Genomic DNA, 60,948 nt, shown 5'->3' on the forward strand with positions numbered 1-60,948 from the left:
TGGGTGACTGTCTGTGTGGTGTTTGCACATTCTCCCCGTGTCTGCATGGGTTTCCTCTGGGTACTCCAGCTTCCTCTCACAAGGTGTGCAGGCCAGATGAATTGGCCATGCTAAATTGCATATAGTGTTCAGGTATGTGTAGGTTAAGTGACATTAGTCAGGGGAAATATATGGGAATAGGTGGGATACTCATCAGAGGGTCAGTGTGGACCAGTTGGGTCAAATAGCCTGCTTCCACACTGCAGGGATTTGATGACATCCACATCCCAAAACCAAATAAAAAATAACGTCTAATATACGCAGGTTATGAATCCGGTTACAATGATGTGTCTTACAGACCATTCAGAGGATGTGGTATTGTCAGAAAAGCCAACAATCACTGTCTCTCGAAGCATCCTGGAAACTAGGAGCTGTCGGACTGTCCTGCTAGTCATTTCGAAAGGCAGTCAAGTCAAGCACATTTCTGGGAATCTAGAGTCAGATCTATGCCAAGGTTTCCTTCCATTTTTTAAAATATATTTTTATTTTAAAAATACATTTTTAAATATTACAACAAATACAAAACAATACAATTCAAAACAGTACAAAAAACAAGTTTAAAAAAGTGCATCCTCATGTACAAATGTATAAACATATATAGAAAAATATAGAATAAAAAAAACCAAATTAACTGAATAAATAATAACCAACAACAAACTAATAAATAGTAATAACTCAGCTCAGCCAAACAAGACACCCATATGTTCACAGATCCTCCTCCCTGGATATTGGACTTGTGAACACAATTGTAATGGCCATATAAAAGCCCTTGTTAGTGTGGCAGATATATCTCTGTCCAGGTGTTCCAAAAAGGACTGCCATGTCTTACAAAAATTCTCAGTTCTGTGGTGTACCATATTTGCGAGAAAATCCAAGGGAAATGGTTTCCTTTCTTAAAGAAAAATAGTAAATGATTTAGGATTTATTACAACACTAGCTTCATAGACTTATATTACTGAAACTAGCTCTTTAATTACAAATGTAACTAATTAAATGAATTCAGTTCACAAATTACCATGATGGGATTTGAACTCACATCGACAGTTCTTTTAGTGTAGGCCTCATTCACACTGTGAAATAACCACGCCACAATCATTGAGTCAATGAGCATCCAAAAACTTTATAGCTACATTAACAAACACAAGCCTCAGGACCACTAAATTATTTCTGAATTTGAAAAACAACTTGTATTTATATAAGGGCCTGTAATAAAGCATTGCAAAGTGCTTCATGGTGATGCCGTAAAGCAAAATTTGACACTGAGCCAGAAGGCAGATGGTCAAAAGCTTAGTCAATGTTAAATTAGGTAAGTTTTAGAGCATGTCTTAAGGGGGGGGAGTGAAAGAGAGAGTCAGAGAGATTTGGGGAGAAAATGTCAGAGTTTAGGGCCCAGGTGGCTAAAGGCACAGTGTTGGAGCAATGAGAAATTAAGATGCAGAGGTGGCCAGACTAACATTTGCATAGATACCTCCGTGGGCTATATAGTGAGAGGAAATTACAAAGATAGAGAGAGGCAAGGTCATAGAGCGCATTGAAAGCAAGAAATAATATTTTAAAGTCAAAGCATTGCTGAAATGACAGTCAATAACCACATCAGTGAGTTTAAGGGTGATGGGTGATCTGAACTTAAAAGTGTAAGTCTTGACATGGGCATAGGCATTTTGGATAAGCTTAATTTTATGCAGTGTTACTACAGATTTCTTTGCACTCCAAAGCACCTTACAGTAAAATTGATACTATTGTAAGATTACAAAAATAACAGCCAATTCCTGCACTAAGATTCTGCAGACAGCAATGAGATAAGAACCACATAATCATTGTTGGTCATGTTGGCTGGAGATATTTGCAAGAAGTCCTGGGAGAAGAAGCAGAATGAACTCACATTGATTTAACCTCTGTGTTCTGAGGACATCCCTAGACGCTTCCATGTCAGTGAATTGTATTTACAATATAGTGTTAGTCCCACATCCTAGGTAAGGTTCCTCAGTTTGTTACAGTTCCAGATAGGATATCCCTAGATCATTAAGTTTCTGATGAGGAGGGATGAATTGGCTCCCTTTCCTAATTTACTCATTCTGCTGGTTGATTGGAATAAGGCTAGTTTAAAACCAGGCCACTTCACTTGTGGATACCTTTGCCCCAGCTCCAAATGAGCATTTGGTTTAAAAAGGAGTTTCTTCAGCCAGGCTTTCAAAGGACTGAGTTTTTAAAATTACTAAATATAATAATGATGAGGAATAGAAATAAGAGGTGGATTCAAAAAGATCACAGTTTTTAAAAAAGTAGATTTATGGATCAGTGTCTGAATTGCATTAGGGGTTATTGGTACCAATGACCTTTTACCTCTCCTCTGTGTGTTGTATCATTCTACTTAATAATTCATAAACTCGCTCTTCTTATAAATTTAAGGAAGCTTGGTTAAATTGGCTCCTTTTAAAACATGGTTCCACTTGGGTCTGGGAAACATATATCTTCTGGAGGGGATCCTTTTCAAAGTAACCTTGTTGCAACCAATGGAGGGGACTGGGCGGACAAAGAAGGAGAGCCAGATTATTCCTCCTCATGTGAGAGCTGAACAATTTAGGGTAACCCATCTGGAATTGTAACAAATTGAAGAACCTTTTCCCAGGCTTTGGTCTTAACATCATGAATGGAAATACGTTTAAAGCCGTCTGTGGTGCAACCTCCACACTGACTGGCTGACACTCTCCTGATAAGGATCCAGGTTTTTCTGAGGTCAGTGGTATTAGGCCAGTTTCAACCCCCTTGGGAATATGTGATTCTAAAACAATGTTGTTTCTATAGCCTGTGTGTCAGGGAAGGTGATGGTGCAGGCCTATACATTGCACAATGATCCCTGTTTTATGAATTTAAAATCATAAAGTTAAACCTTTAGGAAGTAATGACTAACTGAGAGAAATGGGTTAAAGAAGGCGTACAGAAAACATGTCGAACCATTATATGACTAACAATGTTGCATAGCTGTGATCTCTATAAGCCCCCACTGGTTAGACACACACACAATGCACAAAAAATCTCTGATAGTTTCAAGGGGCCAGTTTCCATTTTGTCAATACACTCATTTTGAAATGCAGTGATTTATGTTGTAACTGAAACTCATGTAGTGGGCAGTGCAGAGAGAAATTTATTAACCAAAGCCCTGAGTGGTTCAAATCTCAAACCCTCAAAAACTTAAACATTGCAGATAGTAGCTCAGTGACTGAAGGGGGTAGTCAGTCAGCTTCATGTTACGTATTCTAGTGTCAGTATAAAACCTCTTGCAGAAATGTGATTGACATGCTAACCTTCTTTTACTGCAATAGTGGTGTCATTTTATCTGTTCTGCGATGATTCCTGGGGCTGGGTCTAAACAACAATTCACCCAAGGATGGAGCCAGTCTACAGCAAACAATGAGCATTCCTGCCAAGGGAGCAAGAAAGTTCAGGGCATATATAGTTTCAGGCATAAAAAGAAAACAGAGAATCCTGGAATCAGACGCAGTTCAATTAAGGTCACCTCCCCAGTGGAGAATAAGCTCCACTGTGTCTAGCAGTTGAACTACTTAAGCAGTCTATAGCAAAGAGGCAAAAGATTGCCAGCACGTTGAAAACCACATGATATGGACCAAGCAGACATTGCTCTGTACTGAGATGTTCTTGTCCTCTCTCCAGGCTCCTTCCTCTACTAAGGTCATATAGGCACAGACTCCTATAATATCAGTCTTCAGCCAATCTTAAGGCAAGAACCCAGTCAGCTGGAGATGTGGGAGTGAAGTCATTGCAGCCTGAAACTTGTCCAAACTCAAGACCCATACATGAATTGTCACTGTAGATGGCTTACAACTAACAACTAGAACTTTCAGCTGGCTATTCTACCTCCCAGTCTGGGCCATTATAACAACTTACCGTTCCCAGGAAAACACCTCTTATCTGAATACAGACTGAACCTGGAATAAGAAGAACACTGGTGCAAATAGTTAGTGCTACACAGGACAATTACTTTATCAACAATTAAGTTGTCTTTGCATTTTCAATTATAGTTCATGATTGACGTTGTTGGATCCCAATATGAAACACTTAAAGGGACTATTACCCAATCTATGGTAAGAATAATTAGCTTTGGTATACTCAGCAACATGTTATTGCAAGGTTGTGGGGTGGAATATCAGACATTTTCCTGATCAGATACTGCAAGGTGTTAATGGTGAATCAAGCAGAATTGTTCTGCAGCTCTGACAGGTTTTCAATCAAGATAACACACAAATGTTTGCCACATAATTTCAATATCTTTGGGACCTCTAGCTCTGCCTTTAGGATGAAGTGTTGTTGCTAACTGTTTGGATCAGTCCCTGAGTGGTCCATTAAACAGCAGTAATGCAATTTACACAGCTCTGCAAGCACAGCAGCTGCCGGGTTGTGTGTAGAAGGGCCTCTTGTGTACTGCTGAATGATCCCAAGTGTATAATTTCTGATTTGTTATGGCAGGTACTGCAGCTATTACCACAACAGACCCATACATTGTGCAAACATGGGGGGGGGGGGAAGTGAGAATAATTGTGCCCCCCTGTTCCAATTTCCCATTTCCAGAGGAAATAATTTCTATGTGCTCTATTGAATAATTTTAAGCAGCTCAATTAAATCACACCTCGGTCTTTTAAACTCGAGGATATACAATTCGAGATTATGTAAGTCCTTCCACATTCATTAACTCTATGAGCTCTAGAATCTTTTTGGTGAATCTCAGTTGCTCTTGCCCCTGTGGCTATAATTCCTGACATGCAGAGTTCAAAACTAAATGCAATATTCTGACAGGGCCTGACCAAGACTGCGTCAAATTGAAGAATTGTCTCCTTTAAGTTCAAGCCACTTTGAGAGAAAGTCCAGAATCCTTTTAAACATTTTGGCACATTTTATTACATTAGCTAAATGTAAGTGCACCAGCTTCTAGTCATATGTGTATGTTGGCAGACAAATTGTTTTACTCTTCCATACTGCCTAATCTCTCACAATTATGATCTAGAGGAAGGACTTGAAAGCTGGGTAAGCAAGTTTGCGGATGACACAAAAGTCGGTGGAGTTGTGGATAGTGAGGAAGGAAGTGGTAGGTTACAGCGGGATATAGATAAGTTGCAGAGCTGGGCGGAAATGTGGCAAATGGAATTCAATGTAGCTAAGTGCAAAGTCGTTCACTTTGGTAGGAATAACAAGATGATGGATTACTGGGCTAATGGTAGGCTACTTGGTAGTGTGGATGAGCAGAGGGATCTTGGTGTCTATGTACACAGATCTCTGAAAGTTGCCACCCAGGTAAATAGTGCTGTGAGGAAGGCATATGGTGTACTGGGCTTTATTGGCAGAGGAATTGAGTTCCGGAGTCCTGAGGTCATGTTGCAGTTGTATAAGACTCTGGTGAGGCCTCATCTGGAGTATTGTGTGCAGTTTTGGTCGCCATACTATAGGAAGGATGTGGAAGCTTTAGAACGAGTGCAGAGGAGGTTTACCAGGATGTTGCCTGGAATGGTAGGAAAATCTTATGAGGAAAGGCTGAGGCACTTGGGGCTGTTCTCATTGGAGAAGAGAAGGTTTAGGGGAGATCTGATAGAAGTGTATAAGATGATTAGGGGTTTAGATAGGGTAGATACTAAGAACCTTTTACCGCTAATGGAGTCAGGTGTTACTAGGGGACATAGCTCTAAATTAAGGGGTGGTAGGTATAGGACAGATGTTAGGGGTAGATTCTTCACACAGCGGGTTGTGAGTTCATGGAATGCCCTGCCCGTATCAGTGGTGAACTCTCCTTCTTTATGGTCATTTAAGCGGGCATTGGATAGGCATTTGGAAGTTATTGGGCTAGTATAGGTTAGGTAGGATTCGGTCGGCGCAACATCGAGGGCCGAAGGGCCTGTACTGCGCTGTATCCTTCTATGTTCTATGTTCTATGTCATGACAACAGATCAGAACCCCAAAGTAATATGGATGTTGTTAAGTTTTCATTCCAAAATGTGTTTTTAAAAGATGACTACCAAAGACAAAAAAGTCAATGGCTGTAAATTCAATTCAGTCTGGCAAGGTCTTGTGCAGGGACCCATGGAATGTTGCACCTGTAGAGGGTCAGGATAACTTCAAAAAGAGAGAGAGAAATAGAGGGAGATGTAACAGGAAGAGATAGTGAAAGGGATGACTGTCATGCCCCTCTCAGCAGTAAACCAACACTAGCAGGCACTGCTTTGTGTTATGCTCTTTCAAATATACACAAAAGTGAACTAAAAACTGATGGTAACCTTGGTCCATGTTTGTTGTGAAAGCAGGCATGCCAGTGAAAGCAAACGTGCTAGTGAGTTGAGGTACCTGTGTGTACTAGCCTAGCCTGATCACAGTCAAAGAACCGCCTACAAATACTCCTGCATTGAGGTAAAAATATTCTTTCACTCTGTGTACTGGAAGTTGGTTGGTTAACAAGGCAGTTAAGATAAAACAGGAAAACAGAAGGATTCTCACTCAGACAGTTGCCACCCAAACACCACAAAAAGGAAAGAGGGCAAAACGATTTCATTAACCGCCAAGATAAGAATTCCAAACACAACTGTTCAACCCCAGAGGGTTTAAACCGTAAGACATAGGAGTGGAAGTAAGGCCATTCGGCCCATTGAGCCCACTCCGCCATTCAATCATGGCTGATGGGCATTTCAACTCCACTTACCAGCATTCTCCCCATAGCCCTTAATTCCATGTGACATCAAGAATTTATCAATCTATATATCTTTTAACTCTTGTCTTTTCTTGGACTCACTTCTCGATAATCTGTGAGTATGTTAGTTTTGTAATTGTTTCTCATAGTTAGAGTTATTGAGATGTACAGCATGGAAACAGAACCTTTAGTCCAACTCGTCCATGCCGACCAGATATTCCAACCTAATCTAGTCCCATTTGCCAGCACTTGACCCATATCCCTCCAAACCCTTCCTGTTCATATTCCCATCCAGATGCCTTTTTTTTTAAAAGATATTTTTATTAGAAATTTAATATTTTGACAGATTTACAAAAATAAACAGAACTTTCAAGCACAAACATTAATATAAAAATAGATCTTAAATATATAATCATCAAAATTCAAAGGAATGATACTAAAGAAGAAAGAAAAACAATGAAACTCAGTTAACTACTAATCTAATCCACAATTATCCAGAGTGTATAGTTGAGTCACTTACATCCTTCAAACAAGAGAAAATGTTCTCTAATACACTCATAACAGTATAATAAAAAGGAAACTATTTCCAAACAATAAGAACAAAAAAAAACATGTTTGAATGGAGATCCTCCCCCTTGTTCTCAGGGGGCCTTACTTCCTTTCTAAAGGTCTACCATATCCTCTCCCAAACAGTGTCCCACCCTTGACCCGGGCGCTCCTTAATAGGATTTAGATATAATGCCGAGCTAGAGTTAACAGTGAGCGCCCCACCCCCACCCCTCCCCACCCATACCTGAGTATATCTGATAGCATCAATGCCATGTACAAACACACATAACTATAAAATTACAACTCCAACAGATTACAGTTAAGTATAATAACATAAAATAGCAAGGGAAGACAACCCTGCTCCCAGAAGCAAAAGTAAAGTAAAGTATCCACTTCTCCCCACGGAGTGTGGAAGAGGCAAGCCAACATAAATTGTCTCTTACGATTTATTTAAACGAGTCTAAAAGTTCCTTAGCCTCTTCTGGTGATCTAAAATTATACTCGGATCCTTTGTGGGTAAAGCATAACGTCGCTGGGTAGCGTAAGGTGTATTGAATATTTAAGTTCCTTAGACATTTCTTCACCTCATCAAACGCCTTCCTCCTTCGTGCCAAAGCCGGGGAGAAGTCCTGAAATAACATAATCTTGGATCCTTCATGAATCATAGCTTTAGGATCCTTTCCAAGCTTTCTGGAGGCGTCCAGGAGTATCTGCCTCTCCCTATAACTCTGCATCCGGAACAGGACCGGGCGTGGGCGCTGGTTTGGGCCAGATCCGCGTACTGCGACCCGGTAGGCCCACTCCACCCTTACCCGATCAGTTTCAGCCCCCAGGTTTAAAAGCTGGGGCAGCCATCGCTCCAGAAATACTACTAACTGTCCCTTCCCTTCTTGTTCAGGGAGGCCCAGAAGACGGATATTCTTTCTCCGATTTCTATTATCCAGGTCATCCATGTAGATTTCAAAGGCCCGGACTCTCTGCTCCAGAGCTGGCACCTGTTCTGCAGCTGTTTGTGCTGCAGCCTCGGAGGTCGTGGCCTTTAGCTCCGCCCCCTCCACTCGGCCCTGTAATTCCTCGAGAGCCTGGCTGTACTTTTGTAACTTTTCTTCGAATGAGTTCCATCTCTGTCGGGATTCTGCGATGAAATTGACGAGTGTCGTTTCCAGCCTGGCAATCATCTCTTCAAGGCCTGTTTTTACATCAGCTGCAGCCGGAGGAGGAGAGGAGGGTGGGGGAGGGGTCTTTGTTTTCTGAGAGCTGCGGGATCCCTTTGGTTTACTCATTATCCACTTAATATTAAACTGCTTAAATATAATAGTAAGCAGCTAATTAAGGTTAGAAAATTTTTTTGGGTGGTTTGGTAAGTGTGGTGGAGGTGAGTAACTCACTTTACCCAGGTTTTGGGAAGAGCACTGTAAACTCAGACTTGCTGAGTCGCCGCCATCTTGGATCTCCCCAGATGCCTTTTAAATGTTGCAATTGTACCAGCCTCCACCACATCCTCTGGCAGCTCATTCCATACATGTACCACCCTCTGCATGAAAAACTTGCCCTTTAGGTCGCTTTTAATTTTTTTCCCCTCTCACCCTAAACCTATGCTCTCTTGTTCTGGACTCCCCCCATCTCAGGGAAAAGACCTTGTCTATTCACCCTATCCATGCCACTCATGATTTTATAAACCTCTCAGATCACACCTCAGCCTCCGATGCTGCAGGGAAAACAACTCAGTGTACTCAGCCTCTCCTGATAGCTCAAACCCTCCAACCCTGGCAAAATCCTTGTAAATCTTTTCTGAACCCTTTCAAGTTTCACAACATCTTTCCTATAGCAGGGAGACCAGAATTACACACAAAACTGATAAACTCAGTTTACATTGGCTCTTTAAATCATAAATTCATTTGATCTGGGAGAAAAGACATCTGCAAGGAAGGAACCCTTTTCAAATTAACCTTGCTGGCATCAATTGAGGAGGTGGGGGGGAATAAAGAAAGGGAGCAGGTTCATCCTTCCCCACCTGGGAGCTCAGTGATTTGGGGTATCCTGTCCAGAATGGTAATACATTGGTGAGCCTATTCCAGGGTCAGATTGTAGCACAATTAAAACAGTCCCACTTTTTCTTGCGTTTCGACAATCCTTATCTTTCCACTTGATGTTAAAAGATTACATCATTTGCCGACAATGCAAATTTTTGAAATGCGAATGACATGCGTGCAAACATTCAAATCCACAGCTGCACCAAAGAATTTCTTTACACAGCTATAAACTCCATTCTGAGCTCAAATGTAGCATTGAAATGGAGCAATCAAACAGGGCTCCCCTTCCTTGATGTATTCATTGAGAAATCTGCCAAAGAGTCCTCAACTGCTATCTACTGAAAGCTTACATTCACTCGTTAATATACATATGGAGATTCTTGTAGTCCCACACACTACAAGTTCAATCTTATTGACTACCTCATGAATAGGGACCTAGCCATCTGCTCATTGTATAAGGTTGATGTTGACATGGGGCACCTCAAAACTATCTTGTGTGATAATGGATAACCTGATCAAACCATCACTTGTAGTATAATCACAAAAGGAGCTATGTCCACCACTTTTGGCCCTGACTGGTACACAGTCTACCACAGATTGTTCCAAAGAAGGGTCACTGGACCCCAAACATCAACCCTGTTTTCTCTGCACAGATACTGCCAGACGTGATGAGTTTCTCCAGCAATTTCTGTTTTTGTTTCTATCACAGATTAACCTGGAAGTGAAATACCTGGAATACCCTTCATCAGGCTTATGCCCGAAACGTCGAATTTCCTGTTCCTTGGATGCTGCCTGACCTGCTGCGCTTTTCCAGCAACACATTTTCAGCTCTGATATCAGTATGTAGGCCATCACCCCATTGTCTGACAGACTATGTTGAACAATGTGCAATGTATTGAACCATCTGCAGTGGGCAGCTTACCACTCATCTCAACCAGGCTGTATTTGCAATCTCAGAAAAGTGTGTCCTCTATTAGGTGTAATTGGAAATCATTAATTAAATAATCTAGGCTGCTGTAAGAGTGACACCAGAAACCAATTTAAGGTCATCAGCTAACCTACAGCGTGATGCATTTGCTTGAAATCTATAAATACTCAGGACCCTGAATTATATAGGCAAAAGGAATTTGTACAAACTTTGCACTATTTTCAGAAAAATAGGAGTCATTGTAATAGCCAATCCTTGCTGCGTCTCCTGGTAATGCCGTGTCCAATCAGAATCTACCTGACTGGTTTGAGAATTGATCGTTCCTGATGAAGGGCTTATGCTCGAAACGTCGAATTCTCTATTCCTGAGATGCTGCCTGGCCTGCTGTGCTTTGACCAGCAACACATTTGCAGCTGTGATCTCCAGCATCTGCAGACCTCATTTTTTACTGGGAATTAAGATTGACAGCTGAAAATATGTTGCTGGTTAAAGCACAGCAGGTTAGGCAGCATCCAAGGAACAGGAAATTCGACGTTTCGGGCCAGAGCCCTTCATCAGGAATGAGGAGAGGGTGCCAAGCAGGCTTGACAGTCAATGTTCTTGCTGCATCTCTGCGTCACTGATGGCTCAACCAATCAGCACCCTCTTCTCATGCTGTATAAAGTACTGTGCCTCTGTTCAAGTCTACTTCTTGCATTTTAGTCCTGATGATTGCAAGACAAAAGAGCTTTAACTTCTAGTCTCTCTCGAGCAATACTTACAATTACTGACAATGCGCAACTGCATGTGTACAGCTTCTGCCTTTTAGGGTATGGACAGGTTTTGAAACTTTGCTCACACGCAGCTATCCCACTTGGTCAGGGGTTTATCCAAATTGTTTTCTACTTTTCATCAAAGGGCAGTCTTCCACTGAAATGAAACCATCCTCACTGAGCTGCTGAAACAGCTAGGATACAGAGCAGCAATGGTAGGGAGGTGATAGTTAGGCTTGAGCTACTTACCCATCCACCAGGGTTTTGATCCTGTGATCAGGGGCTCTGCCAGACTTTGACCTGTACCAAGATCCTCTTTGAACAATTCCCACTTTTTCTCCAAGGCTTTACTTATTAACAGCTGTGTTCAGTTTATTGCCTTGCTGAAATTTAAAGCTCTGGCCTCTTCATTCTCCCTCTCAAAAATAAAATTTAGAAAGTTCCAGTTAATTGTTCTCGATAATTCATTCCTTTAAATGCTGACATTTTCCGATAGCTCCACAGCGAGCCAGCTTCTCCAGTCACGTGATATACTTTTTGAGGGAGTAAGATAACAAGAAGACACAGTGCAACAAATGTGGTCTTACCAAAGGCCAAATTAAATTGCCTTGAGGCTACGAAGGAGAGAAAACAAGCAGAATTACTGATGATGATTACTATTCCGAGACTCCACTGGGAAGTCAGAGCAGTGAAAGATCAGGATATGAAATTAAGCTGCTGTGTTTCCCTCACATTCAACAAACCCTCCTCCGACTCATCATCTCAACTCAAGGGAACATTGGATCTGAGATCTTGATGGTGTGTCAGTGTGTGTATTGAACCACACTCACAGACTGTTAACTGATGATATAAGGTCGGATGGTATGGTTTGTAACAAAATCTCGATCCAGATATAAATGTACTGAAAGACTGATAAATACTAAGCTTGTACAGTAGGTTGGCAGTTGAATGTCAGGTACCAGAATTAAATTAGTTTAAATGCTAATTTTTAAAAATCCATTTTTCTAAAATATGTACCGATTTGACATCAGTAATTCAAATTCTCCTCCATCCAACCAATGGTTTTAGATTGGAATTCCCCGAAACATCGAGTTTCCTGCTCCTCGGATGCTCCTGACCTGCTGTGTTTTTCCAGCACCACTCTGATCTAAACTCTGGTTTCCAGCATCTGCAGTCCTCACATTTGCCCAAATGCAGTGGAGATGGGCAATAAACAACCTACACCCCATTATTAAATTTAAAAATATTTTTAATTAAGTTTGCATTCACAGTAAATACCTTGCATTTCATAGAACTTTTATTTTCCTTAAACCTTGGATCCCATTGTGTTGTAAAATGCTCATTTCTTTTTTCACCATGGCATCCACTCGACCTGTCGCCTGAATTGACCTGATGGTCTTGGGAACAATGGCTCAGCCAAGTAATCCTACTGCTTGTATTTACAGGAGTCACATGGAAGGAGGGTTTAAACAATGCAGCCTGACTTTCTCCTGTGTTACAATAAAAATGTTTTATACGGCAGTGAGACAGTTGCTAAGTGTAGTACAATGCAGGATTAAATGGTGGTTTAATATTTCACTGAGCATAATTGCAGATGTGACCTTACATTTTAGATTCCAGCTAAACTCGACTAAAATACAAGGCAGAGACAGCACTTGACCTGTTCCAATCTTGTAATCAGCCTTGATTATTCTTATGTGAAGAATAATGTGGCAACCTGATGGAAGCAAAAATGGCCAACTATTTCTCAGTCATGCTCCTGACTTAACCCTTAAGATTCTAGAAAAACCTCTGCTGAGTTAAATCATCTCAGCAATGGCAGTCTTTTTTGTTGATACAGAGGCAACACAGTGACACAGTGGTTAACGTTGCTGCCTCACAGCAGCAGGTTTGATTCCACCCTCGTGGGGCGGGGAGGGGCTGCGGAGTTTGTGCATTCTCCATGAGTACTCCGGTTTCCTCCCACAATCCAAAGATGTGCAGCTGATTGGCCATGCTAAATTGCCCATAGTGTCCAGGGATATGCAGGCTATGTGGATTAGATTCGAGAGTGTGGTGCTGGAAAAGCACAACAAGTGAGGCAGCATCCAAGGAGCAGGAGAAACGATGTTTCAGGCATAAGCCCTTCATCAGGCTAGGTAGATTAGCCATGGGAATTGCAGGGTTACAGGGATGAGATAGATCTGGGTGGGATGCCCTTTGGAGGGTCAGTTTGGACTTGATGGGCTGAATGGCCTGCTTCCACACTGCAGAGATTCTATGATTCTGTAATTTGACCTCAGTGTCTCTATATGGGGAAGGGAAGAATCACTTTAGTCTCCCATTTCTGATTGCTGTCCAGCAAATCCTGCTTGAAAGTGCACATGTCAGGTTAGTGCTGAATCTGACTAAAGCATTTAGTCAACTTGTTCATTGTCATTGCCTTGCTACTTGGACTGGTTATTGGAATGTATTGGGATGTGAATGGATTGGTAGGAAGGAAGAAACACGCAGCAATAAAGAATCTTTCACATTCTCAGGGTGAGTTCCTGTTGAAACATATTACATGGTCTCCAACTTTTTTAAGCAGCCCAGAATCTATCCCTAAGAAAATATAGAATAAACAAATTTATTTTAATATTACATAAAATACAACCACATATAAATAAACATATAATTATACATTCTTTCCTCTCTTCACTAAGTCTCCTCTGGGAGGGTTTTGGGTTTTTGGATAATTGGAGCTCTTTCTGGGGTAGGTGGGACCTCTACAAGCAGGGGTACCAATATCCTGGGGGGGAAATTCGCTAAATCTATTAAGGTGGATTTAAACTAATACAACAGGGGGATGGGAACCAAAATTGTAGGACAGGTACAGAAGAGGATGAGAGTACGGAGTTCCAAAGTCAAGTATTTGACACTGGCAAGCGAGAACCTGGTTTGAAGTGTGTGTACTTCAACGCGAGAAGCATCCAAAATAAAGTGGGTGAATTGGCAGCATGGGTTGGTACCTGGGACTTCGATGTTGTGGCCATTATGGAGACATGGATAGAGCAGGGACAGGAATGGCTGTTGTAGGTTCCGGGATTCAGATGTTTCAGTAAGAACAGAGAAGATGGTAAAAGAGGGGGAGGTGTGGCTTTGTTGATCAGGGACATATTACAGTTGTAGAAAGGATGTTTGGGGACTTGTTAACTGAGGTTAGAAACAGGAAAGGAAAAGTCACTATGCTGGGAGTTTTCTATAGGCCTTCGAATAGTCCCAGAGATGTAGAGGAAAGGATAGCAAAGATGATTCTCGATAGGAGTGAGAGAGGCAGGGTAGTTGTCATGGGGGACTTCAACTATCCAAATATTGACTGGGAACACTACAGTACGAGTACTATAGATGGGTCAGTTTTTGTCCATGTGTGCAGGAGGGCTTCCTGACACAGTATGTAGACAGGCCAACAAGGGGCGAAGCCACTTTAGATTAAGTACTGGGTAACGAGCCTGGCCAGGTGTTAGATTTGGAAGTAGGTGAGCACTTTGGAGACAGCGATCACAATTCGGTCAGGTTTACTTTAGTGATGGAAAGGAATAGGTGTACTCCACCGAGCGAGAGTTACAGCTGGGGGAAGGAAAATTACAATGCAATTAGGAAAGATTTAGGAAGCGTAGAATGGGGAAGGAAACTGCAAGAGATGAGCACATTAAAAATGTGGAGCTTATTCAAGAAAAAGCTCCTGTGTGTCCTAGATAAGTATGTACCTGTCAGGCAAGGAGGAAGATATAGAACATGTGAGCCGTGGTTTGCTAAGGAAGTGGAATCCCTGGTCAAGAAGAAGAAGGCAGCTTATGTTAGGACAAAATGTGAAAACTCAGTTAGGGCGCTTGAGGGTTACAAGGAAGTCAGGAAAGACCTAAAAAGAGCTCAGAAGAGCCAGGCGGGGACATGAGAAGTTGTTGGCGGATAGGATCAGGGATAGCTCTAAGGCTTCCATAGGTATGTCAGGAATAAAAGAATGACGAAGGTTAAATTAGGGCCAATCAAGGATAACAGTGAGAAGTTGTGAGTGGAGTCAGAGGAGATAGGGAAGCACTAAATAAATATTTTTCAACAGTGTTTACTATAGAAAATGAAAATGTTGGTGAGGAAGATACAGAGATACTTGCATCTAGACTAGAAGAGATTTAGGTTCACAAGGAGGAGGTATTAGAAATACTGCAGAGTGTGAAAATAGACAAGTCCCCTGGGCTGGATGGGATCTATCCTAGGATCCTATGGGAAGCAAGGGAAGAGATTGCCGAGCCTTTGACATTGATCTTCAAATCATCATTGTCTACAGGAATAATGCCTGAGGACTGGAGGATAGCAAATGTGGTTCCCTTATTCAAAAAGGGTAGTAGAGACAACCCTGGTAATTACAGACCAGTGAGTCTCACTTCAGTTGTTGGTAAAGTGTTAGAAAAGGTTATAAGAGATAGGATTTATAACCATCTAGAAAAGAATAATCTGATCAGGGACAGTCAGCACAGTTTTGTGATGGGTAGGTCGTGTCTCATGAATCTTATTGAGTTTTTTGACAAAGTGACCAAGCAGGTGGATGAGAGTAAATCAGATGATGTGGTGTATATGGATTTCAGCAAGGCGTTCAATAAGGTTCCCCACAGTAGGCTATTGTACAAAATGCGGAGGAATGGGATTGTGGGAGACATAGCAGTTTGGATCAGTAATTGGCTTGCTGAAAGAAAACAGAGGGTTGTAGTTGATGGAACATGTTCATCTTGGTGTCCAGTTACTAGCGGTGTACCGCAAGGGCCACTGTTTTCATTTTTATAAATGACCTGGATGAGGGCTTAGAAGGGTGTATTAGTAAATTTGCAGACGACACTAAGGTCAGTGGAGTTGTGGATAGTGACGAAGGATGTAGTAGGTTGCAGAGAGACATAGGAGAAAGTGAGGACTGCAGATGCTGGAGATCAGAGCTTAAAAATGTATTGCTGGAAAAGCGCAGCAGGTCAGGCAGCATCAAAGGAATAGGAGAATCATCATTTTGGGCATAAGCCTCTGAAGAAGGGCTTATGCCTGAAACGTCGATTCTCCTGTTCCTTTGATGCTGCCTGACCTGCTGCGTTTTTCCAGCAACACATTTTTAAGCTATGCAGAGAGACATAGATAGGATGCAGAGCTGGGCTGAGAGGTAGCAAATGGAGTTTAATGTGGACAAGTGTGAGGTGATACACTTTGGACGGAGTAATCAGAATGCAGAGTACTGGCTAATGGTAAGATTCTTGGGAGTGCAGATGAGCAGAGAGATCTTGGTGTCCATGTACACAGATCCCTGAAAGTTGTCACCCAGAATGTTAAGAAGGCATACAGTGTTTTGGCTTTTATTAATAGAGGGATTGAGTTCCGGAACCAGGAGGTTATGCTACAGCTGTACAAAGCTCTGGTACGGCCACACTTGGAGTATTGTGTACAATTCTGGTCACTGCATTATAAGAAGGATATGGAAGCTTTGGAAAGGGTGCAGAGGAGATTTACTAGGATGTTGCCTGGAATGGAAGGAATGCCTTACGAGGAAAGGCTAAGGGCCTTGAGGCTGTTCTCGTTAAAAAGAAGAAGGTTGAGATGTGACTTAATAGTGACATACAAGGTAATCAGAGGGTTAGAGAGGGTGGACAGAGAGAGCCTTTTTCCAAGTATGGGGACAGCAAATACGAGGGGACACAACTTTAAAGTGAGGGGAGATAGGTATAAGACAGATGTCAGAGGTAGTTTCTTTACTCATAGAGTAGTAAGGGTATGGAATGCTTTGCCTGCCACGGTAATACATTCGCCAAGTTTCAGTGCATTTAAGTCGTCATTGGACAGGCATATGGAAGTACATGGAATAGTGTAGGTGGGATAGGCTTCAGATTAGTATGACAGGGCAGCGCAACATCGAGGGCCGAAGGGCCTGTACTGCGCTGTAATGTTCTATGTTCTATGATATTGGTAACTGCAAATTATTTATCAACACCTTGAAGCCTGGAGGTTTTGTGGTTTGAGACTACTAGTCATCTACAGAGTCAAAATGTGTGGTGCTGGAAAAGCACAGCAGGTCAGGCAGCATCAAGAAATGGCCTTATGCCCCAAACACCGATTCTCCTGCTTTTCCAGCGTCACCCTTTTCGACTCTGACTCTCCAGCATCTGCAGTCCTCACTTTCTTCTTGTCATGTACAGTCTATCAAACGGGCACCTGCAACATTCGTGTGATACTTGGACGTGATTATCTTCATTTGAATAACCATTGTCTGACAGAACTATGTGGAGTCAAAGTAAATTTCCACTTTAAAAGCACAGGATGATAGAAGTGGATATTTTTCTCTGAGGCCTTATCTTCCGTTTTGGGACCCTCCAACCCTACGATATCAATGTTGATTTTGCCAGTTTTCTTATTCCCCCCTCCCTCTGCCTCATCCCACATCCAATCCTCCAACCCAGCACCTCCCTCTTGAACTGTCCCACCTGTCCATCTTCCCTTTCACCTATCTGCTCCACCCCCCCTCCAAACTATCACTATCAACCCCCATCTGCATCTATCTGTCGCCTTCCCATTTCCACTCAGCCCCAGTCCCAGACTCCTGTTTATCCCTCAGCCCCCTTCCCTCCCATATTCCTGAGGAAGGGCTTATGCCTGAAACGTCGACTCTCCTGCTCATCTCCTGCTGTGCTTTTCCAGTGCCACACTTTTCGACCATTCCCTCTGGGTGAATTCAAGAAGTTAGAAGTTTTGGAGCTGGGGGAGCGCGGTGGGAAGAAAAACTGCAGAACATAGAAGAAAAATAAAGGAAATGGAACTGGCAAAGCAGAGGGGGTACAGGCTGGAATGTCCTACTCGGCTGCCATCTTGTTTATGTTGTTTATTATTCCTTCTTTGTTTCGAAAAGTTTTGAATTAAGAGTCAGTGGCCGCAGTCAATGCTACTTTAATTACTTTGCCACTTGAGAATGATTTCTTGTGTTATGTTAGCAGACGCCAAATACAAAATAGTGCTTCATTGCAGACCTTACCCTTTGCTGCTGGTTTAGAAAAAAACTATTGAGCTTTTAAGCCACCCTTCAACTCATCAAATCTCTTTACCTGAAACATGTCGTTCAAGGAGAAAGTGTCCTTGAGTATGCTGTGTATTGTTGCATGGTGTTGATCCAAATTCCTCTTTTTACTTATTGACATACTTTGGTATATGCAACCATGGTAACATACAAGACAAACTCTTCTTTTCTCTTTCAGCTGTGAACAGAAACTCATTTCCCATTCTGCATGGTTAGCACTGCTGCCTCACAGCGCCAGGGACCTGGATTCGATTCCATCCTCGGGCCACTGTCTGATGGAGGTTGCATGTTCTCCCCGTGTCTGTGTGGGTTTCCTCTCATTACTCCGGTTTCCTCCCACAGTCCAAAGATATGCAGGCTAAGTGGATTAGCCATGGGAAATGTAAGGTCACAGGGATAGGGAACGTTTGGATGGGATGCTCTTTGGAGGGTTGGTAGGGATTTGACTGGACGAATGGCCTGCTTCCACTCTCTAGGGATCTCATTTTTACGTTTGTAATCTTTTTCTGGCGCTCCAATTGGCTTGTGTTGCTCTCAAGTTTTGGATGTAGAGTCCTTTGTAGGTTTTCTTCATCATGCACAGACCTAAGAGATAAGCAGCTGAAGAAAGAAACTGCAGGTCTACAGAGAATGGATAGAGCAGTAGAGAGTTTGCATGGAAACAATGGGCTAAATAGCCTCCTACCTTTCCAATACTGTAATATACTGGCTTCACCCATTAGCTTCGTCAGTTCTTAGTATATTTCTTACTCATTTCTTTGCATTGCCACCAAATCCAGGGGCTGCTGCCTGTCTCTGCATTATCCTTGCAGCAGCATTCCAAGGAAGAGTTGCCAGTGTGCTCCAAAGTGCAACACTTTACCCTGCAATGCTGGTCCATTTGCACTAAACTGAAACACAATGTAACAAACTGAGCAAATCTGCTCAGAGCACGTACTTTTCTCTAGCTGTGAGTCTTCTGGAAGAGGAAGCCATGCAGCAACATGTTGGACAACGTGGTGAGAGAATGCAGGCAACTGGTCAGAGACTCTGCACTGCATGCTGGAAACCACAGTAACAATCATCTTGTCAGCAAATATTTGCGAAAGCAAGGTCCCACAAAGAGCAATGAGATAATGATCAGTTAACCTGCTTTTAGCTGACGTTGTTTGAGGGATAAGTGTTTGGCCAGGATCCCAGCAGACAGTCCTGCTGCTCTTTGAATGTCAGGGACGTTCCAGCCACTCTGAGAGGCAGGGGGAAGCCCCAGTTTCTCATCCAAAAGGTGACACCTTCAATCTTACAGCACTCTCTCAGCAGTGCACTGAAATAACAGCTTAAGTAATTTGCTTAGGTCCTGAAACACAGCTTGCACAGAATGTGACAAGCCTTGGTATCATAGTCTTCAGGAGAGAGGGGCAGACAACTGGAGCAAAGATACCATATTGGAATGAACCGTTTGCTGCTCTGTGTCGAAGAAATAAATTCTTGCATTTACAGAACACTTTTCACACCCCAGGACATCCCACGGCAGAAATACTGAAGGCATCTACACAAAGTGAGTGAGCACTAAGAGAGCAAGTTACATCCTGCAATGCAGTTTGACCAAATCCAGGGGCTGCTGCCTGTCCCTGCTTTATCCTTGAGCAGCATTCCAAGGAGAGTTGCCAGAGCGCTTCAAAGTGTAACACTGATCTGCAGAATGGGATTGTAGGTGGATCTGAGATGGGCCATGATGGCGTTTTAAGACTGGTACATGTCCGATGCCAATTTCCACTGGGGGGGATGGTAGTCACTGCCATTGGAGTGTGCCCCAAGGTATTGGGGGCTGCTGTTCATGATGGAAGCTCAGAGAAACAAGCAGTGAGCTGGAGTTGCTAGGTACCCCCTCAGACCTCTATTTCAGGAATTGTCGCTGTCTCGTTTCTAGTTACCCTGACGCACTTGTATAGTACAGTCTGCCTGTACAGCAGGTAAGACACCACTCTTCACTGTACCTCAGTACACATGACAGTGATAAATCAAATCAAATCAGGTCAAATTGACAGGTGGGAGAATGGGAAACTGCACAGCACTGTATCAATGAGGCAGGATAAGGTAGTAATGACATGCCAATAGATGTAAATAGATACAAATAGACACACTAGTGAGATTCAAAGGTTGTTTGGAAAATCAGACATTTTCCTGTAGACATCACAATCACATTTCTGTCGATTTCATCCTGTTTTCTGAACTGACTTATCAATGCCCATTTTATTCAGTGGCTGGGAAGATTCAGCCCAGCGTAATGATCCTGGTTAAGCAGTTTGCGACAACCTACAAGCTTATCGAGGATCCAGTCTCCTTTTCTGATAAGTATTGCCATTAAATATATCATGGTGAATATTGGGGTGTCTTAGCTGAAAGTTTAACTTGCATTTCAGCCTCATGACCTGTGGCTCACACCTTTCTGCATTGAGTCTGGATGCAACCCTAATCGTAGTTAACTGTTCTGCTGCTTCTCTTTACATCGAACAAACAGCACAGAACAGGCCCTTCGGCCCACAATGTTGTGCCGAACATTTGTCCTAGCTTAAGCACCTATCCATGTACCTATCCAATTGCCGCTTAAAGGTCACCAATGATTCTGAATCTGCCACAGGCAGCGCATTCCATGCCCCACCACTCTCTGGGTAAAGAACCTACCCCTGACATCCCCCCTATACCTTCCACCCTTCACCTTAAATTTATGTCTCCTTGTAACACTCTGTTGTACCCGGGGAAAAAGTCTCTGACTGTCTATCTAATCCCCTCATCATCTTATAAACCTCTATCAAGTCACCCCTCATCCTTCGCTGTTCCAATGAGAAAAGGCCTAGCACTCTCAACCTATCCTTGTCCGACCTATTCTCCATTCCAGGCAACATCCTGATAAATCTCCTCTGCACCCTCTCCAAAGCTTCCACATCTTTCCTAATGTGAGGTGACTGCACACAGTACTCCAAATGTGTACTCCACAGTACCAAGGTCCTATACAGCTGCAACATCACCTCACGACTCTTGAATTCAATCTCTCTGCTAATGAACGCTAATACACCATAGGCCTTCTTACAAGCTCTATCCACCTGAGTGGCAACTTTCAAAGATCTATGAACATAGACCCCAAGATCCCTCTGCTCCTCCACCTTACTAAGAACCCTACCATTAACTCTGTATTCCACATTCTTATTTGTCCTTCCAAAATGGACAACCTCACACTTGACAGGGTTGAACTCCATCTGCCACTCCTCAGCCCAGCTCTGCATCATATCTAAGTCCCTTTGCAGCCGACAATAGCCCTCCTCACTATCCACAACTCCACCTATCTTCGTATCATCTGCAAATTTACTGACCCACCCTTCGACTCCCTCTTCCAAGTCAGTAATAAAAATTACAAACAGCAAAGGACCCAGAACTGATCCCTGCAGAACTCCACTTGTAACTGGGCTCCAGGCTGAATATTTACCATCTACCACCACTCACTGACTTCAACCGGTTAGCCAGTTCTCTACCAACTGGCCAAACTTCCCACTATCTCATGCCTCCTGACTTTCCGCATAAGCCTACCATGGGGAACCTTATCAAATGCCTTACTAAAATCCATGTACACTACATCCACTGCTCTACCCTCATCCACATGTTTGGTCACCTCCTCAAAGAATTCAATAAGACTTATAAGGCAAGACCTACCCCTCACAAATCCGAGCTGGCTGTCCCTAATCAAGCAGTGTCTTTCCAGATACTCATAAATCCTATCCCTCAATACCCTTTCCATTACTTTGCCTACCACCGAAGTAAGACTAACTGGCCTGTAATTCCCGGGGTTATCCCTATACCCTTTTTTGAACAGGGGCACAACATTCGCCACTCTCCAGTCCCCTGCCACCACCCCATTGATAGTGAAGACGAAAAGATCATTGCCAACGGCTCTGCAATTTCCTCTCTTGCTTCCCACATAATCCTAGGATATATCCTGTCAGGCCCGGGGGACTTGTCTATCCTCAAGTTTTCAAAATGCCCAACATATTTTCCTTCCTAACAAGTATCTCTTCTAGCTTACCAGACCATTTCATACTCTCCTCTTCAACAATACGGTCCCTCTCATTTGTAAATACTGAAGAAAAGTACTCATTCAATACCTCTCCTATCTCTTCCGACTCAATACACAGTCTCCCACTACTGTCCTTGATCAGACTTACCCTTGTTCTCGTCATTCTCATGTTTCTCTCATATGCATAAAAGGCCTTGGGGTTATCCTTGATCCTACCCACCAAAGATTTTTCATGCTCTCTCTTAGCTCTCCTAATCCCTTTCTTCAGCTCCCTCCTGGCTATCCTGTATCCCTCCAACGCTCTGTCTGAACCTTGTTTCCTCAACCTTATGTAAGCCTCCTTCTTCCTCCTTACAAGACATTCAACCTCCCTCGTCAACCAAGGTTCCCTCACACGACCATCTCCTTCCTGCCTGACAGGTACATACATATCAAGGACACGTCGTATCTGTTCCTTGAAAAAGTTCCACATTTCAATGATATCCTTCCCTGACAGCCTATACTCCCAATTTATGCTCCTCAGATCCTGTCTTGCAGCAGCGTATTTACCCTTCCCCCAATTGTAAAACCTGCCCTGTTGCACGCACCTATCCCTCTCCATAACCAAGGTGAAAGTCACAGAATTGTGGTCACCATCACCAAAATGCTCACCCACTAACAAGCCCATCACTTGACCCGGTTCGTTACCAAGTACCAAATACAATATGGCCTCCCGTCTGGTCGGACAATCTACATACTGAGTTAGGTTCATTGCTAACTGGTTGGTAGCAAAGGAGAGATAAAAGAGATCTTTGAATCCATTAATGGAACTTGTGACTCATACAACTTCAGAAAAAAGACCAATTTGTGGGTGCAGGTTAAAGGGCTACAGGCACTGCACTGAAGAGTTGCAAACGGCTTGCAATTGGTTGACTGAGTGAGTTCACAGGCTGAATGACCATTATTCATTCCAATCTTCTTCTTCATTTAATTCTCTCAGATGCCAATGAAACAGTTCATTTAAAGCACTTTCAAACTGACATGTTTATCTTGGCAAATTAATTGCTGAGTTTTCGATAAGCTATTAGTCATGATGATGCTTGCTTAACATGTCAGAACATTAAGAAAAGTGCTATTAATGATAACATGCACAACATTCCACTTCTCACATTTATCTGAGGTCTGCCTTCCTGAGCGAGGGATTCTTTACAAGTTACCTCAGCCTTGATAAATCAAGAATTATTCGCAAATAGTTCTTGCAAAAGACTGAGGGGTGGGGTAGAAGAAAGACAGACAGAAAGCCTGAGTTCCACACCCCATTTCTCCTGTTTTGCAGAAAGAATAGCTTTAAATAAAAGCAAGTTTGTATGGATGCTGGAGACCTGAAATCAAAACAAGAAGTGCTGGAGAAACTCAGCAGATCTGGCAGCATCTGCGGAGAGATAGAACAGATATGATTCAAACACAAAACGATAACTCTATTTCTCTTCACAGATTTTGCTGAATTTCTGATTTGATTTGATTTGATTTATTTTATTATTGGCATGTGCTCAGATATAATGAAAAGAATTCTTTTACATGTTATCTGGACAAAACATATCTTACATAATATGTCAGATTAATAGAACAGAATGAAGAACGTAGTGTTACAGCTACAGAGACAATGCAGAGAAAGAACAACTTTAATATATGAAAGGTCACTAGGATGTTGCCTGGTTTGGAAGGAAGGTCTTACGAGGAAAGGCTGAGTGACATGAGGCTGTTTTCATTAGGGAGAAGAACTTTGAGAGGTGACTTAATTGAGACGTATAAGATAATCTGAGGGTTAGATAGAGTGGACAGTGAGAGCCTCTTTCCTCAGATGGTGATGGCTAGCATAAGGGGACATAGCTTTAAATTGAGGGGTGATACATATAGGACTGATGTCAGAGGTAGTTTCTTTACTCAGAGAGTAGGAGGGGCGTGGAATGTACTGCCTGCAACAGTAGCAGTCTCGCCAACTTTAAGGGCATTTAAATGGCTATTGTATAAGATTTGGATAAAAATGGAATAGTGTAGGTTAGATAAGCTTTGGATTCATTTCACAGGGTGGTGCAATATCAAAGGCCAAAGGGTCTGTACTGTGCTGTAATATTCTATGTTCTAGGTCCATTCATAAATCTGATAACAGACAGGAAGAAGCTATTCTTGAATTTCTCCTGCATTTTCTGTTTTTAATTTAGCTTTCAATCCTTCCCCCACATGGTGAGTTTGTATGGTGAAATGGTCATTTGCTCTGCTTTATTTTCATCTTTACCAATTGTTCTTGGATGCATACAATCTCCAAAACTCACCTTAAGGCATTGATCCATGTTCGATCACAGGCACTGGCACTCCCTGGTATCTCCAGTTCCTCTTTCCAAAGGTTGTTAGCAGTAAGCTGCTCCCTTATGTGGACAGCTTCCAGTAGATAGCAGTCAGAGATAGCTAACTTTATAGACTCATACAGCATGGAAACAAACCCTTTGGTGCAATTTGTCCATGCCAATCCAGATTCCCAAACTAAACAAGTCCCATTTGCTGGCATTTGCCCCATATCTCTCGAAACCTTTCCTATTCATATCCCCATCCAAAACATACTTTAAATGTTGGAACTGTATCTGCATTTACCACTTCCTCTGGCAGTTCATCCACCCTCTATGTGAAAGGCAGGCCCCTTCTTAAATCTTTCCCTTCTCACCTTAAAAATATGCCTCTAGTTTTGAACTCCCCCAACCTATGGAAAAGACCTTTGCTATTCACTTTATCTATGCCCCTCATGATTTTAAACACCTCTGTAAGGTCACTCTTCAACCTCCTATGCTCCATTGAAAAATGTCCAGCCTCTCCCTATATCTCAAACCCTCCAGTTCTGGTTAACATCCTTGTAGATCTTTTTTGTACCCTCTCCAATTTAAGATTTGTTGGTTTTGATCGTATAGTGCTGGACTGGTTGAAATTCATTCAGTTTCCAGGATCAGAGAAACAAAATTGAAGTCAGATAGACAAAGGATCAATGTATTTATGCTCAGACCAGTTTTATTCTTTCATGCAATGCATTTATTACTGAGAGCGATACTACATACACTTAGTCCTTGTGGATTGATTTTGGAAAAGGTGAGAAATCATGAATAAGCCAAGGTTCTGTTTCAACCGTAGTGACAGGATTGGACCTTAAATGACTAACTTGCTGCAGCTAATGTAATCCAGGCTATTCCACATGGAATTAACATCTCCAAACACAGAAATATCACTTATATAAGAGCAATTTGAGAACTAACACTTGTGCATAGTTGCAGAAACGTTTGAATAATATTGACAGCGGTGAATGCTTTCCATTAACATAGGTTAAAGCTGATTAATTTCACTTCAAGAATGAGGATAGATGTTAGCATTACCTGCATCAATACGGTAAAATATATACATGTGTAAAATTGACAGTCACCCTTTCTAATCTCCCTAGCCAGAGGTTGAGCGCTTAACATATTCCACTTGCATAAAAACAAACCAGCCTCTTTAATTTTTAATTGAGATTGGGAGTGTCAGCACATTCAATACAATATTTTAAATGTTGCATCACCTCTTCTACTGAGGTTTCATAATATGCTTTGAAAATCAATTATTTATTTTCAATTTTATGGGTGTTATAGACACTGTCATACAGCATGGAAACAGACCCTTCGATCCAACTAAACTATGTTCCTAAACTAAATCATGTTCCTAAACTAAATTAGTTCCACTTGCCTACTTTTGGCCCATATCCCGCTTAACATTTCCTAAACATGTGCATATCCAAATGTCTTTTAAATGTTTATAACTGTACCTGCAACCATCACTTCCTCTGGCAGTTCATTCCACACACAAACCACTCTCTGTGTAAAAATGTTGCCCATCATGTCCTTTACAAAGATTTCTCCTCTCACCTTAAAAATATAGCCCTTATTTTTGAACACCCGCACCCTAGAGAAAAGACCCTTGCTATTCACCTTATCTATGCCCCTCACGATTTTATGAACTGCTATAAGGTCACCCCCACCCCACCCCGCCCCAGCCTCCTACGCTCCATTCAATGGCAAAAGGGACATAGCACAAAGCAAAAGGAGGTAGGACTGATATAGTGAAGGAAAAAAATGATGGGATGAAAGGAAGTGTAAATTATAATAGCAGAACCATTAACAGAACCTGATGTTTGCAAAAGATGGATTAGGGTTACAGTTAGGGTTAGTGTTAGGGTGTTACCAAAAGGTATTGAAATCAAAAGTAGTAAAATGTCTAATTGAAAGATAAGGTGCTGTACCTTGAGCTTCTGTTGAGCTACACTGATACAGAGTAGAAGGCTGAGGAAAAACGGTCAGACTATGAGAGGAAGGGGAAGGGAATTAAAATATCAGGTTACTGGAAGCACACTGGCTGACTGCATTGAAATGTTCAGCAAAGCAATTTCCTAATAAAAATAAAATATTGTGGATGCTAATGAAATTAGAAAATGCTGGGCAAACTCAGCAGGTCTGGCAGCATCTATAGAGAGAGAAACAAAGTTAATGTTTCGAGTCTAATGCCTCTTCTTTGGAATGGAAGGAGTCTGGAAGATGATGGTTTTCATGCTATTGACAAAGGGAGGGGGAGGAAAAGGTGGAACAGATGGCGAGGGCTTCCAGGGCAAAAGACAACAGGAGTTTGAATAGACAGAAATAGGTTGGCTTTGCTGAGAGCAGATGCAAGCAAATGTCCCTAGGGTGCGGGAGTTCATAACTAGTGGCCATATGTTTAAGGTGAGAGGAGAAATCTTTATAAAGAACATGATGGGCAACATTTTTACACAGAGAGTGGTTCATGTATGGAATGAACTGCCAGAGGAAGTGGTGGTTGCAGGTGCAGTTATAACATTTAAAAGACATTTGATGTGCACTTTGTTCATGCTCTGAACTTGTCGAATTCAATGTTAAGTCCTGCAAGGTTGTAACTGCCTCAGCAGAAAGTATTGCTCCTCAGCTTGTATCAGATTTTGCTGGAACACTGTAGGAGGCCGAAGATGGAGATGTTAGCATGGGGGCAAGATGGTGTATTGCAATAGCAAGCAACTGGAAAGTTAGGATCACTAATAAATGCAGAGCAGAAGTGCTCCACAAAGTAGTCACCCAGTTTGCTTTTGGTCTCATCAATGTAGAGGACACTTCACTCTGAAATGTGAATATTATAGTCTAGATTGAAACAGTACAAGTTACTCAGTATTTCACCTGGAACGGTTTTTGAAGCCTTGGAGAGTGAGGAGGGGAGGTAAAAATGACAAGAGATTGCATGGGAAGATGTTATGGGGTGGGGGAGGTGCAATGTTAGGAGTGACAGAGGAGCGGGTTAAGATGTCAAAGTGGGAACAATCCCAATGGAATACTGACAAAGGAGGCAGGAGGAGGCCAAAAGAGCTGTGAATGCTGTAAATCAGAACAGAGACAGAAATTGCTGGAAAAGCTCAGCAAGTCTGGCAGCATCAGTGGAGAGAAATCAGAGCTAATGTTTCAGGTCCAGTGACACTTCCTCAGAACACTCTGGTTCCTCTTCACAGATGCTGCCAGACCTGCTGAGCTTTGCCAGCAATTTCTGATTTTGTCATTGTTGAAGAGAGAGGAAGATTTGATTCGTAGCCTTATCCAGCTGAAGGTGGGTGAAATGATGGAGAATGATCATTTGAATGTGGAGATTGGAGGGGAGGAGGAATTGAGGACAAGGGGAAACCCTATAATCGTTTAGACATTCCAGCCAAGCCAACACAAAGGTTTCAAAGATGAGAAGTCAAAGGGAACTATTGAAACACAGTAAGTCAGAGATGGTATCAATGAGCCCACAATTATGTGAAACAAAACAGAATTAGCTTTGATGAAGAACATCTAACAAATGTAGCTAAACCCAAAATTCTGGCTTTTGAACAACTTTAATTCCAACTTTTTTTTTAGTAGTCTACTTAGAGCACTAGAACACATCATAAGCAGCTCTATGCTTAGCAAACACCTGCCTCTAATCTCAGTGTCTCTGAGAAGTTTGATGTACAATAAAGAGTTTTGTTTTGTCTATAAGGTGAATAATTTCCCAATGTACAATTGTTGCAGCTTAACTTACAACTGGACTGCATCTGGGTTCCTGTGAAAAGGACCCCTGTGCACGGTCAGCTGAAAGGACCTTAACTAGACAGGAGCTTGTGGACTCTCTAGTTCATGAGTTTATGCCAATATCTTTGATTTTGATTCATTTGTAACTTATCACCTTTCCTTTCTTTCTTGAATGTGAACTTTTTTTTTATAAACCTATTTCCCCACTTTTGAATGCTTTAATGATGAAAATGCTTTCATTTTAGCCTAAAAGAAATTTCGTAGAATCCCGCCAGTGTGGAAACAGGCTGTTTGGCCCAACAAGTCCACACCAACTTCCAAACAGTATCCCACCCAGACCCATTCCCCTACCCTATAACTCTACATTTCCCATGACTAATGCAACTAACACTTTGGGCAATTTAGTACGGCCAATTCACCTAAGCTGCACATCTTTGGACTGTGGGAGGAAACCCACGCAGACAGGGGAATGAAGTGCAAACTCCACACAGACAGTCACCTGAGGCTGGAATCAAACCCAGGTCCCTGGCGCTATGAGGCAGCAGAGCCAACCACTGAGCCTCTGTGCTGCCCCCAAATTGCTGTGGGCCATTTTTAAATTGTACTCCACAGAGTTTGGGGACATTTAAAAAAAATTTAAAAGGAAAGATAAGTTTTTTTTAATAATTAAAACCACCTCTATTGCAGATGAAAGACATCAGGAATTATAATTCAATTAATCTCTCCTTCTTGACTGACAGATTAATGATCTATCTGGCCCACCATTTTCCAAACTGTTCAATTATTTGCCCAAAGAAACTTTGACTAGTAGCAGCTCCATTTTGAGTGGATGTTGTTCGGATGTGAACAAGTGAAGGAACAGAATGGTATACAAAAGCTGAGATTTGTTTGAGCCACCCGTGGTCCCAGTAAAAACTGAACTTGGACAGAGTTGGTGGAATGTGAGTAATTTGGGTCATAAATAATGAAATCAACATCTTTACCCATGCTGCAGAAAGACTGTTTTGTGTAATCTGTCCACAGTGCCAAAAGATAAAAACACACCAGTTGCTGGAACTCACCGAATCGTGAAATATGAATGATGTTTTCCTTACTTCAACTCCCACACTTTATAGAATATCCTTGTGTCTCTCAGTTTGATGCTCCTTGATTCTTTGCCAGTAATTTTACATTTTCAAGGCTACCAGTCTAATCCTTTTCTTTCATGCAGATAAATGAGATGAGATTTTTACTGTCAATCCATTTAGAAATATGGCAACAATTAACATCTTTATTAAAGCACCTATAATTTCATGTGTGTGTGTATATATATATATATATATACACACACATATATATATATTCTAAACTAATTGAGCTCCTTTTCTGTTCCCTCAATATTAACTCATTAATTTCTGTATGATGATTTCATTTGTTTATTGAAGAGGTGGCGTGATTAAAGCAACCCAACTTGTTGGCTTTTTTGATCCCCGTCCTGGTCTCTTTACTGAAAGGTGTAAGTACTGACCCGCCCCTTCCCAAGGGAAAGCTGGTCAGATGAGAGGTTAAAATAGCTGTGATTCTCCTCATCCTAGATGTTTTTGCACTTCTCACAGTTTTAACTGCTGGGTTTCATCCAGCATCAGGACATCTGTTAAAATTTGAGACAACAAGGCCCCCAACAGAATTTTCACTTGAGATCTCCCACAATGTCTGTCCTCGAGAGTAGTAATATCTGGATTACTCCCAGTACTACGAGCTAGTGAGGGCAGGAATAGGAGGATAGAGCAGATGAATGCATGGCTGAGGAGCTGGTGTATGGGGGAAGGATTCACATTTCTGGTTCATTGGAGTCTCTTTTGGGGTAGAAGTGACCTGTACAAGAAGGATGGATTGCACCTAAGTTGAAAGGGAACTAATTTACTGGCAGGGAGATTTGCCAGAGCTGCTCAGGAGGATTTAAACTAGTAAGGTTGGGAGGGTGGTGGTGGTGGGACCCAGGGAGATAGTGAGGAAAGAGATCAATCTGAGACTGGTACAATTGAGAACAGAAGTGAATCAAACAGTCAGAGCAGGCAGGGACAAGGTAGGACTATTAAAGTTAACTGCATTTATTTCAATGAAAGGGGCCTAACAGGGAAGGCAGATGGACTCAGGGCATGGTTAGGAACATGGGATTGGGATATCAAAGCAATTACAGAAACATAGCTCAGGGATGGGCAGAACTGGCAGCTTAATATCCCAGGATACAAATGCTACAGGAAGGATAGAAAGGGAGGCAAGAGAAGAGGGGCATTTTTGATAAGGGACAGCATTACAGCTGTGCTGAGGGAGGATATTCCTGGAAATACATCCAGGGAAGTTACTTGGGTGGAACTGAGAAATAAGAAAAGGATGATCATCGTATTGGGATTGTATTATAAACCCCTTAATAGTCAGAGGGAAATTAAGAAACAAACTTGTAAGGAGATCTCAGCTATCTGTAAGGATAATAGGGTGGTTATAGTCGGGGATTTTAACTTTCCAAACATAGACTGGGACTGCCACAGCGTTAAGGGTTTAGATGGAAAGGAATTTGTTCGGTGTGTACAAGACAATTTTCTGATTCAGTATGTGGATGTACCTACGAGAGAAGGTGCAAAACTTGACCTACTCTTGGGAAATAAGGCAGGGCAGGTGACTGAGGTGTCAGTGGGAGAACACTTTGGGGCTAGCGACTATAATTCTATTCGTTTTAAAAGAGTGATAGAAAAAATTAGACCATATCTAAAAGTTGAAGTACTAAATTGGAGAAAGGCCAATTTTGACGGTATTAGGAAAGAACTTTCAAAAGCTGATTGGGGGCAAATGTTCGCAGGTAAATGGCCAGCCGGAAAATGGGAAGCCTTCAGAAATGAGATAACAAGAATCCAGAGAAAGTATATTCCTGTCAGGGTGAAAGGAAAGGCTGGAAAGTATAAGGAATGCTGGATGACTAAAGAAATTGAGGGTTTGGTTAAGAAAAAGAAGGAAGCATATGTAAGGTATAGACAGGATGGATCGAGTGAATCCTTAGAAGAGTATAAAGGAAGTAGGAGTATACTTAATAGGGAAATCAGGAGGGCAAAATGGAGACATGAGGTAGCCTTGCCAAATAGAATTAAGGAGAATCCAAAGAGTTTTTACAAATACATTAAGGACAAAAGGGTAACTAGAGAGAGAATAGGTCCCCTCAAAGATCAGCAAGGCGGTCTTTGTGTGGAGCCACAGAAAACGTGGCAAATACTAAATGAATATTTTGCATCAGTATTTGCTGTGGAAAAGGATATGGAAGATATAGTCTATAGGGAAATAGATAGCGACATCTTGCAAAATGTCCAGATTACAGAGGAGTAAGTGCTGGATGTCTTGAAACACATAAAAGTGGATAAATCCCCAGGACCTGATCAGGTGTATCCTAGAAACCTGTGGGAAGCTAGAGAAGTGATTGCTAGGCCTCTTGCTGAGATATTTGTATCAATAGTCACAGGTGAGGTGCCGGAAGACCGGAGGTTGGCTAACGTGGTGCCACTCTTTAAGAAGGGTGGTGAGGACAAGCCAGGGAACTATAGACCAGTGAATCTGACGTTGGTGGTGGGCAAGTTGTTGGAGGGTATCCTGAGGGACAGGATGTACATGCATTTGGAAAGGCAAGGACTGATTAGGGATAGTCAACGTGGCTTTATGCGTGGGAAATCATGTCTCACAAACTTGATTGGGCCGGATGCTGGCAGGCGTGATTTGATTGGGTTGGGATATCTGGTCAGCATGGACGGGTTGGACCGAAAGGTCTGTTTCCATGCTGTCCCTCTCTATGACTCTATGTCAGATCTGTCATGTGAAACTGGGCAGTCAGCACAAGATAGACCAGAAGAGATTAATGGAAGTGAACTTTTTAATTCCACACCTACTATGTCAAGCACAATTAGACTCACGGACACATTAATAATGAGCAAGAGTTAGTAGTCAGCACCTTGATCTTATCCCTCCATTGAAACACCTAATTAACGTAACCCTGTATATGCTTGCCAAACAAAAATCAGTTAATTATCTATTCCCTGCAGCATTGCTGAGACTCTTCCAGGTTTCCGGTAACTTTTGAATCATTTATTCTTGCAAATGAGTTGAAGTTGTTCAAATGTCCTTTGCAGCCAATAGACATAGGAGATTTTCGACTCAGGTGCCACCGTTGACTTCGTGGTAACATTTATCTCAAAGATTGAAGATCCATTCTGAATTTAAGCACTTGATCTATGTTGACTCCTCAGTATTGTACTGAATTGACACTGTCATTCTCTAATCAATGAGATATGAATTGCTCTATCCCAAAAATGGCTTTGTGGTGTTTTTGGACATCATTTATTTCTCAAATACCACGCTAAAAGATTGTGGGACATGGCTGTGCATGCTGAATGGCCGATAATTTGCCTAGAAAATATGTGCCACACTTTACAAATCAATGAATTACTTCCAAGTAACTTTGGGCATTAACAGAGCTATATAAGTGTTATCTTTCCAATCGCTCTTTGCTTGATTCAGAATTAGAAAGCAGATCCCAAAAAGACATATTCCTTAGGAGCAAATTACTGCAGATGTTGGAATCTGTACCGAAAACAAAAATGTGCTGGAGATCACAGCGGATCGGGTAGGATCCATGAAGAGAAAGCAAGCTGGTGTTTTGAGTCTAGATAACTCTTCATCAAAGCTGGCGTGAAGTGTGGAGTGGGCAGCATTTAAGCAATACTGAGGGGACAGAGGAGGGAGGGGGGGATGAGGGTGGAGTACTGGGGTGAAAGGGTGCTGATTAGGCAGATTGTGATCGGAATGTGACAGTAGCAGCACATCAGTGTGTCTAATTGCCCGACTGGAAAGAACATGTAGTCCCCTCGGGTGGGGGGGGAAGGGGAGAGAGGACATAATGACAGAGAATGTAACAGGTAAAGGTAGAAAAAAGGGAAGGAATGAGAGTGGGTTCACAATCTGAAGGTGTTGAACTCAATACTGAGCCAAGAAGGTTGTAAAGCGCCTAGTCTGACGACGTTGCTCCTCCAGTTTTCGCTGTGATTCGCTGGAGCATTGCAGCATGCCGAGGGCAGAGAAGTGGACATGTGATCAGGACACTGTTAAAATGACCGATTATGGGAAGGTCAGGGTCATGCTTGCGCATAGCCAATCACATCAGATTAATAAGCAGTAACCAGAAAGATTCTCAGCTGCATTGCTGAGTCCCATTATAAACAAAACAAATGTCACTTCACTGACAGATGGATACCAATCCTACAGCTGTAGTCCTCATGCCAGTCAGATTGTGTTCCCCTCAATTCAAAGTCACTTAACACAAATTGTCTCCTTTACTATTTTACTTACATTTTCTAATTCAAACTACTCAATCATTCAAGCTTCACCACCACGTCTAAGAAACAATCCATTTTGAACAAATTGTAGACCATATTCTCCATTATGGAAACATCTTACTTTAAACAAAGATTGAACTCAGTGTAAGGATAATGTTCTACGCCACAGTGCTAGCCAACTCAGATTTCAATTACTTTTCAAATGAATGTTTTATAAAGCCAATGTAAATTCATCACAAGATAACAGCCTGGCATTTCTTTTTTACTTGAGCGTGTACAGACCTGTAAAAATGGGAGTCTGCAATCTCCCTTTAAACATTAACCAGACCCTGCAATATTTCACTGTTCAAACAGATGGCACTCCCTGGAATATCACTAGGGTATGTGATTGAATTAGATGTTGTACAGGTGACACTTCTATAGCAACGCCATAAAGAGACAAACAAGACAACACAATCCCAAATCCTTGTAATCAGATGCACTGGAAATGTTTATTAATTAAATTGCATAATTTCTCATGAAATGATTTATTAAAATTTGGAATGCAAATCTAGTCATTCTCGAGGTCACCTAATGGGTCAGTGACTTGCTATAGTTAACCTCAGAGCTGACAGTTAAGGGGAGCAAGTGATTGGGTCAACAGATTCAGTTGATTGGAATTCCACATCAACCTTGCTGAAAAATGAATGTGTGGATATACGTTAGGAGGTTAGAATCGGACTTGTTTCTAACTCTCAGCAACACCTCCAAGGGCTATGTATTGGTCCTGGGCTGACAATATGAGCAGGAAGCCTGCTTCCAGGTCTCTGCCAAAATCACTCTTAAACCAGCCAGCCCAAGCTGTGGAAAACAGGCCGTCACCTTCACCTACTGGGTGCAAATCTTGCTTCCAGTTGACAGACCATCTTGAGCTTTAAGAATTTGTGAGGAATTGAGTGTTGAATCCAGCATTCTGTCACTCCACAGCACAGGAGCTGCCTGGAGTTAGGTAGAGCAAACTATTCATCAATGGAGGTCATCAGAGCAAGGTCATCAGATACACATATGCAAACACTTTCCACTATATTCACGAGACAGTGGTAAGTACAAACTGAATCACTGATCCTTTTTCTCCCCAGAAAGATAACTTATTGCAATCTTGGGGTCTATTTTGCCTTACTCCGCACCAGCCTTTGGTTATTGCAAGAATATGACTGCAGTGGAGGTAAAGACAATGCAACAAGTCTTTGAACCTGCCCCTGCAACAAGCCCTCTCAGTTTGCCAACCTCTTGCCCACCAAAACAAATCAAACGTAAAGTCCAAATATATTTCAGACATATCTAGCACTGTAGGATTCAGACCTTGCAATATTTCATGAACAAATTGCACTTCCTAATACTGCTTACAGTTGTGACATGATGATTAAAATGAGATTTCCAAACTGCAAGTATGTTACTGATTACAGCAGCTGACCTGGTCAATAATAATCAGTTCTCAAACAGAATGTTGTGGTTCTGCTCGCCGAGCTGGAAGTTTTTGCTGCAAACGTTTCGTTCCCTGGCTAGTGAACATCATCAGTGCGGTGGGAGCCTCGTGTGAAGCGCTGCTTTGATGTTTCTTCCGGTATTTATATTGGTTTGTTCTTGCCGCTTCCGGGTGTCAGTTTCAGCTGCAGTGATTTGTATCTGGGGTCCAGGTCGATGTGTCTGTTGATGGATGTTCTTGCCGTTTCCGGGTGTCAGTTTTAGCTGTAGTGGTTTGTATATGATGTCCAGGTCAATGTGTCTATTGATGGAGTTTGGGGATGAATGCCATGCTTCTAGGAATTCTCTGGCTGTTCTCTGTCTGGCTTGTCCTATGATAGTGGTGTTTTCCCAGTCAAATTCATGTTGCTGGTTGTCTGAGTGTATGGCTACTAGAGATAGCTGGTCGTGTCGTTTTGTGGCTAGCTGATGTTCGTGGATGCGGATTGTTAGCTGTCTTCCTGTTTGTCCTATATAGTGTTTTGTGCAGTCCTTGCATGGTATTTTGTAAACTACGTTAGTTTGGCTCATGCTGGGTATTGGGTCCTTTGTTCTAGTGAGTTGTTGTCTGAGCGTGGATGTTGGCTTGTGTGCTGTTATGAGTCCTAAGGGTCGCAGTAGTCTGGCTGTCAGTTCTGAGACACTCCTGACGTATGGTAGAGTGGCTAGTCCACTATCATAGGACAAGCCAGACAGAGAACAGCCAGAGAATTCCTAGAAGCATGGCATTCATCCCCAAACTCCATCAATAGACACATTGACCTGGACACCATATACAAACCACTACAGCTAAAACTGACACCCGGAAACGGCAAGAACATCCATCAACAGACACATTCTCCTGGACCCCAGATACAAATCACTGCAGCTGAAACTGACACCCGGAAGCGGCAAGAACAAACCAATATAAATACCGGAAGAAACATCAAAGCAGCGCTTCACACGAGGCTCCCACCGCACTGATGATGTTCCCTAGCCAGGGAACGAAACGTTCGCAGCAAAAACTTCCAGCTCGGCGAGCAGAACCACAACAACGGATACCCGAGCTACAAATCTTCAATCAGATCTCAAACAGAATGGCTGACCTTGTTTCAATACTATTTGCTATGAGTTTCTCTGCCATTGAATGGTTTTGGAGCATGTCGACAATTGTGTGGAATTATCAATAACATCATGGGGGGGGATAGTATCCACTTCGGAAACAAAATTAGACAATCTGGTGAGTTCATTGGTAACAATTAATTCACTACAAACAGCAAATAATCCTTGTGCTAATAGAGGTAGGTCATCGGAAGGAGAGGAAAGCCATAATTCCCAATTTTGTACTAGCCCATTCTTGAAACTGGTATCATTTGCAAAACATAAGAAACAGAAGAATAGTCCATTTAGCCCTTCAAGACCAGTCCACTGAATGACTGAATTTCCAATTCCAACACCGCTTCCTGCATTATCCCACCCTCCCTTGATGTTAATGTGTAGAAGTCTACCAGTCAATCTCAATCTTGAACATCCTCGACAACCAAGCTTCTACAGCTCTCTGGTGGCAAATTCCAAAGATTCACTACTCTTTAAAAAAAGGACTTCCTTCTCATCCAATCCTAATGGTGTGACACTCATTTTCAAAATTGTGTTCCCTGGTTCTAAACATTAGACAAGGGAAACATCCTTCCTGCATCCACCCTGTAGAGCCCAGCAAGAACTTTACATCTTCAAATGAGATTGATCATTAAACACTTCAAAGAATTAAATCCCAGTCTGTATAATCCCCCCTAATAAATCCCTCCATGCCAAAAATTATTGTAGTGAATCTTTGTTGTACATCTGCTGTGGCAACTGTATCTTTCTGTTGACACAAGGCCAGAATAACACATGGTATTCAGGGTGTAGCTTAACCAAGGCTTTCTATAAATGCGGTAAGGCGTCTTTACTCAAATCATGTAATAAAATCATACCATTTGCTTTTGCACTTGCTTACTGTACTCCATGTTAACTTTCAATGGCTCATGAACAAGGACAAGCATGTCCCTTTAAAGTTCAGTAGTTCCCAGCCTTTCACTATTTGAGAAATTCTATCTTGTCTGACCAAAGTGGATAACTTCACATTTCCCCACATTGTATTCCTTCTGCCAAACATTCTCTACCAACTTTACCTCACTAAACCCCTTTGAAATGACTTTGCATCTACTTTACATCTCACACTTTCACAGAGTTGTGTCATCTGAAAACTTGGAAATATATTTAAAACTCACATCCAAGTGATATTGGCATGAGTGAGTGGGCCTTAAGCACTGATCCTTGCAGTACCCCATCTGACCACAATCAACCTGAAAATGATCCATTTTTCCCTACTATCTTTTCTAACCATTAGTCAGTTCTCAATCCATACTAGCATATTCTCCTCAAACATATGTACCTTAACTTTGTTTATTAAATTTTTGTGTAGGACGTTATCTAACCTTTTCTAAAAATCTAAACACATCGACTGGTTCTCCCTTTTCTATTCTGATAGTTACATCCCAAAAATAAACTCCAAAATTGTGAGCATGATTTCATTTTCACAAATCCATGTTGACTCTACCCAATCCTACCATTATTTTCGAAGTATTGTTATCACATCTTTAAATATAGATTCTAACATCTTCCCCAGGAGTGATGTTGGCAGCCAACAGATCTATAATTCCATTGTCTTTCTCCCTACTTCTCTTAAACAGTTGTCAGAATCGACAGGAAAATCGTATCTGTAGTACAGCAATTGGCATGTTCCCCATCTTCCCTCAGTCAGTTTCATTATAGAACAATATACAACACAAGGCTATTCAGCCCAGGTCACCCATGCCAGATTTCAATACTCTGTTCTCAGCTAAATGAGATCGAAACGGCATATAAAAACAAAGGATTCTCTTCCACATGGACAGTGTATTTAATCCAAAATTACAGCTGCTAAACAGGCTATAGTTTGTCTACCACTGTACAGGCTAAAACCTACTGATCATCTGAAGAAATGTCTGATTTTGGATGAAAATACTGACATGACACTAAAGATATCACAGACTTTTTAAAACAGCGATTAATGTCATTTCTTCAAACAGACTCAAAAATAATTTTCATTATCTTCTACAAATATTAGAACTAAAAATCACGTGTCACTAAATACCACAGAATGCTACAGAAATCTGCAAATTCTGGAGTCAAACTCCGTCAAAATTTAATGTCAGGGCCATTGACATTCGAAAGTATTCTGTTTTACAAAATACAAATCGTGATTTCACATAGTGGAAGATCTGAGTTACTGTTTAACAAACTATAAATCATTCACTTAGCAGATCCTACGCACTCACAGAATGCAAACTTGCCGAGGGATTACGAGCAGGTTTATCACAGAACTTTGTACTCCCAACTACAAAGTTTCACTGGGAACTGTTACAGGCACCATCTGACCAAACATAGCACTTTCATGGCTATTCTTAAAGTGTGCAAGATTTGCATTTTTTTTTAAACATAGTGCTGATAAGCAAGTTGTATATGGCCAAACAGCCCACTCTGCAAGCCAATAATCTACTGAACTCAAGTAATAAGAATGCTTGGCTGTTCAGAGCAATAAAGAGCATGGAGGTGCAAGAAGCGAATAGACCACACATGACCATACTGGGCACAGGCCATTTCTGTTTGGATGGATGATATAATATAAAACTTTGGTATTGACATTTTTCAAAACTTGTGTCTTTTTAATATAAAAAGGATTTTTTAAAAAAAAAAGCATCCTTATAACTAAAAATTGACAGCAATGCCCTGATCCCTTCAAATGGTCAAACCTCATCAGACTAAAATAAACAGATCCAATAAAATAAAAACAAGGGCACAGGAAGATAATTCAAAACCACTCCACAACAGTTAGCTCAGGGACACATCAAGTATACCAGTATATCGGAATAGTTATCATTTAAGACAGACTGGCAGGGTCTCAATTGCAGTTGTACATTTCCATAGTTACCTACAGCGGGCAGGCATGTTTAAAATTCCGCTTATAAATGTTTGGTTCCAAAAATGGATCTCTTCATTAGTAGGTTGACCATAGTTTAGACCTTTTACTGTACATATTAACAGTTTTCAAGAAAAGCAATTATTAAGCAACAGTTCAAGAACATTCTGTCCTCGTCAGTTCCAGCAAGCCCCTGAATCAGTGCATCAAATAGGTCCATCCCGAGATTGACTATTTTGGGTTTTTCAGCTTTTCCATGCTATCTTTATTCTGGGACAGAATTTGCTGTTTCTGCTTCTTCAGTGTTCTGTAAGCTTTAATGATCCTCTCCCTCTCCTCTAACATCATCCTCTGGCGAGCCATTGACATGGTGGGCAGTTTACTGTATTGGGTACCTTCCACTTTCTGATCTGAAGAACACTCGTTTTGCTGAATCAGAGACTTCAGAAGTAACTGTCTCTGGCCAGGCTAGAAAGGACAAATAATGAATTTAGTACAAAGCAAAGGAAAATATGGAAACCTTCACTGCTGATAGATCATTAGACCAAATTACCGTTAAGTCTAAAGGTGCACATTACAACATCCAAAATTCTATAATAAAATTTTGAAACTTAAAAAGGTACATAAAGCTGGTTTTATTTTTGTCATTATTGATCACAAAGCTCTACCGAATGTATACTTGAAGGTAAGAACTTAGTATTAAATCATAAGACATTGCAGCATGGCAATAAGCCATTTGTTCCATTAAATTAGTTGTGTTCTTTTCCACTAGCCCTCTCTACTGCTCACTGTGTTCCTTTATATTCCTCTTTCAAACCACAATAACCTTTTAAAAGAAATTCTTGCATTTGCTTTAATAACAACCTATAACAGAAATCCATAATTTAAACACCCTATGCATAGAATTCAATTTTTTTTCTAATATCACTTTATGATTTCCTAAACATGTCTCTCACCATGGAATTTTGGAAAACGATAGTCAGAACTACTGGTATTCATTTCATATTTCCTCAGAATTCTTCACATCTTGATGAAGATCCTATCTTGGGCCTGGTTAATGATTTACTTCCAGTTTTAGTGGTGCTTCCTTCTTTGAAGTGGAAGCAATAAAACTGATAAACAAGTCATAAGCACGGTGCAAAGAAATTTCTCCTTCTTCCAACAATTTCACAATCCCAAGTCTAAACTTGGATAATTCAAATCTCCTACAGTTGTAATATGGCTCCACAAACTATCTAAAAACATAAGTTCAATTTCCTGTTCATTGCTTGCCAGTTCATGGCATACTCTTAGCACTTGGCCAATCCCTTGTTGTTTTGGACCTCAATCTAAAATGATTCTGTTTGGGACAGTTTTTAGTTTAGATGCTAATGATATAATCATTACATGCACACTGTTGTTACAGTTTATCTTTATGCTGAAGAACTGTCATAACGAGGATGTAAAAACTCTAGGTTAAACAAACAAATTGTTCCACCTGCTCATAAAAGGTATGATCTCTAATGTTTATAACACTTCAATATGATAATCTTATTTTTCCACCATGTAAATCACACTTAAGATACTTATTGGGCAAGGATAGCAAATATTATCATCAAAGGAATGATGATACAGATCAGCCTTGATCTAATCAAATGGGGAAAGAAGTTCCAAAATTTTAGTAGTCCTTCTTCCTACTTCAAAGGATGTTTTATAACCAAACATGATAAGGAAACCGTATTCTTAAACATTGAATAACTCACCTTTTTATACACAAACAAACATAGCTAGTTACATTAGCCCCCAAAAAAGTGGTTTACCCTTTTATAATACACTGAATTTCATTATGGTTCGAATTTGCAATGCATGCCTGTGTGCGGTGGAATCTGATTCAATCATGATTTTCAAAAAAAAAATTAAACAAGCATCCAAAAAGAGGGAAACAACACTGCAGGTCTCCAGAGAAAAGGGCATGCAACTACAATTGACTGAACTGGTCTAGAGATTGGGTAGGGAACAGGTCTGGGTCGGATGCTCTTCTCAGGATCAGTGTGGACTCGAAAGGCTGAATGGCTTGCTTCACAGTATAGGGATTCTATGAACTTCTATGAACTCTATGGCAGTAGTTAGTAAGATTAGACAAATTCTCTCTTCTGTTGTAACAATTATGATCCTACAGTATTAAGTGGCTAACAAATAACAGATTGTGCCAAATACTTGGAACTATTGCAACTTCACAAATTTTAAAAAAGGCCTATGTTAGAAATGGTAATGTCAAAACACCACAAACAGGAATTATAAATGAACTGTTGCTCTTGACACAAATTAATTATTTCAGTTTGACATAGTTGACAGTACACAAACAAAGTTGTTACCTGATGATTGGTTTGGCTTTTCCTGGGTTTAGCTGTGAGGGTAGGGGGCTGCATGGCCACTTCTCCAAATCTCACAGTATCTGCAAACAAGATCAATCCCATTCTCAGAAAATACTTTTATGTTTACTGTGGATTCTCACTCAAACACATCAACTCAATTCATCTTAAAGGCCTATCTGAAATTTCGTGCATGCAAATTTTTATCCACAAACCTGACCCTTTATTTAGGCTCTAAAGTGCAAGACTCCAGACCTTCATGGTTAATTTCAGCTTCAGGCAGTTACAAAATACACACATTTTAATACTAAGTCTTAGTGCAACTCTTCTTCATCCTGTCAGTTAAGCTGGGTAAACATCCAGCAGGTGAATTTCTACTATACCGTACATTCTGAAACTAAGACAACTCTGCAGCAGAGCTCATAGGAGACTGTTCTTGCTCAATGAAATCTTCAGTTGGTGCAGCTTTATTTAGGTAAACTGCTCCACCTAGTGCTCATACTAAAAACTGAAGAGCACAAAAACAAATGTCAGGAATGTGAACTTAGAAAATAGCAGATGAGCAAACTTCATCAGCAGTTATCTTGTCAACAGGCTGCATTCTCAATCCTCTTGTTGGAGTTTTAAACATTTAATACAAAAGGAGCCGACAATACTGACTTCTGTACTTTGGTGCAGATTTGACCTAAAAATGGAATGATTTGCTTGCAAAAATGTTACATCTGTGTTGCACTGTATGGTCTGTGGATCTCTTTATGATTGGAAACAAAAACATTTTGGGAAAAAAAAGAGGCACAAAGATTTAGTAAAAATTAAAACCTTAAAGATTTAGTAAAGAAACAGCACTAGAGAAATTAATGTGTTTAAAGGAAACAATTTCTGCGCCTTGTGTTTTGAAAGAGGTAGCCAGAGTTCAGGAATACACTATTTTAATCTTCAAGAATTCCCAAACATCCCTTTGAATTGGAAGATAGAAAAGGCAACCCTGTTGAATGTGAAAATTTAAAGGATAGTTTCCTTTAATTCGAGGCAAAACTGTGTTGGTGGGAGAGGGAGAGATGACTTCTCGGAATCTTCCCAGAGACAGCTCCAAGTTATGGGTATGGGACGGTCAGATCAATTCTCATTCTAAGTAAGGTGCAAGTTTTAACACTCAGTACATAAATGGAGAAACAGCTGGTATAGTTGTGAACAGGCTACCTGAAACAGCTCCAAAGGCCAGTATCCCGTCACCGAGTCACCCTTTATTTACATGTGCAAAGTACTTGACACCAATCCAAATTCCTTAGATGCTAGCTCTGTGTGTAGAACCTCTGCCACTCCTGTTTATACCTGTCAGTTGAGGGGTCCCTAATTGGACCAGATTAACAGGCCCAATCAGGGAACTCATTCAACGAGGCCCACCTGGCTGACCACATTACAATCACTACTTCCCTCCTTCAGAGGCCTGTTATTTCTCTTGTAGCCTCTCCTGGGTTGTTGTCACACTCAAGTCTAGTTCCTCTGATTCAGCCTCTGATATGGGCGCCATGTACTGGATCCTAGCTGAACTCTTGTGCCTGGAGCACCTCGACAGAATTCATCCTCTTCTTCAAACAGTAAAGGCATCAAGGCTGCTCCATCTCAGTCTGCAAAGTTTATTTGACGTTAGAAGCAGAGAGGGAACAAAGAACAGTTGGAAAGGCTGTCGAGGAGCCGGGCACGTTTTGTTCCTACACCGTTCATGAATTTGTAACTTTCATGTGGTCCAAGTGTTTGTTTAAAACCATCCGATTTACCCAAAATTTATACATCATGGGACCTGACCTTGCATCGACCATGCCTCTTACTCATGCAGGGTTATTTCTGCGGATTTGGCACCAAACTTAGCTCCTTGAAGTAAATTGTTTCTCTTGCTTCGAAGAATCTGATGTTCCTGGCATTCCTGATGCTGATTCTAGATCCAGGAGGAACAGGTTTAGCCTAGTGCAGAGTATTTTTTTTAGATTACTTACAGTGTGGAAACAGGCCCTTCGGCCCAAAAGTCCACACCGACCCACCAAAGCAAAACCAACCCAGACCCATTCCCCTACATTTACCCCTTCACCTAACACTACGGGCAATTTAGCATGGCCAATTCACTTAACCTGCACATTTTTGGATTGTGGGAGGAAACCCACGCAGACACAGGAGAATGCGCAACCTCCACACAGAGTCACCTGAGACGGGAATTGAACTCAGGTCTCTGGCGCTGTGAGGCAGCAGTGCTACCCACTGTGCTACCGTGCCGCCCCATCAGCAATTCTGCTGGAGCTATCCTTGTAGTTGTATGAGACATGGTCCTATAATTAAATAGGATCTGAGTGAAGCCAAAAGATGTTTCTTTAAGCCTACCTTCAAAGTTTGGACTGTCTTTCCACCAGTGAGCTTTCTTCATATGCAGAATGCCCTTCCACAATGGGAATTACTCGGATTTCCTATTGGTAAGCAATGGCCTCTTGTCTGTGACCAACTCCTCTGGGAGCCAGTGTGCTGCAAAAGATGCTCGCAGTTTTTCTATCATTGTCCCAGTGTTTGACAAATGAATTCTATGCCTGCCCAAACACTGAGTGGATGCTCACAATGACTAAGAATGTAGAGCCTATGAAAAGACCAGGCTAATCAATGTGTAACCGATTCACCTTGCCAATCACACGAATGTGGGGGAGCTGCTGGGGGTAAGTTATGCCCATGTCGGCATGCTGGGCACTGGCCCAACAAGGTGGCTACATCTGCATCCAATCCTGGCCACTGGACGTAACTTCTCACCAATGTCTTCATTTTGGAAACCCCTGAATGACCCTCGTGGAGTCCAGCCAGTACAAATAGACAACCCTTTATCCAAAGCACTCGGAACCAGCTGTCTTTCGGAATTTTTTGGATGAAGGATTAAATGGCATTTTCATAGTTAAAAAAAATTACCAAACAGCAGACCCACCTGTGATTACTACGAGCATTGAGACAGAATTGACACCTGCCAGTGCTGGGTCACGACATTATGTCACATCTGAGTAACGTTGGTCGAATGGGTGTGGAGTTGTGTTAACTATTTGCAGGCTAAACAACATTATTAATGAGAAAAAAACTTCAGGAAAAAAAACTTTTGGATAAAGGATTGACCACCTATATCTAGCAGCAAGGGCCATTCTCTACAGCAATCTGGTCTAGAAAGGTTCCATTGCTGGTTGTGATGGCCCTTTTGGTTCCACCACCACAACCAGCTCTTTTCATTTTGCTAGGATTGGATCTTTTTCCATCCACATTATCAGCAGTAATCAGAAAGTTTAAAACCAGAATGAACTCTTCCAGTGATGCATCTACCATCAGGATCAGCTCACTACACCCGCATGTGCAATTTTGACTCCTAACTTCTAATTTTACACACTAGAGTCCAGCATTGAATTTGTCCAAAAGCTATGAGTGGTACGACCCTGTCCTCAAGAACCTCAAGATCTGAAACCTGAATACAGGCTGAGGTAACCGCTTAACAGATGCTCTTAATAACTTAGTTGATAATAAAATGGTTTCTCGATGCAAATAACATGACAAAATGGCTTCTAGGCTGCAAATTGACAATTCTGCTAAGAACTGTATAAAGTGGCTTTCGATTTTGCTATAGCTGCATAATTGACTAACCCCAGTCTGCTTCAATAGAGATTAGCAGTCAATGCTCCTGCTACAGCATAGAAATAACTAAACTAGATAAGACATTACTGACCATCCTCAAAGGTTTGGTTAGTGAGATAAGGATGGCCTGAGTGTTGGAAAACAAAGTTGGTTTCCAGGTAATATCATTGGACCAAGTAACTGTCAAATAAAGCAATATTGTAAATCGATTGGTAATTGTCTGAATGTACTATGTGATCAAATCCTGTACCTTTGTTTTAAGCCATGTGTGCAGCTGCTGAGGAACACGGATGTATACAACCTGTGTGTTTCCGGATGCTCTGTCCCCAGCCGTATGAAGAAATAAAGAATGAAATCATAAAGAAGCAGACCAATTGTGAGTATTTATTGACTGATCGTGGAATAGAGACCACTCCCTCCCCCGGGTTCCAGATCTTCATTACTATTATAAATTTACGTCCTAATGGTATTGGTGGAACTTTCTCACACCAAAGACGACCAAACTTTCCTTCTCTAACTGAGCATATTTGTGCTCTGCATCAGCCGAAGTCTGGGAAGCATACTCTATTGGGCATTCCTATCCACAGGGCCATCTGAGAGCCAATGCTAACCCTATACTGTACGGTAACTGAACCAGCTGCCTCTCACGTGAGACTGGAATCAAAGTTATATCGTTAATCTGTAAAGGCTCACCAGTGTAGATTCTCAATCGAGCCAAGCTCTTATGCAAACTTGAAGCCCAGAGCAAATTTTGTTAAACACTGGTTCTGCAATCAGTGATACAGCATTGCTGATAGCAACTGTCATTAGAACCAGGTGACCATTTAACCAGATGTCTATTTTGATTAGTCTGGATTTGGATGTTGCCAAGCAATTTAGTTGCAAGCCAGATAGAGGTGGACCTTCCAAAGTATGCACTCTTCCTGGATTTTTTCTTTATTCATTTACAGGATGAGAGCATCGCTGGTTAGGCCAGCATTTATTCCCCATGGGACAGTTAAACCAATCACATTGCTCTGGGTCTGGAGTCACATGTCAGCCAAACTAGATAAGAATGGCAGCTTCCTTCCCTAAGGGACATTAGTGAACCAGATGGTTTTTCCGACAATCGACAATGGATTCATGATCATCACTAGACTCGTAATTCCAGATATTTATTGAATTCAAATTCCACCATCTGCAGTGCTGGGATTCGAAGTCAGAACATTACCTGGGTGTCTGGATTAACCGTCCAGTGATCTCGCTAGTATGTCCAATTTATCAGACAGGTCTTGCTTTCCCTTTCAATGATTTCTGGAGGGTTTTTTTTATATTTAGGTATTTTTATCACCACAGTATTTGGTCAGCAATATAAAGCCAATTTTGTGCACCTATTAGAGAGGATAAGGCAGGACCTTAAATGCTGGGAGTGTTCTTCTGATATCTTGGTTAGGCAGAATAGCTCTAATTAAAATGAATATTTTGCCTCGTCTCTTATACCGTATGAGAATGCTCCCTGTGATGTTGCCAACGCCGGCACTGTGTAAACTATACGGTTGGCTCGATCTTTCATTTGGAATCATAGACGGCCCCTTAGTAAATTAAAGAATCTGCAACTTCCACAAGCAAGGGGAGGACTGGATTTTCCAGACTTTAGGAAGTACCAGCTGAGTTCTCTATTAAGCTACGTAGCTGACTGGGTCTCGTGTGACCTGCAATCAATCTGGCTGGACATTGAGGTTTCTCAAGCGAAGTGTCCCCTCATTAATCTCTTATCTATAGATAAGCTGAAAGTTATTATGGAGCATTGTAAAAAACCCTATTGTATTAAAATACAATTAAAGCTTGGACGATAATGCGGCAATACGAGGGTAATTCACAAAAAATCCCTCCTTATACTTCTATAGTGGGAGCATGGGATTATTAACCTGGGCACACAGACACTGCATTTAAAACCTGGAGGTCCAGGGGTATTTCTTGCTTAGGGGGATCTGTTCAATGGGGAGGTTATGATGTCTTTTGAACAGCTGCACCAGAAATTTGGACTGCCCCAATGGAGACCTTTTTCGATTTGTCCAAATTCGAGATTATATACAGAAGACGACCACATTATTAGATAGCTCTTATAAATTGGATAGGGAAAGAGGAGTGTTATGGCCAATGGATCCACCCTCGGTCAGCACTCTTTATCACTCATTACAGAACGAAGTTTTGAAAGATATGGAACAATTGTTTAAAACATGGAATCAGGAATTGGGGTTGGAAATCCTTTCAGAAAAGTTGGACGACATCGGGGAAAATGCCAGAAAGATCTCTATTTGTAACAAAACCCAAGCTATTCAATTAAAGATACTCCATAGGACTCATATAGCACCGGAACGACTGGCAAAGTTTAGGGCAGGAACATCTCCAATGTGTCCTAAACGTAAAATAGAAGTGAGCACTCTCACACACTGCTTATGGACATGTCATAAGATCCACAAATACTGGATCAGAGTAGCAAATGCACGACAGAAATCTTGGGAGCAGAAATTGGAGTAGATCCAGTATCTCTTCTCCTGGGCTTTTCGAACCTGCCCTCCCTGGATGTGCACGGGAGGAAATTATTTTCCATTCTCTCCTTTACTGCAAGGAAAAATATCTTAGTAAATTGGGTAGCTGAGGGCCCTCCAGGACTTTCGAATTGACACAGGTTAACCATGGAATGTATTCCCCTCGACTTCCTTACAAATATGGTGCACTAAAAAACGGAATTATTCTATAAAAATATGGTAGTCCTTCCTGAACTATATAGATAGATACCTCGGCCATATTGTTAAGGGTTTTTATCTAGTCGTGGTAGTGGTTCTGGCTGGTCCGGGGGCCCCCAGGGGGAGGAATCCCGTAAAAAATATTATTTTTTTTGAGTAATGCAAGATATTTTATTATATGCTTTGGTTATTTGTAGGTTAGATTAGTATTTAGTTGAGTTTTTTTTGTTTGTTGTGTTTTGGTTATTATTTATTTAATATTTAATTGTATATTAGTGGTTATATTTGTGTTATTTTGTAAGTTCGTAAAAAAGGTTTTAAAAATTTCCTTTCTCTTCAATAAAAAAATCTATTAAAAAAAACTGTCCAGTGATAATACCATTATCGCTTCCCCAATGAGTTTTCTTAAACAATTCAAGCCTAGAGGGACTCTTTTGCTGTCTCAAATCCTCATACCGGCAGCAACTACAATAGCTTGCTGGCCCGAATCCTGAAGGAAATGTTAACTGTTTGGCTAAAGCTTGGCTTTGTTTTGGCAGAGTCCCTCTATTGAGGATATGTCCTGAGAGAGGCTATGTAAGTGGGCTTCATTCACCCCAAGCTCAGTCAGCCTGGCAAGGGTGTCCACTTCCATCAGAATATCCTGGATTTGATAACTGATATAGAACATAGAAAAGTACAGCACAGAACAGGCCCTTCAGCCCACGATGTTGTGCCGAGATTTAATCCTAATGTAAAATATAGTAACTTAACCTACACATTCCTCAACTCACTGCTATCCATGTGCATGTCCAGCAGTCGCTTAAATGTCCCCAATGACTTCGCTTTCACCACCTCAACTGGCAATGCATTCCATGCATTCACAACTCTGTGTAAAGAACCTACCTCTGATGTCTCCTTTATACCTTCCTCCTAATATCTTCAAACTATGACTTCTCGTAACAGTCAATCCTGCCCTGGGGAAAAGTCTCTGGCTATTGACTCTATCTATTCCTCTCATTATTTTGTACACCTCGATCAGGTTTCCTCTCTTCCTCCTTCTCTCCAGAGAGGAACGTCCGAGCTTATTCAACCTTTCTTCATATAGCAAGCCTTCCAGTCCAGGCAGCATCCTGATAAACCTTCTTTGGACCCTCTCCAAAACTTCTGTATATTTCCTATTAATATACTCCACTTGCTGCATTTACTAATGACAAAGCCAGTTGTACTGCCTGTTTGAAGTCCAGTTGGGCTTCAGCCAGTAGGCACTGTTGCACAGTTACATCATTAATCCCACATATCAAACGGTCTCTCAGTGTCTTATTATGGGTTAAACCAAAGTCACATGCCTCTGCCTGTTGTCTTAACCTCAAAAATTCCAATACAGATTCCCCTGGTTTTTAAGCTGCTCATTAAAACCAAGAGCGTCTCAGAATTAGAGGTGGTTTGCGTCGTAATATTTAATAACTAAACTCATCAACTCTTGAAAGGTTTTAGTACCTGGTACCTCATGAAACATTAGGCTCATAATAATCAAAAATACTGCAGGCCCACAAGCTGTCAGGAGAATTACTCGTTGCTTTTCATCTAGCCCAATGTCACTTGTTTGGAGAAAATATTGCATTATTTCAGTATACTGGCTCAGCAGGATCGAGTGAGTAAAAGCTTCCCAAATAATTGCACAATTAGATTAGATTACCCAGAGTGGAAACAGGCCCTTCAGCCCAACAAGTTCACACCAACCCCCCGAAGAGTAACCCACTCAGACCCATTCCCCTACCCCCTAACAAATGCACTTAACACTATGGGCAATTTATCATGGCCAATTCACCAAACCTGTACGTCTTTGGATTGTGGGAGGAAACCGGAGCACGAGGAAACCCATGCAGACACGGGGAGAATGTGCAAACTCCACACAATCACCTGAGGCAGAAACTGAGCACGGGTCCCTAGCTCTGTGAGGCAGCAGTGCTAACCACTGAGCTACTGTGCTAATGTCAGAAATGCTTATCCCAACTCAAAGGCGACTGCCACAAGTGAATTTCTTTACAATTTCTTTTTTCTCGTTGCCACTAAAAGAACTCCAGAGAGGTCGGTATCCCAGCACCAAGTCTTCCCTTACTCACACGTGCATAGGACTCGACACTGGTTTGGTTCCCTTAGAAGTAACTCTTAATGAACCTCTGACACTCATCTGTTTTTCATCTGTCAGCCAGGGCTCCCTGATTGACCTGTGTTAACAGCCCGAATCAGGGAACTCATTCTAAAGTCCAGCTGTCTGACCTCATTACAATCACTACACTATCAATGAAGAGCAAAAACAGCTGCTGCAAGCCAATAGAAATGTATTAAACTAAAGTGTGACACAGTATTGATTCGAAGATTCCAGACTTGTTGATATCTAAATACTAAAATGGCAGAAGTATGCCAGATGTGATCGCACCAAAGCTCCATAGCAAGATTTCCTTATTCTTATACTTCAAATCCCCTTGGAATAAAGGGCAACATGCCATTCACATTTCTAATTGCTTCCTGTATATTGTGACAATGTTGCTCCTTTAATAAGGTTATGCTGTCCTTGGCTTTCTTTGTTAGAGGTCTCAAAAGCAGCGATTCTGAAAAGTCTAGGTCTAACTACTTGAGAATGCTTTAAAGTTTTTTAAAAAAAATCCACTTGTACAATAAAACAGGAGTGACCAGTTCTACCAGCTCAGCTTTTCTCTGGTATGGTTTGAGCAATCTGGCTGTTCGCTGAAAGCAGTCAGTTTTGAGGCTGTTGGTCCAAGAAACAGCTACATGGAAGGCGTTCCATGCTGAATCTCTCTGACATCTCACCAAGGCGTGTTTATGGGGATTGTTGCAAGTATTGGGAACAGCATCACTAAATTTGGATTATCTGTTGGATTTTCGAATAGGTTATGTTATTCTACATTCTGTTCTCTTTTGTTTGTGTTTCAGTCAGTAATCTTGTAAATAAATTCTGTTTTGTTTAAAACAAAGTGTTTGGGCTAGCTGCATCACTCCTGGAACATCCACTCTACACCTCCTTAAAACAACCTGCAAAGTTAGGGTCTGGCCTGGTCCAAAACAACCTACATGTTAGCTTTCTGGGTTCCGAGCATAAGTACGCTCAAGCCCTTCTGAACATTAACATTTAGAGATTTTACTTCTTTTTTAAATAAAAAACTGCTTTTCCATTCTTAAAAATTGAACAAACTTACACTCTGCCATATTATACTCCATCTGCGACTCTGTTGTCTATTCACTTAGGCATGATACATTAGAATGGATCAAGATCTGGTTGAAAACAGAGCAGGACCAAAAAAGGCCCTGAAAATGATCCTTGGGATAGCAGGACTGATATATGAATAGAGATTGAGTCAGTCATCATTTTATTCACTGGAGTTTAAATGAAGGGGCATCTCATAGAAACCTATAAAATTCGAACAGAACTAGACAAGCTAGATGAGGAAGGATGTTCCTGATAGTGTGGGAGTCTAGAATCAGGGATCATCATTTAAAGAGTAAACCTTTTAGGACGGAGATGAGAAATTTCTTCACCCAGAGAGTGGAGAGCCTGTAGAATTCATTACCACAGAAACTGGTCGAGGCACAGAAACTGGTTTTCAAGGAGAAGGCATGGCTGAAGGGGGTCAAGGGATATTGGCGGACAGCAGGATTAGCATATTGAGCTCAATAATCAGCCATGAATAAAGAATGGTGAAGCAGGCTGGAGGGGTTGAATTGCCTACTACTGATCCTATCTTCTGTGTTTCCAGGCCCCACTGAAGTTCACTGCCAGATTGTCTGCCTGTGGAGCTCCTCACCTTGCCCACTTCACTCAGTGATGCTGACTGTCCCAGGTTATGAACCTCACCTTACCCATTCCTCAGTAATGCTGTCTATCACTGTCCTCACCTTGTCCACTCCTTTCAGTGACACTCACTGTAATAGTAATGTTAACTTCATAAGGATTTTCCAACAATGAGAGATCTTAACTTTGTGCAATATCTGACTTATGCTTACTCTTCTTGGGATTGAAGCAAATACATTTTTTAAATCACCTCAGGCAGTAGATAGACAGCATTAAAAGGAATAATTTTAATAAGCGATATTCTGCTAGAATGCAGAACAGATAGACACCGTGCTATCAGATTTCGTGTTCACCACTTACCTGTAAACATTTCTTTCTCCAATTTCATCACTTTTTTTTCAGTTCTCTTTTTAATAAACTTTGCCAACCGTTTCTTGCCAAACCTATTTGATACAAATCAAAATTAACTAACAAATGTATAACTTCCCAAACTAAAAGGATTTTAAAACATCTTAATCACTAGTTATCCTGCAAAGATGAGGACAGGTGTCATGATGAATGCAGAGGGTTAATCATGTGGTTCTTTCACTAACCAGACTTGAATGTTAAGCCAGTGCAGATGAATGAAATGTCAGCTGGAATTCTTAAAGATGAGCAATACGCATTGATATTCAACATTTGTACCGAAAGAAAATCCTGCAGCTTATCTGCAGTTTTTTTTTCATTTTGATGGGGCTTGCGTACAGCAGAGGTAATCCCAGTTATTAAAAAGGTAACATGGATAAGTATCTTGATGCTTAAAAAACTGGCTACTGGGCTGATTATTAAAGTTCTCTGGAAGAAGAACAAGAACAACTTCTGTCCATTAATATTTGGATAATATTTTCTGTGACAAATGCTTCAGCATTGTTTTTGAGGTTGGTTTGTAATTAGATGTTATGAATCTGTCATCTGTTGATAAGGTGCAGAACACTTTATATGTATCTGGGCATTTAAGCTGACTTAATACAAAGGATTGAATAAAGGAAGCATTACCAAATATATATGCATATACAGGTTGCTTCTCCAAAGTAAACAAATTACCTTTTTGTGTTAAAAGCTGTGATCAATGGGCAAACAATACAGAAGTATAGTCCAGCTGTGTGCGTGTTATATACAGTGACCTTATTAGATTCACTTTCCTTTCCACCCTGCTATATATTCAGCAAAGGGAAAAATATTGTAATTGCAGTTATCTATCAACAATGTCAGGTTCCCCATAAGATATAGTACCATAAATACACAGATAATGGAACATACTCTTTCTTTTTCTCAGACTTTGACTTCACACCGCTTGTCTGTTCTTCCTTCTCGGTCTCTAATTCAGGACAACGAGCCAGTTGATTTTTGGTCATAAACATCACATGTTGAGTTTCCTCCTCCATGCGCTGAATATAGGCTCTCTCGGATTCTCGTTTGTGCCTCTTAAACTTTGGAACTGGTATGTCTCCATGGAGATCTTTAGCTGTTGATGTAGGTTTTCTTTTTGGCTTTTCTTCATATTGAAACAAAAATTAATTTACTGTTATCTTTACATTCCTAAAATAATCCAATTTGAAAGTTGTACGCATTTTCTCCACAAGAATAGGTCACTTTGGCCAACGCAGAAAGAGACCGAGGATGTGGCCGTGAAAATGCAACAGTAACTAAATGACAACTCTTGGTAAATACTTTCAGTCAGACTTCCCAGAGAAGAATCTTACTCATATGCTCAAAAAGCACTTGAAACATGGCTGTAAAATCCACCATGCAAAAAAAAAGGCAAGGACAATTAAACTTAATGCAGACACATACATCATTGACGTGCGTTCAATTTCATATCATCTGCTACATGAAGTATAAGGAGGTGCTGAGAACTTGAGACTTTCTGTACAGCTCACCTGTGAAGAATGATAGCTTGAGCAAAGAAGCTTAGGGTTGCTGGAACTCAAAGTATATGGGCAAAAGCTAGGACAAAAGAAAAATCTTATACATAGAAAACTTGCAAAGGCCAAAATGCTCATCTATAGTTAAATAACTATAACTAAACAATTTGCAGCCTTTAAACAGCTAAGCTGTTGATTCCATAGGTGCATCACAATATGAAGTCAAAAGGAAAATTTAGAACTTCGATGTTAACCCTGTTATAGTTTCGTATGGCTCACTTTAACAAGTAAAATATTATGTGCAGAATTTGCTTTGCTCCCTCTTGCACATTTATCAATTATATATAATGCAAGCATTTGTTCTGATTTGTATCTTATAAACAGCTATCATAGCCACCAAAGGTTGAATCAGCTATGCTGAGGGAGCTCAGAAGCAGGCGGATAACATAAATCAGAAAATGGCTTTCATGCTTTTCATATTTTAGTCTTGGATATTTTCTGAGATAATAAAATAAACATAAATGATTTTGTTTCAACCAAAATACAATCAAGCTGTATTTCCACTCGCAACAGAAATAAATCTCGAGTACAAGCACAAATAAATTTATTCACATTGATTGAATGAACCGAGATCTTTGACTAAGTTACTTTATTTCCTAGTTGAATGAAATATATTGCATTTTTAAAAATTGATCAAATGTACAGAATAAACTGCTTCAACATATTCCCAAATAGTTCAAATCCAGCTAGACTATAAAGGCTTCTATCCCCACTTCTAAACCTTTCTTAGTTTTTTTACTTCAAAACGTTGTCTTTTCTGGACATAGTTTTACCTCAAACTGATCACTGACTGCTTGTGCCACTCCACCCCTTGAATGGATAAAAGAAACCAGCACAAATGCCTGTGAGATTTGTCCTGACACAACAGCAGTATCTACTTACTTTAAGTTCGATGAATGGGATTTGTCCTATCTGCCTGAACATACCTTGCCTGAATAAGAATGCATTGCATCAAGTCTGAACAGGTTCTATAATAACACTGTAATCCAGTTTTAGGGCAACTATTGTCAGATGAGCAGTTAACTTCAAAAGAAACAATGTCAGGCTGACTACTTTACCAGTCTTTCTCTTCTGCTTATTCAGCTGCTTCTTCATTTTCTCCTGAGACCTCATTATCTCACGGACTTTGTATGGAATTTCCTGTTCATCAATATTTTTAGGCTTCAAGTCATTTTTCTTCAGTTCACTGTGAAGTTATAAGTGCAGTATTGTCAAATAATCTTTAAGATTGTCTAAATCTTACATAAATAAATTACCACATATTAGAACTGCAAAAGTATCCGGAAATTAACTTTCTACCCATTTTCAAATGTTCATTCTAAAAACTACAATGATAAAACACTGATTCATTAACTGCACATTTTATTATGCATTATTTTGCTTCACACTCCGTATTTATCCACAAATTGTTTAAGAAAGGAGCCGGTGAGAAAACAGGGAACTACAGACCTGCTAGCCTTAGATTAATAATAAGGAAAATATGCTCAATATATCTTAAAGGATGTGATAAATGGGCACTTAGATAATTATCTCATTGGGCAGAGTCAGCATGGATCTACAAACGTGTTTGACAAACTTGTTTCAGTTTTTGAAGGATGTTACTCACAATATTACTTGTTACTTACTTTGATGAAGGGGAGTCAATGGATGTCATTTACTTGGATTTTTAGAAGGCCTTTGATAAGGTCCCCACAGGATGTTGGTTAACAAAGTTAAAACATGCAGCATAGGAGATAAGGTACTGGCACTGATTAAGGATTGGCTAATAGGCAGAAAATAGAAATAAATGGGTCATCCTCACTTTGGCAGACTGTGATTAGTGGGGTACTGCAAGACCTCACCTGATCAAAATTTACATCAATGATTTGGAGGTGTGGACCAAATGTAATATTTCCACTTTTACGGATGATACAACGCCAAGTCGACATGTGTGTAGCGAAGAAGATGTACAGTGGTTTGAGAATTTGGACAAGCTTAGTGAATGGACAAGAACATAACAGAAAGAATATAATGTGGAAAAGTGGGAGGTTATCTGCTTCAGTAGGAGAAACAGATGTGCAGAGTATTTCTCAAATGATAAGAGGTTAGAAACTGTAAATGGACAAAGGGATCTAAATGTCCTTGTTAATAAGTCATTGAAAATTAACATACAGGTGCAGCAAGCTATTAAGGCTCACGGAATGTTACCTTTTTGTTGCAGGACATCTGCTTCAATTGTAAAGGAGCTGTTAGACTGTACCTATAGAATAATGTGCAGTTTCGGTACGCACCTCTAAGGATGTCTTTATCATAGAGGGACAGCAATGAAGGTTTTCACCAGATTTCTTGTTGTGATGGCAGGAATGTCTTATGAAAAGGGGCCTCTATTCACAAGAATTTTGAAGAATGAAAGGCGTTCTCAAAAAACTCAAGGAATAGACAGGGCAGATGCAGATGCTTCACTTGGTTAAACAGTCTAGAACCAGAAGGCATAATTTAAGAAAAAAGGATGTCACTTTCAACCAAGATGAGAATTGTTTTTACTGAGCGGGTTTGAATCTGTAAAATTCAAAAGTATTTGATAAGTCATGACCATATTACATAGCAGAACAGGTTCAATGGGCTGAATGTCCTACTCTTGTTCCTAAACATTGTTCCTTTTCAATACTGCCTAAACTGAGTCAGAATTGTTAAATGTTTCTCTCTTCTCATGTTCTTTGTCCTCCAAGTTCTGTTCACAACTTAAATCTGTGACCCTGCCTCCAAACCCCACATGAAATAAACACATACATATGCTGGATAATCACAAGAACTTAATAATATCACTGCTGTATATTACAAATTGTGTCTATTAAAAAACTTGTACCAAGGTATTAAAAGCTTCTAACAGTAGTTACTTGATTTGAGGGACAGGACTTCATGGAGCTTAGAGTTGATTGATTACTGGACTCTACATTCAATTATGTTAATAACCTAGCCATTCCCACTTAAAATAAAAAGGAAAACAGATGTAAAATCCCCTGTTGAATTAAAGCTTTGCCGAACAGTTCAAGTGCAGCTCGGTGTAGATGAAGTATTCTCTCTGCATGTAAATAGTCATTGAGAAGAAAATTTATCTTAGTTCATTTCATCAGGCGGCATACAACTTTATCATCTCAAGCTAATACAAAAAGTAAACAGAAGACAACTTATTTACAGAAATAGACTTCTGGCAATACTTGGATTATTGAACATTATGTTTTAACTTAAAATGCTCACAAGAAAAGCTAAAAATATAATTTAAGTATAGCATTTGGCATTATGAGAAGTTTCGTGAATAAATAAAGTTGACATAGGTTTTATCAGACCATAGGTGTGTTTTCTCATTAGAAAAACAAACCTGAAGGTGGATTAACCTCACTATCGCCCAGGTTATGGGGAGATAGAGTCATAAAGTTATACAGCACAGAAACAAATCCGTTGCCCCAACTCATCCATGCTGACCAGGTTTCTTAAAATAAACTCGTCCAATTTGCCTGTGTTTGGCCCACGTTGCTCTAAACCTTTTCTATCCATGTATCTGCCTAAATGTCTTTTAAATTTTGTAATTATACCCACTTCGACCACTTCTTGGTAGCATGTTCTATATACACACCACTAGGTGTGTGAAAAAAAACCTGCCCTTTTGGACCATCTTAAACTTTTCCTCTCACCTTAAGCCTATGTTGTCTAGTTTTGCATTTCTTTATCCTGGGGAAAATATCTCGGCTATTCATCTTATCTATGTCCCTCATAACTTTATAAACCTCTATAAAAGGTCACTCCTCAGCTAGGGAAAAAAGCCTTTCCAGCTTCTCCTTATAACTCAAACCTTGGTAACATCAGAGTAAATTTTCTTGCACCCTTTCCAGTTTAATGACATCTTTCCTATAGCAGAGCAATCAGAACTGAACATAGTGCTCCAAATGTGCAAAGGGAAGTCCTTCAACATAACATGGATTCAAACCATGCAGTCAGTGTCATACTGTTTCATAAACCAAGTTTCCAGCCAACTGAGGTAAGCCTGTTGTTTCATATGTATCACATTTTTATTAATCAATAAAACATATAACCATAACTACAAGTTTAATGTACATTCTGTTTCATCTCAAGTAGCACAACCTTGACTTCATATCATATGTGCAACTGCAAAACAGAGGCTCAATTAAATTTTATCTCCCATACTTTAAATACTAATATATATGGTATGCTTAAAACCTCTCTATCTTCAGAGACCTGTAAAGGACTGAGCGTCCAACTTTCAACCTTAACAAATTAAACCATGACAACACCCCCACCTCCCTGACCAATAGCCAATGGGTTAAGACACTAGGGTAAGTTTAGTAGAGTTAACTGGCTTGAAATCGCAATGGAGAACATTATGAATTTTGTTTAAGTCTCATAATCATAGCTATGAATTCAGAACACCCCTAAAACATTTTACAGTCGAAGTGGTAGACTCATTGCTGTAATATAGAAAACGTGAGAGCCCATTTGTCAAGATCCCAATATGCAGAGAATATGGAAAATGCCCATTGAATCTCTACAGCCAAAATACCACGAAATCTTTCCACCTTTAGGCTAAGAGCCTTGAACGTTATCACACCACGAGTGTGATGTCTTTTTAATGCTGTGCGCAGCAATGTGTTAAGCAAGCTGATAGTTTGTCATTTGGTCTGAGGGGTTAGGACACCAGTGGGACTGAATACACGCGGCCTAGGAGTCACGGAAGACGGGCAATGCGTGTCTGTGTCTCTCCCGTGAACCAGGGCTTCGTCCCTCACCCACCCCATCCTTCTGTTCCTCTTCCCGGATCTATCCCGCTGCTCCTTCCTGCCGTCTGAATCTCTGCGACCGACATTTTTGCTTTTCCCTTCCGGACGCTTCCCCATCGCTGAGCAGCTCCCTCCTCCCACACACGTGCTGAGGCCTCGAGCGCGACCTTTCAACTGCTTTCCGATTGGCCGGCCCTCGGCCACGTCTCCCCACCCCCGCGGCGTGGCAAGCGGATTGGTCGAGGGCGACTGTCAATCACATGCGGACGGGCGGGATTCCGTTACTAGGCAGTGGATTGGTCGAAGATTGCTGTCAATCACATGTGGATGGGCGGGGTTCCGTTACTAGGCAGCGGATTGGTCACGGGCAGCTGTCAATCACATGAGGATGGGCGGAGTTCCGTTACTAGGCAGCGGATTGGTCGAGGACAGCTGTCAATCACATGCGGACGGGCGTGATTCCGTTACTAGGCAGTGGATTGGTCGAAGGTTGCTGTCAATCACATGTGGATGGGCGGGGTTCCGTTACTAGGCAGCGGATTGGTCACGGGCAGCTGTCAATCACATGAGGATGGGCGGAGTTCCGTTACTAGGCAGCGGATTGGTCGAGGGCAGCTGTCAATCACTTGTGGATGGGTGGGGTTCCGTTACTAGGCAGCGGGTTGCCAGGCCCAGGCCTGAGGTTGGGCCTGCAGCTACTCTGCGTCTTCACTCGGACTGGTGGCGGTGGTTGTAGTTGGTCTGTCGGACTAGGTCCATGATTGCACTCTGCCGGTTGTGCTCCCGCTGGAAGGTGCCGGGTGCAGTGAGTGTTGTTTCCGTGTTTGACCTTCACTCTCTGTTCCGCATTACATTGTCATGGGAATATATACCGTGGGCAGTTGTGGTCACCTCACTTCAGTAGGAGGGAGACACATAAGGATGTTCATTTATTTGGTTCATTTCATTAAAATTATCAATGATATTTCCTAGGTTGGAGTGATATAAAGTGAGACGACTTAGGTTCTTTTTGCAAAAATATACTTTATGCATGAAAAAAACATAATTACATCCAAAAGGTCTTAAAACAATTCTGTACAGTCTTTACAGAGAGAAACAAACAACAAATTGGAATTTGACATTCCTCAGAGCTTCCCTGCAATTGCATTGTCTACTCATGTGGGAAACAATTTACATTCATTGAAGCAATGACCGTGTCTGAGAGCTTAATGGACTCTTATATGTTGACAGAAAGACCTTAGACAGTAGTGTTTCCTCACTGTGCCTTCGCGGAGCTGCCTCAAGCTTTAATGCAATTAGCCACTGCAACATTTAGTCATGGTCAACTCATTACAGAGGAACCTCGATTATCTGAAGGATGTGGGGGGGCAGTATTCCATTCAGTTAGTTGAATGCTGGATTACATAGTTTGGCCGAGCATTGGGACCTTGCGATCTTGCTGGACAATCTGATATTTGGATAATCAAGGCTCCTTTGAACTCAGGAAGCCCAACAAGTTTTGGTCAGACCAAAAAACATCTCTCGCCAAGTTGATGTGTCAGAGTGGCTTGGGATGAAGCTCAACAAAGACCACTGCATCTCTCCAGAATTTCTTTGCAAAGACACACTCAGATGGAGATATGTGACAGTCGTTTTCCTTTCCTGCAACCATTTTGAGGGTAGCATATGGTGAGAATCTGGGTATACGTGATGGATCTGACAGGTCCTTCTCATCATCCGCTAAGCGACCTCTTGGTGCTTGTGGAAAGTTCTGGCAATGAGGCATTCTTCCAGTGACTTTGACAATCTGTCCAGGGAACCAGCTGAAACGATCAACCTGGTCTTTGTCCTGTAACGTCTGGAGGATATTATATGCTGACACTGCCTCATGAACTTGTGGTTGAATGTGTTGCCCTTTGCAAACTCTTCCATAAGCACAATTGATATGAAATAGTTCAGATACTTAGAGTGTTATGCAGCAATGAGGCCAGACCCAGCCTTTGTAATACTGGGGACAGCTGGAACCTTGGACTACGTAGTGACACTGAGGGTCTATGCACAGCTTGATACAGCTGCACAGAAAGGTGATCATCAAGATGATCGCAATGATCAGTGCATTCTCTTCCCACTGTCCCATGTTATCGAGAGTCTTGTACATTGTGTCCCTGGGGATGGAGTCCATCTTTGATCCCAGATTAGGTGGAAGATGGTTTGGGTGACTGCAGTGGTACAGGCTTAGTGAATGGGCTAGATCTGTGTGCCATACAGCAATATCAAATGTACCTCACAAGTGATGACTGGATTTTTACCTGCAATGAAGAAGGAATAGAGCTCCCCTCTGCCTCACCTTGGTAATACACTCCTTCCAAATTTCTGCACACACAAAGTGGTGCCTTCACGTGATCTAATTTGACAGTGTTAAAAATCATACAACACCAGGTTCTAGTCCAACAGGTTTAATTGGAAGCACATTAGCTTTCGGAGTGTCGCTCCTTCATCACTGTCACTATCACCTGATGAAGGAGTGATGCTCCGAAAGCTAGTGTGCTTCCAATTAAACCTGTTGGACTAGAACCTGGTGTTGTGTGATTTTTAACTTTGTACACCCCAGATCAACACTGGCATCTCCAAATCATAATTTGACAGTGAAGGAGATAAAGGATCAGTGAGCCCAGTTCCCAAAT

General features: G+C 41.2%; 1 protein-coding gene across 1 annotated transcript; it reads right to left on the bottom strand.

Moving 5' to 3' along the window:
* Window positions 1-38,756: 38,756 nt before the first annotated feature.
* Window positions 38,757-58,443, bottom strand: ccdc137 (coiled-coil domain containing 137). Its single transcript, XM_060844836.1, has 6 exons — window positions 58,299-58,443; window positions 54,572-54,699; window positions 52,849-53,083; window positions 51,910-51,992; window positions 41,386-41,465; window positions 38,757-39,499 (listed from the first exon to the last, which is right to left on the bottom strand). Exons 1-6 carry the CDS (start codon window positions 58,400-58,402, stop codon window positions 39,263-39,265), a joined length of 867 nt encoding a protein of 288 aa, XP_060700819.1. The 5' UTR covers window positions 58,403-58,443; the 3' UTR covers window positions 38,757-39,262.
* Between the last annotated feature and the right edge of the window lie 2,505 nt (window positions 58,444-60,948).

Source organism: Hemiscyllium ocellatum, chromosome 25 (genome assembly GCF_020745735.1).
Source record: "Hemiscyllium ocellatum isolate sHemOce1 chromosome 25, sHemOce1.pat.X.cur, whole genome shotgun sequence".
NCBI lineage: Eukaryota > Metazoa > Chordata > Chondrichthyes > Orectolobiformes > Hemiscylliidae > Hemiscyllium > Hemiscyllium ocellatum.

Coding starts and splice junctions, on each gene's coding strand:
- ccdc137 (XM_060844836.1), bottom strand. CDS start 58,402: ATGGGGAAGCGTCCGGAAGGGAAAAGCAAAAATGTCGGTCGCAGAGAT. Junction 54,700..58,298: donor AAGAGGAACAGAAGGATGGG/GTGGGTGAGGGA, acceptor ATAACTTCACAG/TGAACTGAAGAAAAATGACT. Junction 41,466..51,909: donor GGAGAAAGAAATGTTTACAG/GTAAGTGGTGAA, acceptor TCTTGTTTGCAG/ATACTGTGAGATTTGGAGAA.